Here is a 72,089-nt window from a genome sequence, read left to right as displayed (position 1 = left end):
ATCTGAATTTTAAAATATGAATACTACAAAGATAGAGTGGCCAGAGAAGTTGTTCTAGCTTTGTAAGTTTCTGTTGGATTTGGTAAGTGGTTTCTTATGCTTACAAGCTTTTTAAAAAAATTATATTTTTAGCTTCAGGGCAGATGACAATGACTTAACTGGCATGCCTACTGAGTGACTTCTACTTTCATCTCTTTGGCCGGGACAGTGTCAAATATTTATATCTAGTTCCAAGGGTAGCATGGAGGTTAATGTTTTTAATTGAATACTTTGCCATATAGAATAAAGTTGAAGTTGTGAATTAATAAGGAGGGAGAAAATGGTTATTGGGCAGGCAACTATCTATGTTTGCTATGATATCTTTTAATAATCAATGATAATTTTTAATAACAATAATAGCAACAATGATAATACTTGTCAGAAATGTTTTATTGTTTATTAAACCATTCAGCCTGCCCAACAGATTAATGAAGAAGGAATTCTTATTGACCCCTTTTACAGATGAGGAAGTTAGACTGACAGAATGATTAAGTGACTTGCTTTATTTCACACTGTTATAGGTGCTACAATCATGCCACGTTTTGAATCTAGCAGCCTGGTTCCAGATTGTGATCTTAATAATTCTACTAAAAATGTTTAAAAGTATGTGAATATATGTCTTAAAGCCCATGCAGGTACATTTGTATGTTTTAAGGCTAAATATTAAGCCTTAGCTAGTCTTGAGAATGCAAAGCTCATTGGAAAAAGCCATTATATGTTTTTATTTAATTTTAACTCCTTTTAAAAAATATTTTATTTATTTATTTATTTATTATTTATTTATTTATATAACAAGTGGAGGGAGGAGCAGAAGGAGAGGGAGAGAGAATCCCAAGCAGACTCCATGGTCGGCACGGAGCCCCAGACAGGGCTCAACCTCACGACCCTGAGATCATGACCTGAGCCGAGATCATGACCTAAGCCGAAATCAAGAGTTGGATATTTAACCGACTGAGCCAACCAGGTGCCCCTAATTTTAACTCTTTTAAAATCTCTGTTAAACTATTTTAAAGAACAGAATTTTAAGCGAAATAACTAAGAGAATTAAAGCATACAAAGAATAGAATAGGTGCTACCCAAGATGCAGTATGGAAATACAAAACAGTCGCCAGGAAAGCACGTCTTTCTCTTTCCCATATTCGAAGTCTCTAGTCTCCCTTCCCAGAGGCAGTTACTTTCCTGTCAGAGACTGTTGTTATCTACCAGTATCCAAAGTTGCTTTCTTCCCTTCTGTAACTGACCATCTAAATTTTGCCTGGCCACATGGAAGCTTGATTCAACACTACTCTTTCTAGCCTTCCTAGCTTGTAGCTGTGCATGGACATTTGACTAAACCCCGCCAATGGGAAATTAGTAATGTGATGTGATATGATGTGTGTAAATTCCAAATTATGTTTTTTAAAAAAGGAACATATTTTCTTTCTCTTCATGGGCTATAATGTGACTGAAGTGGTGGTGATCCATCTCAGTTATGCAGAATAAATGGAATTGTCCCTGGTTTAAAGCAGAATTTACCCATTTCCTATCTACAGCTCAACTCTGGACTGTTATTGAAGAGAGAAATGAGTTTTTCCACTGTTTAAGTTAATGCACAGACTAAATTGCTATAACAAAAGGTCACCAAAATAAAAATAACTTTTCTTTGTCTTTAATTCCTAAAATTATTTCTCAGTTCATTTGACAAAGACTAATGATATTATATAAATACATGTTTTAGCTTCATAAATATCTTTAAATTTTACAAGCCTTAATTTCCAGCAGGAAACTTTATTGATCATATTTCTCACATGTCAACACTCTTCATTGAGGTTTATTTTAGCATGTTCTTTTCTTAAAGATAACATGTGAAGAAGCAAAAATTAATAAATTTGATTTTGATTTTCTGGATGAAAATCTGCCTTTAACATTTTTAGAGTTGGATGTTATAATGTGGACTCTTAATATGGATTGGGCGCTGCTTTTTAAATCTTTGTACATGGTACAATCTAAGGTTCTTGTATTTTCTAAATAAAGAGAGTGAACTGGCTTTGTGGTGTGTGTGTGTGTGTGTGTGTGTGTGTGTGTGTGTGTGTGTGACTTTTTGTAGATGCTTTAAGTGACCGAAACAAGACAAATGCCTCCTGCACTGAGAAATTTTTTCCCTTTTAATCAGTTTTATGAATATAGTTCTGGAGATTATTTTGTAGTTCAAATGAGTCTCAAAACAGCAAATTGACTGACAAAGTTTGAATTGGTTAGACCCACATTTGTTACAAAGCTCATGTCCAAGCCCATTGATCCCATTTTCTATTATTTCCCACATTTCTATGCTGAGAGAATGCAGGCATTTACTCTCTAATCTCTGAGATCCTGCATAAATTCCATGGGAAAGTAGGAGGAATTAAAAGACATGGATCAAAATATGTTCGATGTCTTTTTATACACTATTTTATTTCTTTCATCTCTATTTCTTTAAACTTTTTATTACATGAGTTAGTGTTTATTTTTGTAGTGGTTGCAATTGCTCTTCATATACAGCCAAACACCTTGTAGAAAAGAAAAATGTGGTTCAAGGTCAGTGCAGGATTATAAAGACTCCTTAGAGAAACCATAAGGAAAACAAGAATCTAAAGGCACATGGCTCTTTCATTCTAGTGCAGAGGATAAACATCTCTTTTTGTTTCTCCCTAAGTACAGTGGGTTTTTTGTTGTTTATAATTTACTAAAATCGGTTGGCAAAGCTGGTTGAGAAAGTAAAGTTCAACTCTCTCTCTCTCTCTTTTTTTTTTTTACTTTTCTATGAGTTCATATTCAGGAGGGAGTAAAATATGTACATTTGATGGGCGTAACAGTGAATATTACAAAGCTCCAGAATGTGATGTATAGAACTGAGTCATTTTTCACATCCACTAATACTCTTGGTAGTGGAATATATAAAGTTGAGGGAGGGAAGTCAGTCGCATTGAAGCTTCTAAAGCAGATGTCAGTCCCAAATTTTGAAGAGTTACTATAAACATGGTTAAGAAAGGGCATTTTTAAAGAAGATCTCAACAGTCTCTCTTCATATATTTTGGCTTCAAGTATGGAAATTTCTGGGTGAGCTTTAAGTTTTCTTAATGACCTTTTTCCAAAACTCTTGTTACCATGGAGGGGCCATGAACCTATTATTTATGAATTTAGCCACCACCTGGTTTGCACGAAAGTCAGGAGGCCCGCATCTTTACCCAGAGGTTTAAGTTTACAGAGTAAGGAGGAGTTGACCTGACACTTTCACCATCTTTGCATCTGCCCTGCTCTGCCTCCCTGCCCTGTGGTCACTGTCACCACTGTCCACCATGCCTCCCAGCACCTCTTAGAGATTTTAAGTGAGTTTTAAGAGAGCCATTTGCTTATAACTCAGAAGTTAGCAATAGTGTTCTATAGGAGTGAACATTTTAAAGTAGTGCTCTGTAGTTTTGGTGTTTAAAATAATTTTCTGTAATTTTTCAGTATTTATTTCTTAGCAATATTGATATACATCCATCTCCTCCCTACCCCCACCCCCGTCTCCCCCTCCTACCCTCAGCTCTTGCATACCATTCCCTTCTTCTCCTCTGTGATTTATCTGTCCTACATCTGTAACTATAGTACCTTCATTTCTCAGTATTTCTCAATAGGGGTTCTATTGGCAGTTTGGGTGAGCAATGCTTTATTTAAGTGAAGAATATTGCTTCTTGATTTTTGATATTTAGGAACCCTGGCTCCCACTCACTAAATGCTGTAGCACTTCCTAGACAGTGTGAAAAGCAAACATTTCCTCACATTTCTAGGGAGAAAGTGCCATTCCTTGTTAAGAAGCACTGATAGACTGTAGCTCCGCAAGGACACTGGTGGGGTATATGTATTTCTGCTCATCAATTACTAATGTCTACTCTGTGGCTAGCACGGTGCTGGATTTGGAAACATATCCAAGTCATGACATGCATGCAAGACAATTAGTGAGTAAGTTGAGGCTCCAGATTTATTCACACTGTAATTCTCACATGGAATAAATATATCAGTTCTTCATATTTCCTGCAATTGTTCTGACTGTTTTTTAAGAACTATAATCCACTGGGTAACAGAGAAAGAATTTTAGTCCCATTCTATGATCTCACTGTAATCCAACAATGTCATTACCTTTCTGTGTAACCCAAACTCTTCTTGGGTGGCTCAGGAATCAAGACTTTCAAATTTGCTCCATTGCTAAGAAGTGCTTGGATATACAGGGAGAGGGAGTCTGATGGCATCCTCACTGGCAGCAGAGAAGATAGAGGCCTCCTATCATCTTCTTGTTTTTTAGATACTCATCACGGGGGCGATTTGCTCTTGGGACTGATGCCTGCTGCACTGAAACTGATCGTTTCTACTTGTCTGGATAAACACACGGTTTTTCTCGTAGAGCCCAGGGCTCTGGTACCGTTGGTCTTTGAGCTTGAAGTCCCCACCAGATACAGCTTCTTTTCTCTGGGTCCAGGTGTTTTCTTAAAACTTCCTGTCTTGGGGCCACTGAGTAGCGCAGTCGGTTAAGCATTCAACTCTTGATTTCAGCTCAGGTCCGGATCTCAGGGTCCTGAGATCAAGCACTGTGTAGGGCTCTGTGCTCAGCTCGGAGTCTGCTTGGGATTCTCTCTCCCTCTATCCCTCCCCCTGGTGCACTTTCTCTCTCTCTTTCTCAAATAAATAAATAAATCTTAAAAAAAAAGAAAGAAAACTTCCTGTCTTTTCCCCACATATGCAAAGACTTGGTTTCTTACGCATAGGCCATTGAAAACCAGGACTGCTTCAGCTTTCCCTGTCTATCTGCCTTGTGATCTCAACTCAGCTCTGATGCCTGGGTGCTGAATTGGGAATGTCAGCGTGCAGACTTCTAGAGGCTTACTCCCTCCTTGCTACTGTGCCGCCACCAGAATGTTCTTGACCACCACTGTACTTGTCTTGGAGTTTCTAAGTTTTACCGCTCTCCCACATCTTACTCCAAATTCCCTGGCACTGCAAAAGGTTGGAATTTTCTTCCTTCCTATCCTTCTCTGGACTACCCTTATATAAACTGAGAAGTGTGCCAAACATCTGTTTCAGTCATAGCAGGATTTCAAACATATTTCTTGTTGCAAAATCCTATTTTAAGCAAAAACAGCTGAATATTAACTATTTCTTTCTATTTTTGTTCTTCTTATTAATTTTAATAAACACATCCCGGAACAGATGGGCTACCTTTGGCTTTCAGGGGAGAAACTTATATTAGGGAAATGCATATATATGCAAATGTACATATGGAAATATATAAGAGAAAAACACACTGATTTATTTTTTTACTATTAAAACTATATGTGTACATAATTATGTATACGGTGAACAAGATCAGGTGAGATCTGCTAGTGTTATCTGTGGGTGCTATGGAACATGAGGAAATTAAATTAAATCTGACACATGGTATAGTAGGAATGTAAATAAAAAGGAGAGAGGTGGCACAATGAGGGCAGTGCATGTATCCTGAGTATTTCTAACAACATGATAAAATTTTAAACCATATGAAGAGTGACTGTTTATATAAAGGTATATAATGGCACAACACTATTATAGGGACTCATTTTATTCTTTCTCCAAGATGTCACAGAAAATGTCCACAAACATGTAAAAACAAGAAAGACAAGATGTAAAATTAAGGAAGACCTTGTGCTCCTGATAGTAGTTATTTTACTGTTGTTTAAAATGGATTCTTTTTTTCTGATGAACAGTGGCTTTGTTATCTGCTAGTGCTTACCACTGAAGTGTGGAAGTAGGTGCCAAAAGGTTTGCAAGCTTTTTTAAAAGGGAGAAAAAGTTAAAATTGGAAAAAAAATCTCCAGATAACTTGCTTTCCCCCTCTACAAACTGGAAAAAGATCATCCTTATTCAGTTTTAAGAGCAGAAACCTCTCTAGAGCTTGTGAAAGACTAGGGTTTCTGGAGACTAGATGGAGAGTCATCACACACGGTAAAGTTTCTTCTCAATCATTGCCTATTTTAAATTTAAGAACATTGTTTTTTTTTTCCTTTTCACTTAATTTTGTACTAATCCTGTTGAATAATGTTTATTTCTTTATTTATTTTTAAAGATTTTATTTATTTATTTGACAGAGAGAGACATAGTGAGAGCAGGAACACAAGCAGGGGGAGTGGGAGAGGGAGAAGCAGGCTTCCCGCGGAGCAGGGAGCCCGATGTGGGACTCGATCCCAGGACCCTGGGATCATGACCTGAGCCGAAGGCAGACGTCTAACAACTGAGCCACCCAGGCACCCGAATAATGTTTATTTTTAGGCTTGGATTTAGATACGAATTTTGTGATTCAGGAAATATGAATTTTCTCAAGAATTTTCTATATGTATGTTTTTTATGTATCTGCTTATAATGTAAAGTAATATATATTTTCAGAACTGTTTCCACATCCCAAATTTTCCCTCATTAACTCTTAAAGTTTAGGTGGACCATTTTAAGATGATGTGATGGACAGAATAATTAAAGATAATTTGGTTCATTAAGTACCAATAGAGTTGATACATATTTTTAAAAAGAAATAACATGTAATAAGAAATCTATAGAATGGGAGAAGATATTTGCAAATGACATTACAGACAAAGGGCTGATATCCAACATCGACAAAGAACTTCTTAAACTCAACACCCAAAAAACAATCAAGTCAAAAAATGGGCAGAAGACATGAACAGACACTTCTCCAAAGAAGACATACAAATGGCTAACAGACACATGAAAAAATGTTCATCATCATTAGCTATCAGGGAAATTCAAATCAAAACCACATGAGATACCACCTTACATCAGTTAGAATGGCAAAAATTGACAAGGCAAGAAACAACAAATGTTGGAGAGGTTGTGGAGAAAGGGGAACCTTCTTACACTGTTGGTGGGAACGCAAGTTGGTACAGCCACTTTGGAAAACAGTGTGGAAATTCCTCAAAAAATTAAAAATAGAGCTACCCTATGACCCAGCAATTGCACTACTGGGTATTTGCCCCAAAGACACAGATGTAGTGAGACGAAGGGCCATATGCACCCCAATGTTCATAGCAGCAATGTCCACAATAGCCAAACTGTGGAAAGAGCCGAGATGCCCTTCAACAGATGAATGGATAAAGAAGATGTGGTCCATATATACAATGGAATATTACTCAACCATCAGCCATCAGAAAGGATGAATACCAGCTTTTGCATCAACATGGATAGGACTAGAGGAGATTATGCTAAGTGAAATAAGTCAAGCAGAGAAAGTCAATTATCATATGGTTTCATTTATTTGTGGAACATAAAGAATAGCATGGAGGACATTATGAGAAGGAAGGGAAAAATTAAGGGGGGGAAATCAGAGGGGGAGATGAACTATGAGAGACTATGGACTCCAAGAAACAAACTGAGGGTTTTAGGCGGGGGGGGGGGGGGGATGGGTTAGCCTCGTGCTGAGTATTAATGAGGGCACGTATTGCATGGAGCACTGGGTGTTATACGCACTCAATGAATCATGGAACACTACATCAAAAACTAATGATGTACTGTATGGTGACTAACATAACATAATAAAATTAAATAAAAAAGAAATCTATAGCTTTATTAGTCTTGACCATTATTTCTTAATCTTGGGCACTAGAGAGTATTTACAATTATGCTGGAGGCCTAAGACTAAACACAATAAAGATCTCTTTTTTCCTTTATAATATTATCAAAATTAGAATGCCATCTATCAATTATTAATTGTAGACAAAATGAATTCTTTTTTGAGTAATCATGGTGTTTCTGTTGGTACTTTACTATTGTTTCTAGGATTTCATTCCCATTTTTTTTTTCCTTTAGACTTTAGATCTAGACTTCCTTTTCCTATGCATTTTGTTTAACTTTTATCCATGTCTACTGAACTGATTTAACTAAGTCCACATGGCCATGGCTTTTAAGAGTCTTCTTTCTCTTTCCAGATGGTTATTTCCTTAGTACTATTTCTTACTTTTTCAATCCTTTGATTCTCATTGGAATCACGCTTAATCTATCCTCCTCGCCCCCAGCTTTCCTGGCAAACTATCTCCTCTTTCTTGGGGATAAAATAAATCATAGGATCATATGAACTGCCAAACATTTACCTCTGGATGAATGACATAATGATACTTTTAAGACTCAGATTTGCCAAATGTTCAATGTAAAATCATCAAGCAGTTAGAATGGAAATCATCTTTAGAGAGTTTTGTAAGTATGTCTGCCCATTATTTACAGAGTCTGATAATGTTTTACTTAAATATATGCATTATATTAATGCATTAGTAAAAACTAAGATATAAACTTCAATTCTCATGAGATAGAAAGATAGAATAATAAAACAGAAAGGAAATACAATGACCTGGATGTCTAAATGCTTGCCTCCCATCAGTGTCAATGATCATTTCCCAGAATTAATTTCTTTCTAATTGTTTCTTCTAATGTATTAGATTGGCATCGCCTTGGTCTTCCACACACAGATTGGAAATGGCCAACCATCACAATTCCAATAAACTTCAATTTCAGTGTTCTTACTGAGCAATAATGTCCTAATATGATCTACCATGACCCACCAATCAATGGGAGACAGATGAAGGTGTTTTAATGTGGCTCTGACTTGGATTTTCTTTAATACAAAAATAATACTGAGCATTGCAAACACACATGCGCACGCACGAGCACTCACACACACACACACACACACACACACACACACACGGCTCTTCTTTCTCAGGTTCACAACTTAATTTTGGGACCTAAGGAAATATTGAGAGTTAAACCATTACCTAACATAACTAGTTTTAAGTACTAATGGACTAACAGATAAATTGACTTGCCCAACCAAAAAAAAAAAAAAAAAAAAAGAAGAAGTATGTGGGAGTGTAGAAACTAAGACTCAGGTTGCCTTGGTTCTAATTCCAATTTTGTCATGAATTACTTCAGCATGTAATTTATCCAAGTATGTTACATCATCTCCCTTGGTCTCTTTTTACATGTTTAAAATGAGTTTGCATTAGATAATTTCTGTGGTTATTTACATCTCCAATATTCTATAATTCTGTAAAACATGTTCTCAAATATTTGAGGGAATTTTTATGAAATATCTTCTTTTTTGGAGAAAGGTGCATGTTTCAGTTTTTATTTCATACTCCAGTTTAATTTAGTATTCATATTGATGAAATAATTTTATAATCAGGAAAATATGTCTACTAGCTGGTAGCAGGGATGCAACAATCCTGGGAGTGAGCCCAGTGAAGTCACAGCTACATTTAATATCATTTTATAAAATGAATCGGAAGTGTAGACAAATTAGAAATCTATTTCAATATTTCAGGTAAAAGTAATAGAAAGCACAGACTAGGGCAATAGCTATTGACACAAGTAGGAAAGGAGGGATGTGAAAATATGTAAAGAAGATTCACTAATTTCTTTTTTAAGCCACAATGTGTATTTTAATAGGAATTGATATTTAAAGAGAAGTACATTTCTGGTTTAAAGTTATTAAGGTATCTGATGATATGTTGAACAAAACCAGTGTGCTGATATTTAAGTTCTCTTTGAGTATTGATTTAAGTTTATGTAGAAATCACTATCAGGGGGCGCCTGGGTGGCCCAGTCGGTTAAGCGTCAGCCTTCGGCTCAGGTCATGATCCCAGGGTCCTGGGATCGAGCCCCGCATCGGGCTCCCTGCTCAGCGGGAAACCTGCTTCTCCCTCTGCCACTCCCCTTGCTTGTGTTCCTGCTCTTGCTATCTCTGTCAAATAAATAAATAAAATCTTAGGAAAAATAAATCACTATCAGATTTCTTGTAGTTTTTATAATTATCACTGTCACTCTATTTTTCCATGAGGTGGTTCCCTTCCTTTGGGACATTTTGAAAATTGTTGGGAGGATATTCACTGTTCTCATAATTGGAGGTGGCACTACTGGCGTTTAATGGGTGGTCCTAGGGATACCCGATGCCTTGAATGCTCAAGAGATGTAAACAATAAATTGTGTTCTTTCTTTCATGACTTTTGAATGTTCCACATGACGTTAATGTACATGAAACACCTGTTTATAATTTTTGAGCTGAGAAACAAACTCCATTTTATGTATAAATGCAAAACAATTTTACATAGTTTAAACATAAGTGATTTTCCAGGAATTCTGATATTGTGAAAATTGGAGAAGGCTGTCTTTTATCCTGTTCCTTACCTAGAGTTACTCATCATTTTAGAAAAGCATGTGACTCTCTATAGTGCTGCTCATGATATTGTGACGCACCTGAGTCAGTCTGCATCTGTAATTGTCACATTCCCAGTAGTTCTACACGTTCTACACATATATGCAGGCATTCTACTAGTGTAGCCCAAACATTTATGTTGAAATACATAATATTTTTAAATATATTACTTTATATCACAATTATATTGCTTTTTAAAAAAGTTATGTGTTTGGTAGATTGCATTATCTATGAATTCCATTTTAGGAGAGTAAAAGTTAAGTTAAATGCTTCTCACATAAAGGGACATTGAATCTGATTGAGTTGAGAACCACAGTCTTAGGGTAAAGAAAAAGTTCATAGCATTTTAGTGCTGAAAGAAAAATTAGAATTTAGTCTACATAGTAGGTAGAGCACTACGTAGATAGTGGATAGACCACTTCAGGGTTTGAAGACTTGAGTTCTAATACCAGTTTTGACATGAGCCAGATTACTTCTGCAAATTGTAGTTTGCTTATATGTAAATTTTAAAAGTTGGGGTGACTTACAGTGGAGGGAATAGACTTTCTCTGTGTTGCTCTTTTTTTTAAAGATTGTATTTATTTATTTGAGAGAGAGAGAGTGTGCATCCACGAGCGGGGGCGGGGAGGGGCAGGCAGAGAGGGAGAAGCAGACTCCCTGCTGAGCAGGGAGTCCAACAGGGGGGCTCAATTCCAGGACCCTGGGATCATGACCTGAGCCGGAGGCAGCTGCTTAACGACTGAGCCACCAAGGTGCCCCTGTGTTGCTCTTAAACCAGGATAAGTAGCTAGAAAATACAGGGAAATGGAATGTTAATTAGCATGTGGATGAATCCTCAAGTAATTAGAGCTGTGCAAAAATGGAAATGACATAAGTTTAAGGTATTTCAAGCTATGTCTGATTACCCATTTGCTGTGGCTGGTATGTTGGGAGGAAAACAGATTCAATAAAGGTTCTCAATCAGTGATGCACATCAAAGTCATTAATGGAGCTTTTACCTATCAGAGACCATGGAGGTAAGTGGCATGTAGATATTTCTAGAGTTTCATGTATAATTCTGGTACCCAGTCCAGATGAAAAACAAAGGGGTTAGTTTACCTCTGGTATTTTCTTCAGTAATAAATTTTTTTCTTACTACTGTGTATAGAGTTATCTCCAAACTTAGAAATCTTGTTTTAGAGACAGATTAGAAAGAAATAACTCACCAAGTGGTATTTAATTCATATATCTAATGCAATTGCCAGATGTAGTGGAATCTTAGAAGATTCAGAATGATTTTAGAAGATTGGAAGATTTAGAATGTTTTTCTAGTCCGGGTTGAAAGTCAGAATTCACTGATATAACCAAGAATCCCAAAGAATTGTTGAAGTTTATGGAGTTCCATTATTCAGCCTTGTTCTTCAAGTTCACCATTTATTCTATAAACTGGTCTTTCTGTTAATCGTAGCCATCCCTAATCAGGTCACAATGAAGCCACTGTCTATAATTCCATGGTACCAAGTCCCTGAAGCTGTTGCCTACTCTTTATTAAATAGGTCCTAGTCTTATTTTAGATTTTTTTAAAACTTAACTGCAGTTACTCACAGATTACTAGCTTGTGGGTACCATCAGGATCACATTAACAATATCACTTGAATCTTATTAGCCCCTGTTTGTGTAATAATAGTTCAGTGCCCATTTCCAGAGCTCCATGTTCTTCCAAATACTTTGGGGCATCCCGGGGGCATGACACACCTTCTGTAAAGTGAGTCTGAGCCACTGCTCACTCCTGAACTACTTTTCCTTCAACCATTAATCCCTGTTGCTCACTTTGGCTCATCATGCTGATACCATCTTCACATAGGACATTTATTTGGGGTTGGAAGGAGGAAGCATTCTTCAGTATCCTCTGGCAATTTGCTTTCTTTGGATATACATCCTTTGTGTCAGGGATTTTTTACTTTGCTGTGTACTTTGCTATGCTACTTTACTGTGCTATCAGAGTCCAGCCGTGGATGTGACTGCTTCATTCATACAGGAGACTCTTCGGCCTTCCTGGAAAACAAAGTGTGTGTGGGAGAGCGGTACTACTTAACATCACTCAGCAGATATATTCACAGCTCAGTTCTGCCTTGAGCAAGGACTACCCTACACTAGCCCATGTACATGACTTACCATGGTGAAGTAGGGGGAAAAAAGGGTGAAGGGTTAGAACAGTTGAATTTTAGACCAGATTTTGTGGCTAACTTTGAACCTTAAATAAATCTTTTTATTTATGTGACCTTAGTTTCTTTATCTGCAAAAAAATCAAAGGCCTGGGGTAGATTATCTCTAAGTGCACTTCCAGATCTAAGAGAACATCATTTTAGGTATAAGCTCATTGACAGCAGAAAAATAATACTATTTTTCTCACTCTCCTCATCCCTCGCTAGCACAGTGTTTTGTGTATCTCAGGACCTTGCATGATAGAGTGATCAAAGTTCTGAACGCTGAGTCCAGAGACTTCAATTTGAGTTCCAGCCCTGTTCCCAATGAGTTCTGTAACTACAGACAAATTACTCACTTAATTGTTTTACCTGTAAGAGAATGCTGTTGAAGGTGCTTTACACCTGTGAGGGGAAAATGGTTAAGCTATTGGCTATACTATTTATATGACAGTGTGAGAAGATATCTCTTGAATTTTTTTGTTTGTTTCTGTTTAGCTTCTTACCTTGTCAAAGGATATCTCCAGAGGAGATTTGCTCAGGTATCAAATCTCCACTATTTATCACCAGCGTGAAATCTTTCACTGAGTGGGAGAAGGGCAATTTTAAATTCTGTGTGTGAATTATGTTTACTTAGCAAGGCTTTGCCTTTTTTTTTTTTTTCCCCCCTGGTTGTTTTCCCCATGTCTCTCTATGATGCACTCAGGGGGCTTGCATTAAGCTTATGATGCCTGGCATGATTGATTGTGTTTCCAGTGGTTGGACACTTTGCTGGGAGCCGTGTTTATGTCTTGGAAAATCACACTAATCGAATTTGAAGACGCTGATGTGCATTCTCAAGAGCCTGGCTCTTGGGGGTTTCATCTAGGTCAGGCCTTATAAATTAAGTGATGATTTTTTTCCGTAGTCAGTAAATAAAATTCATCAGTAGCCTCACATTGCCTTCACACTTCTGCAGCTCAGCCAACCTATGAGTCAAGCAGCATTTTTATCCACTTTAAAGCTAATGTTTTGTGGTACTTGGCAATCCATTTATTAAAGGCAGAAGACGGGAACACAGAGTAATTTGAGAACAATTTCTGAGATCACTGAAAAACTATGGAAAAAGAATCTTTAAATGTATATCTTAGAAATTGTTGGGGAACATATGTTTACTGTAATTTCTTTTGTGCAGAAAATAATGTCAAATTTTCTAAAAGCCTCAGGTCAAAAGCAGTTTTAAAATGGCAAAATGATGTTGTCTTTTAAATTTTATTTATTTATTCATCCACGTATTTGAAAATATTTATCAAACGTCTACTCTGTACCAGGCATAGGAACTACATGGTATACGAGGAAACTCATAGGCACTGAAGCCACAAACCCATATATGAATTCTGTTTGCCACTTATTAGGTGAGTGATAACACATAAAGAAAATAACCTTTAAAACCTCAGAGTTTTTGTTTGTTTGGGTTGGCTTTTGTTTTGTTTTTTGTTTTTCTCTCAGTAGGGGTTGGAGAAAACAAAGCAGGCACTGAGAATCAGTCCATAGGAAGGGTAACAACGGTAGGGTAAGAAGTGGGTACTTCGTGTATGCCTCCTTCATGGTATCATTGGGACAATTTTTAAGAGCTATGACAATTAAACATATGGTACCTGGATTATTATAGGTGCTTGATGTGTTAGTCACTTTTCACTAGTGAGAGATAAAGTTGAAAAATGTGGATTGTTCTCAGACCACAGAAGATCTTGAATGCTGTGGGACTGCTATATTACTAATTGCTGTATACTAGTACAGGGCCTAACTAAGCACTTGTGGGTACTTAATAATTTCTTTGTAATGAATGACAATGAATAAATAGGCAATAAGGAAGTTAAAGTTATTGAAGATAAAAGAAATCTGTTGAGGATGCTTTAGACAGAGATTTTGCATTAGATAGGATGTTGGTCTAGGTCATCTTTATGGGAAAAAAAATATTTGCAGCCAGAGAATAGGGACAGATACCACTTGAGTGTAAAGTATGGTTTATTGGGGAAGAAGACCTAAGCCAGGAGTCAGCAGGACTCCCAAGCTCTCATCCCATAGAGAGGAGTGCTTGGCTGGAGTATAGCTAGATACCCAGTGGATCCTGCTGCAGGAGAGGACCCCTATTCCCATCCTGATTTACACTTCTATAGAGAAGCCCAGGGAGGGGGCAGAGAGCACCTGATCCACTCTGTAATAAAGGGAGGTTTCTAGTCAGGAAAAGTTGAGCTTTGAGCTTTGGGAACTCATACAACGATTGTCTAGGTTAGTGTGCATACTGTCACCAGTATTGATGAGAGACCCCGCAGAAATAGAATGCTTCTAGGCACCTAAGGGAGAGAGGAAGTCACAGGGATTGTCCAGTGAATAAAGAATTGCCTCTCTTCGATGTCATCATTTGTGCTTTGAAACTATTACAGTGTCCTCGTTGCTGCTGGACCCAGGATTCTTGGCTTCAGAAGAAGCCTTAGCTTTGGTTTTTCTTAGTTGTTTTGTTCATAATTGTATGAAAAGCATTAATTACTGTAAAGAACTGCTGTTTATGGGGAATTTCTTAAGGTAATCTGAGTTTAGATTCAGTTTAGGAAGGAGTTCTTAGGAAGTCACAAAGTAAGGGTGGACAGAGCCACATGGCTGTTGAGAAGACATCTCCAGGAAGGATGCTAATGTTGGTGATCCCTATTTTGAAAAATGATGTCTATGTTAAGATAGAAAGAAAGAACAGACTGATGGCTTTGACTAGGGCTGGGGTACCTGCCAATGGTGGGAGTATATAGTAGTGACTTGGAGGACAGAGGGTTAAGATTATACGTGAACTTACTGGGTTTGCCTTAAGTTTACCATTCTTTAATTAGGCTATTCTCTCATTAGTTGCTGCTCTGAACTGGGTGGGGGAGGGGGGGGAAGAAAATATAAAACATGGATTGGATGCTAATGTGTTCCCCCTGCAGGTTGGATTTGTCCTGAGTTCTGGGAGCTACATTGTCAGTGAAAGCCCAAGGAAATCAGTGATATTTCTACATTTCCACATAATAGATTCAGTATAATCTTGGACATAATTTGTTTCTCTTGGCTAACTAAAGCTAAGCAAAACCCAAATTTCTACTGTCAGACACTTTTTCTCTTAATTATAAGTACTTGTATGGAAAGTTAATTTGTGTGGGTTTAATTTATTTACATATATTTACATTTGGCTCATTAAAATGTTCCTTCTAAGAGTTGTTTGCAACTGTTTGAGCATTTTAAGTCCTTTTGGAAAATGAAAACATTCTTTTTGCCAAATAAGAATAAATTTAGAAACCCCAAAGTTTGGGTTATAGTTTGACTAGCTTCTAAATATGGGAAAATATTTTATGCTGTCCACCAGTACATAGCCAACAAATAAAAACAGAGCACCAAATTGAGCAGTTAATCTCTTCTCTTTTTTCTGCATGTACCCCCACCACACCTTAACGAAATTGGTAGACTCCAGATAAATGTGCCACCACAACACAAAAACTTGCAAGAAAAATGCAAGATGGACATAAATTTAAGTTTCATAATTGTGAAAATGTAGTCACTTGTCAAACATTTGTTAAATATCTACCATGTACAAGTCATGGTATTTGGTCTAAAACACCCAAAATTTGTATGAAACATGATCCTTACTCTCAGAAAACTATCAACTAAAACTTTAAAGAGTTAGTTATTATGACTCTGATACAAATCTATCATTCCTAAACCTTCCTGTGTTATTTTTTTATCCTATCATGTTCTAATAGCAGTTGTCATTTATTGAACCCTTACTTAGCCTTAGGCTGTGTACCTAGTGTTTATATGCACCAAAATCATATGGCCACCGTTTACGGTAGATGTTATTATACCCATTTAACAGAAGAAAGAGATTTTGAGAACTTGATTAACTTTTCAAGGCCTGTCTGAATTGAAGCCATAACTATTATCATTGCCCTCTTTCAAGTAGTTGAATAAATTAATATATCCTTAGGAGTGAGGCCTAGGTGATAGAGGATTGTAGAGGATAATTTTTCATATCTTATCTGGAAAATAGTGGTATGTTATTTAAAAAAAAAACCAGAATGGGTAGCCCCAGTAAATTATACAGAAAATGATTCATTAGTTAATAGAATAGAAACAGTGGGTTCATGAAACCAAGTATTTAGAGGAAAGGATAAAGTTTAACTGTTTTTTTTTTTCAATATCTTAATAAAAATATCTAGTCTGATGCCAATGGATGATTTCATACTACATCCAAAGAGGTTTTAGCTGATTGAGTTAGTTTTTTTTCTTTAATTCTGACCACTTGATAATGGCCAGTTAAGAAATCCAAATAATTAAAATAGCTTTGCTTTTATCTAAGCTCTCATACAAATAAACCACCGCATTGGCTCACTGAAGAGTGAACATTATAATCTGGAAAAATAAAACTCAATTCTGTTAAATTCATTATCTACCTTTTGCCAGAAACAGGATTGGGCAGAGAAGCTGCTTGTTTTCACTCACATTGTTGGATTCTGGATCAAGGATGATTTAGGCTTTAGAAGTTAGATCTCCAAACACAGAACTTGAAATAGGCCTTAGGGAATGAGAAGAAGCTGTCACTTTCCACTAAGATGAAAGAAATAGTGTTGGGCGACATTGTTCTTTAAGAGACTCAAATAATTTTGGCTGCCCCAAAGGGTTTTAGTCTTTGGAGTTTCATCCATTTCCCTTCCTAGTGATGATATTTATTGAAATAAATGCATCATCCTATGTCCAAGGAATATCTGTAATCTGCAGTTATGTTAATCTTTCTTTGATTTCACTGGAGTTTCCCATTATGTTTTAAACTTTGGTGCATACTATTATAGAAGAAAAACAGATTACATGGCAGTCTTAGCCTGTGCCTATTCCAAAAGGAATTAACTCTAACATTGTTGAGTTACTCAAAGGAAAGTTTCTTTAATAATAAAGCAAACAGACACCTGCCTGGTTAACATGCATCAGTTGTGTGGAGTCATTCTATCACTTAATCATTTTATTTTGTTTTTTTAAGAGAGGAATGATCAAAATTTCAAATGAAACTTTACATATTTCAGTAAAAACTAAAAAAGTGGAATCTCTTCAGAAATTAAACCTTCCGTTAATCTTGACTTAACAAATCATACTATCTACCAGCAGTAATAAAAAACATGTATCATTTTACCATAAATATAACAAATTATTTGCTATATGGAAATGTTCTTTTCTTTATCAATCAGAATCTTAGTAGTTAAATAACAAAATAACAAAGTGCTCACATTACTTTTCCATTATGGGTAAGTGGGATATTCTGTCACTGTCATCATTCAGGGATCCAGACAGATGGAGTAGTTACCTACTTAAAATTGCTGATCCCCATGCCAGAATGAAAAAAGAGAGCTCTAGAAGGTAAGAGTAAGTTCTAGAGTAGATTTTAAGCTATTCTAGTCTCTCTGTCTTTTTTTAAGGTTTTATTTATTTATTTGAGAGAGAGAGAGTGAGTGAGAGAAAGAGAGATCATGAGCAAGGAGGAAGGGTAGAGGGAGAAGCAGACTCCCCGCTGAGCAGTGAGCCAGATGCAGGACTCCATCCCAGGATCTTGGGATTGTGACCTGAGCCAAAGACAGATGCTTAACTGACTGAGCCACCCAGGTGCCCAATTTTAGTCTCTTTTATGTCCAAACTGACAGTCTTTTTTTTTTTTCTTTCTCTCCTTCGAAGCTTCCTTCCTTCCTTCCTTCCTTCCTTCCTTCCTTCCTTCCTTCCTTCCTTCCTTCCTTCCTCTCTCCCTCCCTCCCTCTCTCTCTCTTTCTCTCTCTCCAAACTATCCCGCTCAGAAATGTGTTTAGCTTTTCTTTATTTGATTCCAGTAAGAAACATGTGCCAATAACCAACCCATGGTTCTCTTTGTAATATCTGTTTATTTTTCTTTCTCAACTAAATTGTAGGAATCTTGAGCCTATGAGATTTTGGTGGAGAAGCACATTTTTATCATCTTTTCCAGAGGGCATTTTGTAGAACTGCTAGGATTTTAAAATACAACCTTAATTCATTCAACCTGTTAATTCATTCAGACCTTTAAAAAATGTCTATAATGACCAGGCTCTTGGTTTGATCCTTGCCACAGGCTGAGATTTGATTGGTCTTGTCATCCAACATGTTTTATAAATTTTCATTTACTTCTACAGCAACTTTTACAGTTGCTTTTTCCAGTGTTACAAATCTCTGATTTTGGTCCTGTCCCAATCTTTTTCATTCCTGCTTGCAGACTGGCCATTTTTTTTCTTTTTATTTTTGTAACACTCTTCAAATGCTGCCAATAGTAGCTACCACATCCTATTAATGTTCAGTTTTTCCTATAAAGCTACAAGTTCATTGGGTACACTATATGCATTTCAGTCACCATAAATGATGCTTTTACTAAATGCTATAATTTTGGATAACATGAACTACCATCTTTTTACCTTTTGACATCACTATTTCCTCTTTCCACACCACCTGGTCATGTACTTCTAGAGGAAATTTTTTTATCAATACGGAAGACTATGGTATTGTGCTCTAAGAATCAGCCTTCAAATCTTAGTGCTTTAAACAGCAAAGAGTTCTCTCTCTCATACTACATGTTCATCGTAAGTCAACTGGGGGACTTTTCTCATTTAGTGAAGAGGGTCACCATCTCAAACACTGCTGATCTCTGTGCAAACTGAAGGAACAACCAAAAAAAACAAAAAACAAAAACACAAAAAACAAACTGCTCTTGAGGACCACCAACAGTTATTTGATGAGCCCAGGAAAGGCTTCCACTCACTGATCAGAATAAAAAAAGCATCTGATCACAGAGAAAATTGTACCACATGCTCGAAGAATGGAGAAAAGAAATCTTTGTAGAACATTCTAATAGCATTCACACTCTCTTCTCTCATATCTTATATCCAGTCCCTCAGCAAATACTGTTGGATTTTAATTTTAAAAATTTCCAGAATTTGACTGTTTTTCATCTCTTCTGTCACTACCATCTTGGACCTATATTATTTCAATAGCTTCCTGACCTTCTCTTTGAAGCATTGTTATATAATTTCCCTGGCTAATGAAAATGGCTTCAATTTAATTGGATAAACTTTGACTGTTTCTTAGATGCAAGGCATTACTTTAGTTACTGGCAGGAAGAGTATTGTTAGATAAAGGAGAGAAGAAGGCAAGGTATAAAAGATGAAGAAAAAAGTCCCAACCTCTAAGATTTTATAATAATAAATAGAAAGTATGTGGCTTAGAAGAAAAAACATAAAATCTAAAGGAACACTTGGGAGTTACTTATTAGATACGTAATGCAATGTTGTGAATGAATTTCAAAGTTTAAAGAGATGTTTTTCATTATTTTGCCCACCTTTCTTATTAAATAGGTGAAGAACTCAAGGTTCAAAGCATAAAGTTGTCATAAAGTAGATGGGTTCTGCTATGCGGTATGCTGGGATGATGGAAATAGGTCAGTGGGGAAGGGAGAAAAGTAAGGCCAAGGAGTGACCTGGATGGGAAGAAAATGACACAACTCCTAGTTTTGGTGTGGGAAATACCAGCAGGGAGATATTGGGATAGGCTTGCTTCAGACTAGAGACAATATACAAGGAAGTCAAATGTGCATGCCATCAGGAGATGCAGTTATCCATGAATCCTTACAGGCAGCTGGTGCTATTATTACGTCATAGTTGATCAGTCCATAGGAGCACCAACTTAGAGAACTAGGGGTATAGGCATGTATTTTGGTCTGTCTTGTAGAGTAAAGACAGGGCAGGGTAGGAGCAAGGCAGGGATTTAAAGCTTGAGCTAAGCTCGATAAGATTCCACAGTTATCAAGGCCTTTGAGCCTAGTACTCTCGGTCACACTGGAAACCAAGCTTAGGATGGGAAAGCCTCAAGTCCTGTCTGTTTCTGCTAATCCTTAAGTAACAGCTGCCTGGGTCATAATCGGGCCAAGTCCGTAAGTTGAAGCAAGGAATTGACGTTTGGAAAGGCAGTGACTGACTCAGTGATTTGTCCGAGATTAGATGAAGAGATGGTGGGATCAGAGCTTGATTGTCTGGCTATACTTCATCTTGGCATTTTCTATTATAGCATCCTTTTAAAAGGCATTTAAAAGAGAGAGACGGCCAAAGCGGAGGAGAAGGCAAACTAGGAATGATTAATTTGCTTAACTCTTTCGTGACATTTTCAAATATCTTAAATAGGAGGGAATGGAGTCCCCATGGGTTTCAGCGCTTTGCTCCAGGCAGGTCGCATCACGCAGATGCTGATTTGCTCAGGCACGGCCGGAGCCTGACTCTCTAGCCTGCCAAGACAGCACATCCACCTACTGTGCTGCCTCTCCCAATTTTAATTAAATGTACATATGTTCTTGTTTTGTTTTTGTCCTTTTTCTGTCTGAACTCATCATTCCCGTGTTTGGGCCCTATTTATTATTCCGAAATGTCCTTAGAGTGGGATAGCTTTAGAACACTCCATTATGGGCTTTGGCCTCAAATCCACAGGTTTGATTTCAAACCCACTTGAGCAAAGTATTTGGGATTTTGGATCCGTTTTTCTCAAACAGAGGTAATAATACCGTGAGGTACGGAGGAGTACTGCAGAGAGGAGGGGGCTCTCATGTTTAGGGGGCAGGGGCACCTGGGCAACAGTTCAGTTTTCTTTTTCCACATCTTAACTTTATTCACGAAGAAGAAGGTGTGGGTGCATTTTCTCATTTTTGAGTGGAAAAAGGAAACTTAATCTGCAAAGTCATCTCCTGCCTTTTCCTAGGTTTGATTTGGCCTGTTCTTAGCATGCAGATTTTCATCTGTTTACCGGGTCAAAATAAACTCCACAGTTTGTTCTCTGCAGTGAAGAAATGGGGGCGGGGGTGTCAAGGAGGAAACAGCAGTTACTGTGACCTTGTGAGGAACATGGATCCAGGGGGAAGGAGTAGAAAGACTATCTTGTCCTTGGGCCCGAGCTGGATATATGAGCCCCCTCTCCCCACAGTAATCTTATATTTGAATGTCTATTTGACTCCTATGTCTCAAAGTTGCAGAATGTAAAGGACAAAGGGCTGTCAAACCCCAACAACACACACCAACCCAAGGATTGACTCTTAAAGACAAAGTTTATGCAAAGTACCTAAATGATGGAATATGTTCTTTCCCCATCATTGTTTGCCTATAACTTCCTCATTAATGTTAGTGCGTTTTGACGTTGGTTAGAAATTGCAAAGAGAAAGCAGAAAGCGTGCATTAAAACCTTGATTAGATACCACCTGCTATGCCAATTCTGATTTAGATATTATCTCAGAAACATTTGCTTTTTCTTCTGTCAGGTAAGTAGGGCTGGTCACGACTGCCCCGGAGTTAGTGTAAGCTAACTAGTAAGCAAAAACTAGCTGGTGAACAGGAGCAATACTGATTCAGGTATCCTCTAAGTAGACCTATGATTCTTGAATCTGGAATTGTACTAATTAAGGACTTGGGATACAAATTAAAGAAACCAACACAAGCTAACTTTACAAAAGTGGAATTTTTTGGAAGGTTCCTGGAACATCTCAAAGAATTCAAGGAAAAGTTAGAGAACCAGACCTCAGGAAGGGAGGAGGCCTGTGAACAATAGCAGAAGGAATAGGTGAATGTTGATTCTAATTCTGCCACCATGTACCTACTCTCTCCTCCAAGTCAGCCCACCAGTGCACATCCCCCTTTGTCATAGCTTGAATGTCATGTATCTGGCACAGGTCAGTAGAAATGTAGTCACTAGCAGCTTGACCCTGTGCTTTACATGTTAAGCAGACACACTCAAAAATCGTTTCCCATACATTTTTAAAAAGACAGAGATGATGTGAAAATAACCTGATAAGATCGTTATGGAGGAAATTATTAGTGCCTTCTTTATGTGGCTCAATTTGTCTTGTATGAAGATGCCAGTGGCAAATTCCTCTTAATGCTTAGATTGAAAAAAAACCCCATATTTCTTCTCATTAAATGGATTGCTTTTCTGGTAGACAGTGAGAGCTATGTATCATATCTTATATCTTTCTTTGCCTTTGTTTCTACAAAGCTCAGAAAGAAATCTTATTCTCTCCTTTTTTGTAGCTCTCCTGAATCAGAATTTTTGACGCTTCCCTACTGTTATTGTTTTCCGATGCTTGTTTTGTTTTTCTGGTGCTAAATGATTTTGCTGTTATTATCATCCTTATTTAAAGTGTTTCAAATGTGTTTTGGAACAGATGTCATTTAAACAAGTAGAACTCATTCAAAAAGTTTTGGGAAGTTAATACACTGCAGATCTTTGGGAATGCTAAATTAATCGGTTATATTTATTTAACTTGATCTCTTTGTAACCTATATAAAGTCAACTAAATTTGAACACCAACTCTACCTGAGTGGCAAACTAGTAAGAGAGAGCTCATGTACTTAGAGGCCCAAATATCATTGTATTTCCTCTGTTCTCTAGTCTTCCCTCCAGTCCCTTATATATTTTTTGGTTCTGCTAATGGAGCTGGCTATTGAATCTTAAATGTTATTCTCCATTTAGTTCTGGGGATTGAAATATAGTATGCTGGTCAACAGAATGAACTATATACTTAGTCTGATATAAATTCAACTCCTGGTTTTGAGGGTGCCTGGGTGGCTCAGTTGGTTAAGCGACTGCCTTCGGCTCAGGTCATGATCCTGGAGTCCCAGGATCGAGTCCCGCATCGGGCTCCCTGCTCAGCAGGGAGTCTGCTTCTCCCTCTGACCCTCCCCCCTCTCATGTGCTCTCTCTCTCAAATAAATAAATAAAATCTTTAAAAAAAAAATAAATTCAACTCCTGGTTTTGATATTTGCTAGCTGTTCTTGGGTAATTTACCCATGTTACAGTTTACATCCCTATAAATAGGAGATGTTAATACTCACCCAATCAAGTTATCATATAGATTCAAATAAAATCTTTTGTATAACACTTAGCATAGCATAAATCAGGAGCTAAGTAAATGGTAACCATCATATTACCATGGTAGTGTTTTATGTACTTCTACTTAGAATTCCTTGCTGTATGTTCCCATGGCACCCTGTACTTTTTATTTAATTTAGAAAATATTTATCATATGTGTTTATCTTCTCAGGTAAGAGGGAAGGGATCATGAAGGCTTTGTAGTTCTCTGTGTTATCACCAGTACATAGCATGATGCCTGCAGCACAGTAGGGGCTCAACAAATATTTATAGATTTGAATTGCATTTCTCTGTTACTTTCTCTACCCTGCACCTGACACATCTGTGGTCTCACCTTACCTTAGGGTAGTTCTTACAGTTTTTCTCCTACTCTCTTTGTGTGCTGTAATGGCATCCCTTTGTTCCGAAATCCTTGGTTATTGTTATAAATCTTAGAATAAGGAGGCCCACAGGAAATCCTGTCATCTGAGTGAGAAAGGACTGACTTTCTGCAGTGCCACTAGGAAGGGAGTCCTCCCAAGGAAACAAACAAACCAACGAACAGACACGTTTATCTTGAGTGCCCACTTTCTGTTGCTTTAAAATTTTCTCCCAACTGCAGCCCAAGAGGAAGAACATCCATGTCTATAGGCCGAGTCAGGGCTGCTGTGTCAGCATTCTCACTTATAACCCTTTGCTGCCCACCGTCTGGGTTCCGGAGGCACATTATCATCTTCACTGCCCTTTAATAGTAATGACAATGTCCTGCACATTGAGAAAAAAGAGTTTGGCTGTTAATTCCAGGGAGATCATGGGCCCAATAACTGCTCTTATTAGTTCCAGGATGATTGCCAATAATGCAGCACATTATACATTACGTACAATCTTTATAAAGCTCCTAGAATCATTGAAATCCCTAAACCGTTATGTTTAACTTAGACCAAGACAGCCATGATGACAAGCACAACTGGGGTTCAGTCACCAAATATCTAAATTGGGAAATAATTGCCTTTATAGAAAAAGACTCCTCTAGAAAATAAGTCAGAAAGGGTTTCTAAAGGTTAAGAAATGGTGGAAAAAATAAATGCTACTCCTTTTTTTTTTTTAATGCTAGTTTTTAGCCATTTGTACAGAAGCAAGATGCTGAAGGAGCCTCAGCATGCTGTCTAATTAGGGGCCTTAACATTAAGCCTCAGAAACCCCATAGTCACTCTTACATGCAGAATGTAGAAGTTTCGGTCTATTCTATGGATGCTATCAAGCTCAGTTCATACAAAGCATCAGTGTGAACTCCAGTGATGTTCATGATACCAACTAGCATCTTTTGATTATTTTAATTTGATACTTTTTCCTTCAGTTTAGATTAAAAGACATTATCCCATACACATATGAGATGAACTGTTCAAAAGGGAAAACATCTAAAAATCAAAAATTCAGATTTTCTATAGTAGCTTCTAGGATTTCTTGATCTGTACAACTGGTAGTGTGGTATAATGGAAAGGATATGGTTTTGAAATTAGATACATCTGCTTAGCCATTTTCTAGATGTGAGGCCTTGGCCAAGTCAGTGTCTCTGAGACTATATTTATCTTGCCATATTTTTATTAGGACTAAATAAGATAATTTATGCAAAGATCCTTGGAGCTTGGAAATTCAGGACAAGAAGGAAAGACAAAGAAGAAAGAATCATGTGTGGCTTAGGGCTGGGGCTAAGTTTTGCAGAGACATTGGAAGTTTTGATGCGTAGGAGCAGCAGTAATATATATATAAAAAAAAAACCTCATCAGAGGCAAAAGAGAAATTTCAAAGAAGCACTGCTATGGCCTTCAAGTCCCTTCATTATGCTAGTAAAATGGAGGTAAAGATTTTAAATTGTTTGGAATTTTTAAAAAATTTTTCTAAAATGTGTTCCTTTGACTAAGACATTGCCTTGAGGCTGGATGGTTGAGAGTGGTATAAACTCTTATATAACCATAAATGCTTTCTCCACCTTCCCAAATATTGATTGGTTTACAGGACTCCAAAGCAGAGAAGAATCCATGGTACAGATACTGGTTTAATTTCACAGGATCCCAGGTTCAAGTTTTTATCTTATTCTTTCACTTTCTCACTTAAAACCTTAAAAAAGTTATTTAACCTCCCTGCTATATATATATATATATATATTTTTTTTTTTTTTTAGAGAGGGAGAGAGAGGTGGGGGGGGGGCAGAGGGAGAGGGAGATCTTGAGCAGGCTCCGTGCCCAGTGAGGAGCCCTATGGGGGGCTCGAATCTCACAACCCTGAAATCATGACGTGAGCTGAAATCAAGAGTCAGATGCTTAACTGACTGAGCCATCCAGGCACCCCTAACCTCCCTGATTTGTATTGTCTATTCTATAAATTAAGGAAAATAATACTTCACTCATTGCTATAGGGATTGAATGAATTTATACATAAAAACATGCAGCATGGAAATTATATTACTTGATAGTGTTGATGTTGTGAAATTTAATTAGTAAAGTAGGGCAAGAGGAACAGCAGCAAGAACCATTTCAACTCATTACCATTGTGTGTGAGAGTTGTCACTCCAGAGAAGAATTTGACAGGGACTCCATCTCTTTCTTCCTTGAGTTTTCATTCTATTATTTGTCTCTCTTGAGATGTGTGTGTGTGTGTGTGTGTGTATTTAAGTTTCTATTCCCTGTGCCCTTCCTCCTTAGGGTCATAAGATATAAAGAATGTACTAGAAATGAAAGTAAGAACACATCTACATTTTGACAATTTTGTTCATATCTAGAACAATATTTTCTTCCTTCATTTATCCCAGAGGGTTTTTCTTCATCCATTTTATATGTATCTATAATTATGTGATACACTCTATAAAGTGAGATGCACAAAGATAGAATCAGGGCTATTTTCTTAATTAGTTCTGTTTATAACGGCACAAGCCTGTTATTAATAGCACTGAGAACGAAAAGATACTTATTGAAAATGATCAGTAATTTTAAGATTGTTTGCCATATTAATATGAAATATGATGGAAGATTGCTAAAGATAGATGTTTTTCCAAAGGAAAAAAATAAGTTGTAAAAATTTGCCAATATTACAACTCGACTCTGAACTAAGAATTGTAAACCCAGCTCTATCGTCTGTCATTGGGCCTGTTTTCAGGTAGATTTCTTATATTTCCTGAGACTCAATATCCTCATCCAGCAACTGAATTGTATCATAATTTACTCTAGATGTCACAATTAAGAGGCAGCCCATAATTACCATGTTTGGGGATAGTGGAAAAAGCAAAAAGCAGAGGAGAATCACAGTTGTTGACCTGAAACAGAAGAAACAGGTCATCAACAGGTAAACAACAATCAATTGTAGGAAGGGGCCCAGAGATGAATGTGCTATTTCCTCTAATCCTTGAAGTACTGTAATTCTGAAAAAGGGGAACAAAACAGTAAATACAAATTAATTGATTTTTCTGATCTGGAAGCTCATTTGATGACAACATATAATAGATATGAATGAAATATATCACTGAGAGCTAAATGGTTGCCAAAAAATAAAAATCATGAAGGTCAAAGAGTAGTTGAGTTACAGTTATTCTTTGACTCTGAAGGAAAAGCTTCATTAGAGAGAGCTTCCTAGAGTGAATAATCCCAACTTTGGGTCCACCTATTTAAATGTAATTCTCATCCATTTAAAACACCCTCACAGAAACATCCAGAATGGTCATAGCCAAGTTGACACCTAAAATGACCGTTATAGGTTGGATGGAGATATGTTAACAACTTCATGTGTCTATTATATATTGTACATGCAACATATAATTTAATATAATCCATAATGTGTAGCATATAACATCCAATGCATTGATTTTATTTTTATCTACCTACATCTATTTATTTGTATTATTCTCTTTATTCCTTTTCACTAATAATTGGTGAAACTCTAGCCAAATATTCTGGTCTATTTGGATCCTATTTGGACAAAATGTGTTATCGTGGGAATGTGTCCTTAATCCTTTTTTAGAAAATATATACCTGCTTTATATTAAAATGATTTTTTTTCTTTACATGAAGACTCTATCTATCTATCTATCTATCTATCTATCTATCTATCTATCTATCTATCTGAAGGTTTTCTGTCATTTCTTTATCGGGGCAGGGAATGTGTCATTCATTCATACAGACCTCTGCTGGCCCTTATGTGCAGACAGGTATGCATACTCCTAGGCACCCACACCCTTTATATGAAGATTTAAATACAGGCATTATGACATAGTAGGCTCTAGACTTCAGTTGTCTGTTTTCAAATCATAGCCTTAATCCGTGCTATCCTGAAAGCTGGCTTGCCTTGGCTTGCAAGAAGAGCTTGTGGGTATCTCTTCCTAACACTGGGCTCAGAGACCATGTTTGATGGTAGCTTGAAATCAGCCTTGGTGGGAGTATTTATAGCACAGAAATTGGCAAATATTACAAAGCAGGGATTTTCCTCCATCTAGGAAGCCAGTTGTTAAACATTCACTGTACTCTACTGGCCTTAACATGTATATATGATGTAATCTTAGGCAAATAATTGTTCTTTTTTTTAAAACATTTTTAAAATTTAAATTCAATTAATTAACATATGATGTATTACTGGTTTCAGAGGTACAGGTCTGTGATTCATCAGTCTTATATAATACCCAGTGCTCATTACATCACATGCCCTCCTTAATGTCCATCACCCAGTTACCCCATCCCTCCACCCCCCCCCCAGTGACCCTGTTTGTTTCCTATGATTAAGATAGTTTTTTTTTTATGTTGGAAATAAAGAAGAATATAATTCTTTCTTAGCTGTTTTATTTTTTAAATTAAGAGAATGTATAATAAATAAACTATGGTGTCTTAACAAAAAGTACTCAATAGATGTTTTCTTTTATTAATTGTAAGGAATTTTAATATCTGTATTTAGTTATTTAAACTTAACACTTTAAATACAAATGTTTAATCACTTTATGCATTTTGTTTCTGTTGCCTGTCTCTGATTTCCTGCTTTCTGGACCTGGACAATGCTGGAGCTTTAAGATACTCATGTTTTTCAATAGATTCTTTTCTATATAACCAAAATACAATGCTCAAAATTGGGAAAATGTCATTTATTTATTACTGCAATCATATCTCCTGTTCAAGTTTTACCTGTTGTCCCAATAAAGTTCTTTATCACAAAACAAAAACCCTTATTGTGTTTAGTTCTCCTGATATTTAGTGTCTTCAGATGTGGAACACTTTCTCAGAATTTCCTTAATTTTTATGATCTGGTTAATTTTGAGGATTATAGGTTGGTTGTATTGTAGAATATGTCACAATTTGGATTTATGATGTATCCTCATGAAAGAGATTCAGAATATGTGTCTTTGGTAAGAATATCATAGAAATAATGCCATATTCTCATCCCATCATGTGGGACACATTTTTTTATTTGTCCCATTATATGTGGTGTTCATTTGATTACTAGATTAAGGTGGGATATGAAAAGCTTTTCCACCGTAAATATACTCATTTGTCCTTTGTAATTATAAGGTCTTTTGTGAAGAATTACTTTGAGGCTATATAAAATTCTGGTCCTCATCAAAATTTCAATATATTCATTTATGCTTTATAACAGTGTGGGTTTATGAAATACTATTTCATTCAATGGCTTATAATTTATAATTATTATTTTTATTGATGCTCAAATTATCCCAGATTTGTTTAGTAGGAGCCTCTTCATAGGTTCTTTATCCTTTTGACTTATCCTCATCATTCTTTGACTACTTCCTTACTTTCTAGCATGAAAATGGTATCTCAGAGTCATCTTATATTTGCCTGTCCCCATCCTGAGACCAACTATTTTTCCAGGGATCCATGGTTTCTTATTTTGTAGGATGGCTTTTAGAAACTAAGATATGGAAAGTAGGTATGCTTCTTTTTTGGGGGGTATTGTTCTCTCAATAGACAGAACTAGAGAATATTACATCTACACTTACAGATTTTATATATCTAGCTATAAATATATTTGTATATATTTCTATATATCTCTATCTCTGTATATTTTAACCCATATGGTAACTCTAATGTCTGCAATTTAAATCCAGCACCACAGGGTTTATTCTAGTTTCTCTCTTCTTTGACAGTGAGAAAATTGGTTCCTATTATCCTCAGTATAGTTACTTGATGCATTCTTCATTTTGGTTACATATTCAAGTATTTATCCAAACTGCCATTGTCACTGCTTGTCTGCTTCACTGTGCATCTATCTAGATGCCTCCTTACCTTGCTTGGGCTTTGATACCCTGCACCAGAATCCCTACAGCACCTCTCCCCTTGAATGTACACTCTCTTCACCTCATTTGGGACCTGAACACCAGGCCATTTTCACCACTGTCCCTTGAGTGGATAATCTCATCCTGAGTAGTCTCTGACACCCCACCCTAGGAAGCTATCCTGCATAGATGCCCTAGTTCCTCTTCTTGGTTCTGGGCCATTTTCTTGCCGAGATGCCATAGCCATCCCTCTTGAGTTCCAGCACACCATGCCAGGCTGCTGTGACTTCCCTCCCACCACATGGATACCTGCCTTGCTCAGTTCCACCAAATGGCCTTTGAACTAAATTGTTCAAGAAGGGGAGGGAAGGGAGAGAACAGAATGAAAGGGAAGGGAGGAAAGCAGGGGAACAGATACAATAATTCTTAAGAAAATTTGTAAAAGAATTTATAATGCGCAGAATGGTGATAGTCCTTGATTTCAAATTATCTGGAGTTTTGTTTTTAATTGTGTTGTTTTTCATGAAGTTGAGGGAATTGGTATCATGGATAAGTAAGGCAGGTGGCAGAAATTAAGGTCTGCATTCTAAATATTTACTGATGCAGGTAGTGCTCCAATCCTATCCCAAAAGATGTCAAAATCAGTAATTTATCAGATAGGGTATTTTAAGAAAACAGCTTTCCTTGGTCACAGTAAATAGTAGTACTTGAATCAGTCAATAGTCTGGGAACAAAGCTAGATCTGATAATCTGTGCTCACAGATGGAGTTGGGTAAGATCCTGGTCCCCTTGCAGCTGAGTTTATGGAGGCCCTGGCTAAGGCGGAGTCTGTGGTGCTCTTATACCTACAGTTTGTAGCTGAAACTAGGTCAAATTTTAGCCCAGCTCAAATTTCTCTGATAGCCCTAGGAGGGACTAAATGACTTAGAGTTCCTGACCACAGCTAATCCAGCAGGAGATTACCCTTTGCCTTTCAAGAAGTCAATTAGATTATCTTTCCCAGGAATTTGGATCTGAGGTACAGTTACTCTGTTTATTCTTTTTAGGGCATTTAAATGAGCAGGGACTGACACAGTGGTGGCTCAAGAAAGGTATTAGAAAAAGCTGGTCTGTAGAGAAAAAAAGAACAAAGCAGAGACCTCTAGAGAAAAGCAGGAAAGAGAGAGAGAGAAAGAAAGAAAGAAAAAGAAAGAAAGAAAGAAAGAAAGAAAGAAAGAAAGAAAGAAAGAAAAAGAAAGAAAGAAAGAAAAAGAAAGAAAAAAGAAGGGAGGGAGGGAGGAAGGAAGGAAGGATGGAAGGAAGGAAGGAGGAGGGGAGAGGCGGGGAAGGGGAAGAAAAGAAAAGGAAAATAAAAGAAAAGAGAGAAGAAAAGAAAAGAAAAAAGAGCAGCCCCAGGGAGTTGTTACTTTGGTTCTGGCTAACTTTGCATTCCTAGTTTTCTCCCTCTTCCTAAGGTTTATTGAGATGCAATGTTCTCCCTCTCCCCCATTGCACTTAGCTGATGTGATGACTGTGTTTCTCTTCCATGCAACTCGATGAGTCCTAACCAAGAAAACCCTCTTAGGCATGGGTAAGACTTGAGCCATGCTTGAAGGGAGACCACATTCATGGGGCTTAAACAGCACTCTGACTTGTAGAACTTCCACTTTGTCTCTTTTAAGCATGGAGAATTATTCCAAGAGAAGTGGGAGAAGGCTAAAGTTCTGCTGGAGTGGGCAGGGGTGACCAATCCTTCTTCCTCTACCATGCTTGAAGCTCCGTTTCCTATTTTATTTGTGCCTCCGAAGACAAGTATTCTACTAATGGAGTCTATCTTTTAAATTTTATTATTTTTGATATTTTTGTGAATATTCTTTAGTCTCTCTTCTATTTACCTTACTGCAGTTCAAAAGCTTTAATGAAAAAATCCTAAAAAAAATTGTTATGAAACAATGATTTAATAAAATTAAGTTTATGTAATTCTTTTAAGCTGCTCTTGACTGTACATATAACAAATGCATATTAATAGAAAAAATATAGGAGGATAAAAGCAAAGGTAAAATAATGTATTTTCATCTTCGCGTACTTTCTGTGCCTAACATCCAGGATTGCCACAACATCCTAAGCCTGATTGGTCCTTGCTTATTAAATGTTTTCTCAATTCCACAAACATGTGTTTTCAGAAACAAATGAAACAGTATTTCCTTGTCAGATCTAACATTTTACCGGTTTCCCAGATTTTCACTAATTAATTATATGCATTTCAATAATATTGGGAGCATGATCCTTGTTTGGTTACATACATTATCCCAGCTATTTAACTAATCATGGTAAAGTACCAGACTGTGAGTAAAATAAGATAAGAGTAATACCAACAGCAGCACAAAAATTCACTATGCTGTGGTGCATAAGATATCTAATTTTCACTTTAATAAATCATAATTTTGGCAACACGGTGAATTTGTTGTTCAGGGAAAGACTAGACCAGGTTTTAAAAATCATTTCCTGGTATCATTTAATGGGAAGAGGAAAATGATTATTCTGTAAAAGTGCTTATGTGAATTGGACGTATTAGCTGAGGGAGGACATCCCTTCATATGATGTGTAAAGCAGTTTTCAACATAATAACCTGAAAAACAAACAAGCAAAAAATTTTAAATGTGATTACATTTCAGGAAAATATTAGGCATTTATTCATTCTCATCAAGAAATGTTTACTGAATACATGCTCGTTACAGAGCAGTGTGCTACCCTCCAGGGTCATAGAGCTGATAGAAATAATTTCATTGGTTGCTAACTTCATCTCATTTCTGAAAGATACAGAAAAATAAGTAAGACAGTGGGCTCAGAAAACTTAGGCTATATTAGAATAAGAAATGAGTCATGTGTCCCGCTGGAATGAGTAGTGAGACTACACATATACCTAAAACCAGAGTAATAGCACAAGATTCTCTATGCTAAGTGCCTACCTATCACAACAGATGATGGGCACTCAGAGACTTCAAAGAGGGGAATATTCACTTCACTATTACATAGTTGGGAAAGACTTTATGAGGGAGAAGAGTCCCCAGCTAGGCCTTACAGGGATGGTACACTGAGTGGAAAGAAGTAGTGTGCATATTCCTAAGAATATTTGTCCCATGAGAATCCATGTTCTTTCTTCTCAGAAAAGTCTTAATTGGATACCTTGATATGATTGTCATGTGATAAATAATAGCCAGTATGAGCCACATGAGACAGTCTTTGAAAAGGGAATACAAATTTCCTGAGGAACAGCATTTTGGAGTGCAAGGATGTAAACAACCAAGATCAAAGTTGGGAGACAGCATGCTGCTTGGACTGCCTTTACACATCTTCTGAACATAGACGTCAGCACCTTTGGAAAGCACCTCTCACCCTCACATCTGATTTAGAAATCCCTGTTTTCAAACTCTGTCTTCACACTTTTATCAATCTATCTATCCAGCTCTCTATTTATTTATTTTTATTGAAGTACAGTTGACATTCTGTATTATATTAATTTCAGGTGTACAGCATAGTGATTCGACAATTCTATACATTACTCAGTGCTCACTGTGGTTAAGTGGAGTCACCATCTGTTATGACAGTATTATTGACTATATTCCCTATCCTGTGATTTTCATTCCTGTGACTTAATTATTCTATAACTGGAAGTTTGTACCTCCTAGACTCCTTCACCCATTTCATCTACCCCCTCCCATCCCCCTCCGCTCCTGAAACTGCCATGTTCTCTGTAGTTATAGGTCTGATTTCTGCTTTTTTGCTAATTTGTTCATTTGTTTTGTCTTTTAGATTCCACGTGTAAGTGAAATCACATGGTATTTGTCTTCTTCTGTCTGACTTATTTCACCCAGCATAATATCCTCTAGGTCCATCCATATTGTTGTGAATGGCAAGATCTTATTCTTCTTTTTTGTGGCTGAGTAATATTCCATTCTATATTCACAGTTCTGATAAGTGCATGCTGCCATGTCCAGTATAATGTCCACTTCTGAGCCTCTCCTCCATGTCAGGTATTTTATGCTATATGCTGGGATTACAAAGATGTGTAAGGCTTATCAGTCTCCATGGACATTTTATCTTATTAGATTGTATGCTCCTTGAGGACAAGAGTCATGTATAATTTTGCTTTGTATCTCATCATCTAGCACATAACAGATGCTAAATAAATATCTGTGAATAAATACATACATTAATAAATCAAAGCTAATAGGAAATCTATGGGTGCTAGAACAACCAGAGTTTGAATTAAACTCCAGTACTTAGAAGGTACACAACTTGGCAAATCAGTTAACTCTCCTTTTTCATCCAGCTCTATTAAGATATAATTAACATATAATATTGTGTATGTTTATGGTATACAAAGTAATGATTTGGTACTTGCATAAATTGCAAAATGATTATCTTAATAAGGTTAGTTAACACATCTATTATCTCACATAATTACAATTCAGTTAACCTGTTTGAACTTTGGTTTCTTTGTAAAACTCTTACAGAATTGATTAGATAGTATGTGTGTTAATATACTATTTAATATTAATCAATATTATAGATTAATATATTAATATGACAGTACACTGATTCAAGAAAAATAATACTTAGAACAGAACTGGAAAGTAAACACTCAGTCAATGCTCATTCTCATCATAGATACTAAATAAAACACAATCTGATTTTATTGGTTCCATGATCTTTTGAATTTCTTCAGTGGATTTTTAAAAACCTCATTCTCTGATGCCATAATCAACATCTATTATATGCTCCACTTAATTTTTTTAATCAGAAAGACAACTGAAATATTAAGTATTTCTGAGTTGTACCAAGTAAAATATTCATGAAAAAACATATTTAACCATTTTCATCATTTCCCAACAGAAGTCAAGTCAAGCCTATTACTTGTCTATGAGTTCACATCTCTGAGAAAGACCTCATTCTCTAGAGTAGATTCCTATATAGCATAATCAAGGAACTGCAAAATAATTTATAGTAACTAAGGATATGGCAAATGGGGAAGTTTGTTTTCTAATCAGTTCTACCCTGACACTATGTTGGCACAGTGAATTGTAATAAGGCGTTTGATCATTCTATGTGCTGATGATCTTTTGTTGGCTACAGATACATCTCAAAGAACCAATACCTTCTAATCAAGCTGTCAGTACAGAAACATGCATTCAAACACACTCTTCATTTCTAGAAAGATTTGAACATTTCTGTATGTCCAGATTTTGAGTGGAAGACTGAACCTTTATGATTTAGAAGTCTTAACTGTCAGTCTTTCTTTTACTACTAGTCTGTGTCTAGCATAGGTCCTTTAACAGCAATAAATTTAATAGCCTAAATAAACTCATATAATAATACTCATACAACAACACTAAGCACAATTCAATCTAGGCTTTGGATTGTGTATACTTGTCTCTCTCACTGAGCCTTCAAATCTTTCCTTCATTTAGAGTTTGAAAAAAATCTCAGAAGAACAAATAGTAATGACATCTGAATGAATGTTGATCAAATAAGAGTTTGGCTAAAAGAGGGGCACATAGGTTGCTCAGTTGGTTAAGTATCCAACTCTTGATTTCTGCTCAGGTCATGATTTCAGGGTCATGAGATTGAGTTCTGTGTAGGGCTCTGCACTGGGTGTGGAGCCTGCTTAAGATTCTCTCTCTCCCTGTCCTTCTGCTCCTTCCCCACCTCTCTATATAAAAAAAAAAGAAAAATTCAGGAGTTTTGGTAGAATTTGTAACCCTTGTGCTTTCTTTGCTCAGCACTCCTTTCTAGGTTCTGCAATATTCATACCTGGAACAAAGCGAAGAAAAGAGAAGTATAATTTTATTATTAGCTAGAATAACATGAGGCCATACATAATCAATAGAGACTCTTATTTTTCCTTGTATTACTAATGACTTCAGAGATTGCTGGTATAAATAGCTTATATCTTATGGTAGAAGAGATGTTGTGCTTTACCAAATTCAAAGGAAGAAGTTTGAAATTGATGATTCACTTTTGGGAACAGTTACAAGGATGCTATCTATATAAAATACCAAAGGATTAATATGGACCAAAGTCCATTACTGGCCTATCTGTGATGTGGAGAGTATTGATATTTAGGTTTTGGGGATTTAGAGATAGAAATGCTAGAGAGCCCAACACAGAATTTGCAGAGCATTGACAGTCCAGTGGAACCCTGGTGTTAGAAGGTGGAGGAGGGACAGTAAGGTATCCTCCAAACTGAGAAGGCACCTTGGGACCAAAAAGCAAAACAAGCCACCCCATGCTATTTACAGACTTTTATTCAGGGTAACTTACTGATGGGGGGTGGGGGATGGGGAGGGAGTTGGGGGGCTGGGCGGATGGCAATCCAGGCACTATGCAGCTATGATTGTGGTGAGGTCAAAGAGTAGGTATCCAGAATAGAGCCATCTGTGTGCCGAGTGATCTCTACTAGTTATCTAAAGTGGTGTCACCTGTGCAACAGAGGGACGATCAGAACAAGCCTTCTAGTATTCCAGTCAGGGCATACATTAACCTCCAAGGGGCTGGAACAAGTAACCCTAAAGGATGTCATTGTGTGGACAGGAACAAGATGGAGGGCCAAAGCTGGAGTCAGTATGGTCGGCACTCTTACACCTCTATCTTTTCTAATCAAAGGGGTAACTAAGGGGGGTCAGGACCCTATTTTGGAAAAGAAGTAGTTAGGACAGGAGAATATTATAGAGCAATAATGCTTCATCCCTCCTATTTCTTTCATCTTTCAGGGAAAAAAGATGGACATGGCTTTATCTTTTATTGAAGTTTAAATTCATATCCAAGATGAGGAACCTGGTTTGCTATTCCCTATCTGGACTTTTCTGATTATTAGGAGATAACCATTTCAAAAATCCAAGCATAGGGGGAAAATGCCAAAGGGATGGTGTAAGGGTGTAGCAAAGAAGGGGAAAAGAAAACCTTCCCTCCCTGCACTCCCTACAACTCCTCTGAGGTAGGGAAAAGGATCCCATCAATCTGTGTTTACCTTCAAATGGAACCATAGATAGCAGATGAAGTTTCATTGGCTTATCAGAGGCTACTTCAGTGAGGAGCAGATAGGCATTTTCATTAGAAGAATGCATATATGTGGCTATCAGTTGGAGTGGGGACCAGATGGAAGTGGCACTTGGGTCTCTCACGCAGACCCCTGAAATCGTGGGAGCTGCATAGGGCTGGGTCTGAAGTATTTAGACAGTGGTTCCCTACATGCCCATACGGATTCTATAGACAAGATTGTGACTTGGACTAGCATCAGAAGCCAGCAGAGAAGGACGCAAAGCACAATCTCCCCACCAAGAATGTGTGATGAATATCATACTTATCAACACAAGCAAGGGCAAGGGAGGAGAAAAGGAAGTTAAAAGAAGGAATAGATCTTTCCCTTCCAATCCATAGTCATCTCTGACACGATTCACCACAGATATATGCATTTTCTTCATGGTGGGAACTCAAAAATGACTATAAAAATATCAAAATTACTGGGACTGACATATTACTAATTGCTAAGTGTGGGATGCATGTGTTGTGGGTATGTAGATGATCTTTGAAAAAAATTGATACATACTAGAAAAAATAAAACTTGTGTATGTTTATCATGGCTGAGTTGATACTTTGAATTTCAATTGTGACATTAAGTTTGGATCCAAAACTCCAAGATAAAGTGTTCTTTGTTAACCTAGGCCAAAGCAAACTACTTAGGCTGAAAGCCTAAAAGGCTTTCACTCCCTGACTCAGCCCAAATCCAGACTTCACCATTGGCCAAGCTTCAGGGAAGACAGGAAGCAGCAGAAAGGAGAGTGCGTTCCCATGTGAAGAAGGAAGATTGATTTGCTGCTATTTGCTGGCTTTTTCATTCACTAGGAAACAGGGATCTGTTTCTTTGTTTGTTGTTGTGTGTGGTTTTTTTTAAAGATTTTATTTATTCGAGAGAGAGAGAGAGAGATCAAACAGGAGAGCAGGAGGAGGGGCGGAGGGAGAGGGAGAAGCAGACTCCCTGCTGAGCAGGGATCCTGATCCAGGCTCCACCCCAGCACCCTGGGATCATGACCTGAGCCAAAGGCAGACGCTTAACTGACTGAGCCACCCAGGAGCCCTGGATCTGTTTCTTTGGATCTGACTAGTTCTTCCTCTTAAAGGAGAATTAAAGTATAATTCAGAGAAGGGTATATTTCCCTTCCTTAAGGGCCTAAAAAAGAGAGACTATGTAAACCATAACCGTGGTTATGTTTGAGCTATCAGATTATGAATTATTTTTGTTGTCTTCCAAAAGGCTAGATAATACATATTTTAGGCTTTGCTGTCCATCTTGTCTCTATGACGACTAGGCAATCCTCTGGTTGTGGCATGAAAACAGCCATAGACAATAGGTAAAGAAATAGGCATGATTGTATTCCAATCAAATTTTACTTATAAAAATTAAGCAATGGGCTGGATTTGTCCCATAGGCTATAATCTTCCAATCCCTATTTTAAATAATTGTCCATATTTTCCCAAGTTTCTACAATAAGCATGTATTAGTTCTACAAATACACATACACACACATACACATATACACACAACAACAAATTATAGAATAAAAAATTTCTAAATTAAGTTGCTCTGATTTTTTTTTTTTAATCTTTAGTACCATTGAGTGTTTTTTCCTACCCGTTCCATAGGAGATCATTGGTTATTTGAATCATCCTTAGCAGAAATATTGGTAAATTGTTTGCCTTGATAATTTGTTGTGGTTCTTTGGATAAAGAGGAGAAACCTCCCTTTTCAGGATTACTTCTGATGGGTTTTATTCTCTTCTCTGCATTACTCAAAAGGAATATATGAGCAGCGGTTGAAAGAATATCCCAATTACAATGTGCTTAGAGCATCTGCAGAGTTGGTCCTGGAGGCTTGTGCAAGGGAAACCACAGCTGTGAAGCTTTGCTCCTACTCGTAGCACAGATGCCAAAGCAGATGGAAGGGCAGGGATCGTCTGCAGAAAGGCTCCAGATCTACCACGCGAGTGGAGAGTGAAAGGCATAGCGGACATTGCTGAAATGGCTAGATTGATAGGCTCTGCACTCCCAGGAGCAGCAGAGGCGACAAACTCTCCCCACTCGTGCCTCAGACAGAAACATGATGGATGGTTTGCCTGCAGTTGTCTTCAATCCCTTTACAGCTCGTGATCCCCTATTCTGACAGGCACTCATTTGGTACCCTGCCTGGAAATTGTTCTGATGCTGTTTGTGTTTCAAATGCTTAGGAAAACATTTCTATTAAGGTCACATGCCAAAATACAAGGCTATACTGAAAAGCATGAAGGAAAGAGTACATTTAGTGCTGCTAATCTGCAAAGGAAAATATTACATATGCTCTCCCTGGAGAATAACAACACTATGCATGTTGCTGTGCTAAATTTACTGCAGGACTATAAGTGTTAAAACAGCAGCTGTGTAAATGGGCCATGGGGTGGTAAAAGGTTGACAGGATGATTATGCTTGAGGGGCCACTGTTATGTATGTCCTTTGGACAGTAGCTTGGAAGAGTTTCAGAGACACTAATTAATTCTGCCCCACAGTGAGGGGGTAGTAACCAGCTAGCTCAGTGGGAGGCTGTGCTGGAGAGCTCTGTCTCAGGTCAGAGGACCAGGAAAACACTTCAGGGTATGTCTAAGTTGATCCTCTAGAGAAAAGCTCTTTAATCTTACTTAAGGTTACAAAGTCTTTGGCCTCATGCAAAACATTTCATCTTGTGCAATTTGCAGCTGTTCTTATTTTTCTGAATAAAGTAATAGGATGAATCAAGCAGCTCAAAAAGACCGGTAGAATCTTATTCTTTTAAAATGCTGATTATAGCTTAGGAATATTAATTTTTTGGCTCTTCTAATCACCAAATCTCTTTCTTGTACACATTTCAGATTCCCCTATTGTATTTCTTACAGTTTCGATCATAGACCTCATTGGATTTTTTTCTTCCCTGAAATTTCTAAACAGGGATAGCCCTGATTCCTGATTCCTGAGGAAAGTAGTAGAAAAACTAATTTTCTATGAGAAATAGTGCCATCCAGAACCAAAGAACACTTAAGAACAGGAAGCAGTGTAGCTTCTCACTAAGTGAGTTTTTTGGTTGAAATTTTTATTCTAGATTTTAAAAATATATGTACTTTTCTTATATCACTTAATAAAGATAGCTAATATTTATTGGGTATTTACTTTGTCCTGGCATTGTGCTAAGCACTCCATATAAACTGATTTATTTTTGACTCTTAGGAATAAATATGAGGATTAGGGGATGAAACTTACGTAAGACATATTTATATAATTGAAGTAGAGTATTATAGTATGTTGTGCAGTGTTGTGGCAAAAAAAATAGAGTGAATATAATTGGGATAAAATTATAGTAATATGCTTTTATTTGGTATAGTGGTAGGGTTTTATGAATTGTTGGTGCTCATGTCTTTCCATTTTACCTATTTATGTCTCTGAGGCAGAGTTAATAGGTGTGGGTGGGGAGGAAGGAGAGAATGGAAGGATGAAGTAAAGAGGACAGGGAGGGAAGAAGGACTGAGTATCAAATTAGTGACACAGGAAGAATTTCTGAAAAATGAGTGATGCCTATCTTTTAGAACATAATAATTTATAGATAATGATTAAGAGCACAGTAGGACAAAGGATTTTTTATCTTTAAAATGTCCTATAAATTAACCTTCACAAATGAATTTCCATTATGTGCCCTTTGACTGATTAATATCTTGCCTTCAACAATTTGAAAAAAGTTGAAATTCTTTACTTTATTTGAAACTTAACAAAATTGACTGAAATTGTGATTTTATCTTTTCTATAACATGGATGTTTAAATTTGGTATAGTCTGATGAGTGAAATTTTGGTGTGATAACTGGCATTGTACTGATTTAGTCTATGAATTTGGCCTACCCACTTAAACATATTATGACATAATTATTTTATTTGTAAATTGTAAGGTAGGTTAATAATATCTTCTTTAACCCCTTTCATAGTGACATCATTAGAATTTAAAAACATACACTCTCTCAAACAAGCTATTCCCAGGAACTATTTTAAGATGCTTTGGAAGATATTTTTACCCATTGAGACTTCAAGAAAACAATTCCGTTTTCAAAACATTATAGGAATTTGTGAAGTATAGTTTATTGTATCATACGATCTTAACAAAAAATCTTGAAGACTAAAAAATTGCTTATGATACAATATCAAACAAATAAAATCAGACTACAACTGTAATGAGTCCTATGATTCCCTCTCAAGCATTCAGCTGCTGCTTCTCTTTTCCAGAGCACTCAGCCTCCTCTGGGAACCTATCTAGGTTAATGATGGAGCATGCAAACTAGATTAAACCAATCATTGAGTTCCATGTCAAGACTTTTCATGGAAATTTTGTTACACAAATGACCTTTCTCCTTCTAGTATGGTGTGAGGTATAGATGTAAAGCTTAGAAATGCTGTGGTCATGTTGCCATCATAAAGGAAGTTAATTAGGCAATGAAACTGACACACAGAAGAATGAATCCAAGAAAATCACAGAGCCAGAACTCTGATCTAACATAACTTGAGATTATACTTCCTTTAGGTCTTTACAATTACATGAAATAAGCTTGCTTTGAAATAAGATCTATCTGAAAGTGAAAAGAGAAGAAAATTCAGCATTTCTAAGAGCAGTCTTTTCCATCTACAGCTTGAAATTCACATTGACTGAAAGGCTGTTGATTTAGAGCTTGGAGATTTGGAAAAGCCAAATACTCCAACTGAAGTTAACCCGGCACTAGCAGTTGTAGAGAGATTGAAGATAAAGTACAATCTAAGACTGGGGCTCCTATAAAATGCTCTTTGAAGTAGTTTCTTTTAAATCTTCTTTGCTTGATAAAGGTAACAATCACTCCCATGGTGAGATTAAGCTGCAATTCAGTTTGGGAGTGAGAAGAAAATAAGCCACTTATCCTATGCTTTAAAATTGTTTTAAGGTGGACTTCTGTTCTGCCATGCTGGAATAATGGGTATTGGTCTAGCCCTTCTCATATAAACAGCTATATAAAACTGGACAGACTATGTGAAGCTTGTTTCAGGAACTTTACTGTAGACAGTGGAGAACTATGATTCCTAAGAAAAGGGTAAAAGGTGAAAGATTTATGTGATCTGAAGAGAAACCTAAGAAAAGGGTAATCTTCATGATTTCCCAAGATTTTACCCTGGATGCACTTTCTAGACCACAGTGCAGGAAAGTAGAGCCCAAGTACATTTTGGTGGTCTCGCTAAACTGAGAAGTTAAGAGACCTGAGTTTGGGGCTGCTCAATTTGGTGTGGGCAGAGTCTTATAGATGTGAGAAGAACACAGAGAAAGAGCTCCAAAAATTATTGTAGCAGTAGCATTAATTCTTTGGATGAGTACTAAGATCATAAATACAAGTAAAATTTTTGTAAAGCATGGCAGAGAAGAACTAGTGGAAATATTAGCTGAACAGAAATTCCAGAGGTCTGTAGTACTGAAAAATGTAAGAAGTCTAATCAGCCAGGTTGGGGAAAACTTTGAGACCCCTGAAAAGGCATGTATTATGAATAGAACTACTCTAGTTCTAGAGTGTGGTGACATTAACCCCTTCTTGACCAAGTTTAAAACACAAGTTCATCTACTGGTAAATTAACTGTCCTCATGAACAAAACTCAACACTTTAAAAAAGAAAACAACAAACATCCACCAATGTACCATTCACAAGGTTCAGAATACAATAAAAATTACTAGACCTGCATAAAATGAGACTCAAGAAATATGATCTAAATCAAGAAAAATAAATAAATAAAATAGAATAATAGAAATGTTAATGTTAGCAAAAATGAACTTTAAAACAGTTATCTTAAATATCTTAAGGATATAAAGGAAGAATGGACACAGTGAACAGATGGGTAATTTCAGAGATATTAGATTGGATAATCATGAAAAATTAAATTAAAATTCTAGAACTGAAAAGTACAGTATCTGAATTGAAATATTCATGGATGAGCTTAATAGCACATTGGATACTACAGGAAAAAAAGATCAATAAACATGAAGAGAGGGGAACAGAAACTCATGCAGACCAAAAAAAAAAAAAAAAAAGTTTGTAAAAATGAACTAAGCCTCAGTGATTTGCAAAACAAAAACAAAAACAAAAAACAACGAAAAAGTTAATCAATTTAATATATATGCTGTTGGAATTTAAGAAATAGAGGAGAACTTAGGGAAGGAAAATTTTGAAGAAGTAGTGCTGAATTTTTTTCAGGTTTTATGATAAATGTTAACCCTCCAAACCAAGAAATATAAGGAATATCAAGCAGATAAACAAAAAGAAACCCACATCTAGATCATCAAATTGTTGAAAATCAAATATTAAAAGACAAATTTAAAAGCCATCATAGAAAAAAGATACATTGTATGTAGGAGAACACTGATAAGTAATTACATTGATTTATCAGAAAATCAATGCAAGGTTCAAGACAATGGGAAGGCCATCTCTAACTTGCCAAAATAAAAACCAAATTTGTCAACCTAGACAATGTCTTCACCAAGGAAGGCAAATTAAAGACTTTTTCAAATATATAAAAGTTATATGAAATTTTCACCAGCAAAGTTACACCCTAAGAAGTGTAAAATTAATTTCTGGGGCCTGAAGGGAAATGATAGCATATAGACATTTGGATCCACATAAAGGAATGAAATGAAATGGTAATGTGCAGGTAAATATATTTTATTGTTGTGTAATTTAAAAAAAATTGGCTGTCTGAAATAAAAACAAAGCATTATGGGATATCTAGTATATGTAGAAATAGACAACAATATTACCAAATGTGGGAATGTAAGAGAAAAAATAAGATGTTTTGAAACTGTGTCTTCTGCCTTGAGTTTCTTGGGCCTGCAACCTCTTAATTTTCATTAAATTTGGCAAATTTTGTACATTATTTCTTCAAATACTTTTCTTTTGTCCTCCTCATTTACTATTCTTTTGTGCCTCCAATTATACATCTATTAGGTAGCTTGAGACTTCCCACATGTTATTGATGCTCTGTTCATTTTTTTTTCAATATTTCACTTTTTCCTTTGTATATTAAATTTGGATTATTTTTTTCACTAGGTCCTCAAATTAACTGAGCTCTTTCTTTTTAAGTCTCTGATCTTATTTCTTATTTTAAGAGTCCTATGGGACATTGTGGAGAGACTATGATGCAACTTGGAGAGACTCCAGTTCTTACAACTTTGGGGTCATAACATTCATATTTCACAGAATTATTATAAATTTAAGTGACTAATTGATTTATTTTTATTTTAAATGCACAACATAACAATTTACTCCTAACCGTATTATGTTTTTACAATTTTAAAATGAATGTGCTTGGGTGACCATAACATTTATCATTCAAAATGGATACTCTTGTGAGTTCATGACACAGTATTTGAAATTATGCCAAACAGTGGCATAAAATTGATATGGCTATGGATAAAGTAAATCCTATGGTCACAATAGTTACAATAGGTAGTTATCAATATTTACTACTATCAATATTTTCTATATCAATATAGAATGTGTATGAATACATATATGCTAAATATATATATGTATACATACAAATATACATATTCTAAGATGACTATATATATACACATACTCTTTTTATATATACATATATACATGTATACACATTATATGGGCTATATATATACACACACATACACAGATACATTAATACAGTGGGTTCTTATTATTGTGTGTGTGTGTAGTCTTAGAAATATGGACGTTCCTCTTACAGTGAAATCATGTGACTTATGGTAACTGTTGAGAAGATTTTTTTTTTTTTAATCATTTTCTTATACTCCTTTCTCTCACACAGTCCTTCAGTGTTGGACTCCTAATCTCTTTCTTAATATTATGGTAGACTTTCTGGTTTGGATGGAGTGGCCAGGGATTTGGGTATGACTGAATCTTTCTCCATAGAGTTATTACTTTTCTGATATCACCGTTTGATCTGAAGCTCAAGGGCTGTGAATAATTTGGCATTCTATCCCCTCTGTCTTAAAATATAGTTAAAAAATTCAAAATGGCTTAAGCCAAAAAAAGAAAAAATCCTGGGAATCTTATAGAATCTAAGAACAACTAATCCGTCAGGAATCTAGGAGGCTCTTCTCTGTTCCCATCCCCTCTCTCTGAATCTCACTGCATATCAGCTTCTTTCTGCCTAAATTTGCTTTCTTTAATCTTTTGTGATACAGCCACCCCCAATTTATTAAGTTTCTCCCCCATTCATGAGTCCAGCCAAGACTGGCATATTTTGTTTTTCTTAATTGCAATTCCAAATTTATAAGAGAAGAATAGGTTTGGCTAAATTTGAGTCCAATTTGATCTCCTGGTTCTATAAATGGTAAGTACAATCACAAGGACACAACTCTCAGAAAAAGGGGTCACTGTGAGCTGGACAGGCACCCCAAAGGAATTTTCAACTGTAGCCCAAACTAAGAAACACAGCTATATTCTCATACCTTAAATACAAGCTTTTAAAATATAACAAGGGGTGACTATACTATAAATGATATTTTTAAATTCTTTTGTTTAGAGTTCAATATATACTATTATAATTTTTTGTATTATTAACCTTTTAAAAATAAACAATAAAATATAGTCACACATATTAGATTCAATGACAAAAGGAGCACCAAAATCAAACAGTATCTCACTGAAGAATTCTTTGGGATAAGAATAGCAATCACTGTGCATGAAAAAGAAATTCAGGACCTTGAAAATTGCATTACTGTAGCAAAAAAAAAAAAAAAAAGAATAGATAGAAGTAAATCCACTAGACGGAAGAATGTGAAAGAATAAAAAGAGCTGAGAAATGTGTCACTACCAACAGCAGCCAACTGCATTTTTTAAAGTTTAAATCATGATGCCCAGCTGACAGAGATGCTACGATTACATTTGATACAAATGCCATTTATATTGCCTGGTTACTAAAAAAATTCTTTGGGGAATGTGGCTGAATAAATGTTTTGTGGATGGTAGGATTTTCAAATAAATTAGCACAGGATTCTTATTTCAAAATGGAACACTAATAAGAACCTAGGTGACGTGAATGTTTTTACATTTATGTGGATCTAGTTTGCAAGTGACCCCTGGGAACAGGACCCATGTGCCTAACAGATAGCAGTTAGACACTGCTGTAAGCACGTAGATTGACTACTGAGCCTTTATATTGCATCGTCCAATGAAGAAATTAGAGTTAAGAAATTTGATCAGTAAGCCTATGAATTTGAGATTCGTAGGTACACATTGGGAAAAAAAAAAGACTACAGACTTTTATAGGGAGCTTTGTATCAGGCAAGCACTGAATTTCTTTTTTCTATTAGGCACAAACATATATCAGAATTTTCTATAGAAAATCCCTCTGAGATGAACTGAGAAAGTACTTTAAATAAGAGAACTAACAACATAAAAATGAAGGTTAAGGGAAAAAGGATAGGGCCAGAAATGGCCCATAATGTGGGGGTCATAGTCCAATAAGACGCTCCATGCCACTGGATACATTATCACGCTATTCAGTATAAATTAATTTAAATGATCACATTAGCCTTACAAAATCGTGTGGTATTCATTGGAATATAAAGCTCTTTAACTTACTATTTAAGACAAAATAAATGATGATATAGTACGTATTTTTTTTTTTTTTTTTTTTGGTAGGAGACATGGCATGTATAGCTCTTTTCCTTAAACCAATAGTTCTATTTTTTAAAAAACCCTTTAATTTTGAAAGCATCACAAGCTTAAAGAAAAATTGGAAGTATAGCGCAAAGCACTTTTTTCTTCTGAACCATTTGAGAGTAAATTGCCAACTGAACGCTCTAATCACTCCAATTTCCTACAAATAGGAAATTCTCCTACATAAACACAACACAGGCATAGAAATCAGATAATCAAAACTGATATATTACCACCATCTAATCCCCAGACCCCACTCAAGTTTTGACAATTGTCCCAATACGGTTTTTTGTTTTTGTTTTTGTTTTTAATAGCAAAATGACCCAGTCCAGAATCTTGTGTTGCATGAAGTTGTCATGTCATTTTAGTGTTCTTTATTTTGGAAGAGTTCCTCAATCTTTCCTTGATTTCATAACCTTGAAACTTTTTGGCTTGACTCTTGTTTCCTCATGCTTAGATACAGAATATGAAACTTTTGTAGGAATATCACAGAAGAGATGCCACATTCTTATGCACCCTACCAGGTGGTGCATACTTTCAATTAATAAATATCTGGTGGGAAACAATTCTGAGACTATGAAAGTATCCTCTTTTTCATCAGATTTCCAATTAATTAATTAATTAAATTATATTTTTAAGGATTTATGGTTTCCCGTTTTATTCAATAGGTTACAATCTGTTGCTATTGTTATTTACTGTTGATTCTCAATCTTTGTGGTAGTTCTGCATTCCATAAAGTCACCATGAACACTGAATTGCAAATATTCAAACATTACTCCTAGGGAAAATACAGGCTAGGTTCCTGTGAGCCTCTGGTTAGAACATTTTAATTCACTGATCAATAATCAATCTTGTTGTGTGGTGTGTGTTTGTTTAAAGGGAACTTAGCTGCGGAGAAAGGGGAACCCTCCTACACTGTTGGTGGGAATGCAAGCTGGTGCAGCCACTCTGGAAAACAGTATGGAGGTTCCTCAAAAAGTTGAAAATAGAGCTACCATATGATCCAGCAATTGCACTACTGGGTATTTACCCCAAAGATACAAAAGTAGGGACCCGAAAGGCTACGTGCACCCCGATGTTTATAGCAGCAATGTCCACAATAGCCAAACTGTGGAAAGAGCCAAGATGTCCATCAACAGATGAATGGATAAAGAAGATGTGGTATATATATACAATGGAATATTATGCAGCCATCAAAAGGAATGAGATCTTGCCATTTGCAACGACGTGGATGGAACTGGAGGGTATTATGCTGAGCGAAATAAGTCAAACAGAGAAAGACATGTATCATATGACCTCACTGATATGAGGAATTCTTAATCTCAGGAAACAAACTGAGGGTTGCTGGAGTGGGGGGTGGGGTGGGAGGGACGGGGTGACTGGGTGATGGACACTGGGGAGGGTATGTGTTCTGGTAAGCGCTGTGAATTGTGCAAGACTGTTGAATCTCAGATCTGTACCTCTGAAACAAATAATGCAATATATGTTAAGAAAGAAAAAAAGAAGAAGAAGAATGTAGCAGGAGGGGAAGAATGAAGGGGGGGAAATCGGAGGGGGAGAAGAACCATGAGAGACGATGGACTCTGAAAAACAAACTGGGGGTTCTAGAGGGGAGGGGGTTGGGAGGATGGGTTAGCCTGGTGATGGGTATTGAGGAGGGCACGTTCTGCATGGAGCACTGGGTGTTATGCACAAACAATGAATCATGGAACACTATATCTAAAACTAATGATGTAATGTATGGGGATTAACATAACAATAAAAAAATTAAAAAATAAAGGGAACTTAGCTAATATATTTTGTTGACTCATTAACATTGAACTCACCCCAACAGTACTATAACTCATGACTCACTGAAACTTATCTAACACTGTTTTCTACTTAAAGGCATTTTGCAGCTTTCTTGTGCCTAGGAACACTAGACAGCACTTCAGGACTATGCTTGGGGACCACTTTAAATGATATATTCATCAACAAAAAGCATAAAATGTGAAAATCATAGCATTAAATACACTGTGAAAGGATACTTTTTTATAGTATAAGAGCTCAAACAGGAACTGGGGTGTTATGTTTAACCTCAGATGGGAAAATGTGCATCAAACAACACAAAATTTTTGCTGTTCTTTGTATTCCTGTGAGTGACTGTGAAAGTGCAATGAATATTGATTTGGGGGTTACAAATAAATTTTAGGGAGCAGGCAGATTTGCAAATATGGAATCTGTGAATAATGAAGATTGGCTATAGTTTGATATTAACAAAGGAACATTTAACAGTGGGAAGCCCATTGAAGTTGGCTTCAAAGCCCTTTTGACATGCCCTCATTGTTCTTGAGCACTTCTTTGCTTTCTGGCATAAAAAGGTAGAACAGGTCCATATTATCTTACACAGCTCTGAAATTTGCCATTAATCCATGGATAATTATTTTTTTTAGTGGAAAATGGTATTAGGAAATCAAGATCTAGGAGCCAGTTGTGTTCATTGCTAGTGCTTACTCCTATCCCCAGCCCTTCTCATAGGACAGTTCTAGGAAAGATAGGTAGGTAGTGTTTAAGTACAGTGTAGGTAATAGGGTTGTACCCAAGGAGATCAAGTCTAGGAACACTGAAATTATATACGGTGGTGATGAGAGTTAGGGTGGAGGGAAAATATGAAGGCCAGATGCCATGTTCTTAATAAATATGAAGAACTAATAAGAAACTTAACAGATGGTAGTACTGAGGAATGATAAGCTAATAAACCCTGATTTCATGAACGCCAAATAAGGAAGGTAGATTGGCTTGAATTTGGTTTAGAATCAGAAAGCTGAAAGTACAAGATTTTGATTATTGTGAAGTAATAATTTTTAAGTAAAATTTTGGAGGTCATCAACATTCTAGGGGAAGTAGGGCAATCCATTGTGTCAGACTTCATAGATCTTACTGCTCTTCCACCTGCATCCTCCATGCCCAAGTTCACTTCATGATCTCAGATGCTGATCCAGCTCCATCCACTTCCTAGCTAACAAGAAGGAGGAGAGTGAAGGGGCATACTACTCCAATTAAGAAAACTTTCGGTAAGTTGGAAATACATACACTTCTATTTAAATGTCGTTAAGTCAGAATTGATTCACATTGAAATTTACTTTCCATTCCAGGTAGGCATGTGCCAAAATAAAACGTCAATATATCTCTTTCTTTAGAAGGAAAAAAAAATCCCAAGAGATAATCAGCAGCATCTATCACAGACAGGGGTTCATACAAGATGGAGGAAAATGGATAGCTTAAAAAGGTAAAGGGGAGCTAGGAGCATGCAGAACAAGTCCTTCTGGCCCCATGTAAGGCAGAATGAATAGAGCTCTCCTATTAGGAATTATTTCTTCTTTCATCTCTTTTGTATTATGCTTTGCTTGTTTTGTTTTACAGTTTGTTTGCATCTATGATTTGCTGTCTTCATTAATGTTTTGCTTGCCTCTGTGTGTCTGTATCTATCCATTTCTTTCATTGAAAATGAGCTTGTAGGCAGAGAACACAACCTTAGTGGTTGCTATTCTTTAGGAAAACTGTATTAGAGTAGCTGTTAAGAAGCCAGATCCCAAAGAGAAACTCTTCTGTGTTCAAATCCTAGTTCTGTCCCTTGCCAGCTATATTACTTGGGCAACTTACCTAAAGAGTAGCTTCCTCGTCTGTGATAATACATGTAAAGTTCTTAATATGTTACCAGGAAGGTAATATACTAAATTAATATTAGCTTTTATTTTTTGGTAACGACTACCAAAGTACACACGGTAAATGCCTTTTCAGTATTTATTTGATTTGATGGAAAGCTTCACTGGTTATTTTCAAATGAAACAGAGCCTGCAAAAGCGAGAACCCCGTTGCCATTTGACTAGAAATGTTATTAAAAAATTAACTTCACAGCTCAGGAACCCAGACTCACTATCAACAGATTACACAGCATTTCTGCTGCTAAGCCACTGACCTCCAGATGCTTGATTATTACTAGATTCTCTTTTCCAGTTATTTCACACCGAGGTGAAGCAGTGGGCAGGAGTGTAATGCATAATTTCAAGGACTTTAAGATGAGAGAAGGGAATGCCATGTTCACATCACAGACCAGTGGTCAGAGAGTTATTTACATGCTTGTCCCAATGTACATGGTCATCTTCTAATCTGGTAGATCTTCCACCCCAAGTTATATAGTAAACATGATCAGTGTGCAGAGAATTCATAGGGATAACTGCATTCATCTGCAGTTGGGATGAGGTGGAACACGGCAGCATTTTCTTTTTTTTTTTTTTAATTTCCTTTGGGAAAGTTTGAACTTCACCCCGCAATCTCAGACAAATGTAAATGGCTCAGATCTCCCATTCATAGCTAGATGGGTCAGATCACAAAGAGTTTCTCTTTACCCATTTCCTTTTCTTATTTACATTTCCTACATTAGGGACTTTCTTTGCTAGGTGCTTGCCTTTTGGCTGGGACAGAAAACTAGACACAACTGAGGGGATTTACAAGGAAATCTGTAACTGTCAAATGCAAAAATAAGAGTAAACATTCAAAGCAGGCAAACAGTAACAAAAAGTCCAAAAGCAGGAGCTATAAATCAGATAAGGAAACTGAGATAAGGATGCTAGATGCCAAAATACTAAGTGTAAATAAGGTACAGCCTCAGCTCCAAGGTAACTGGTATTCAAGGAAGGACTTGAAGTTCTTGTTCAAAAAATAGCAATTGAATGAATTAATTAAATTCATGGAATCTAGATAACATATTGCTTGAAACCATCTCTCTCTTTTGTCAAAATTACCTCACTTTTAATGTGTTTTTAGTTTTTGATATGAGATTACTGAGAACCTATTATAAATTGGGCAAATTGCAAATCTATTTTTGAGATTCAATTGCACTTAATCTTAGTCATTGTTCCTCATTTGAGTTATACCCCATGGTTGTTGAGAAGATGAAATGGGATGATTTAGGTAAAGCACATTGCATGGTACCTGGCACATGGGAAATCCACAGAAAGTGTTTGCTTATTAGTTCATTTAGGATTTACACACACAATTATTACATGTGTGTACTTCAGTTAAGGTGGAGAGAGATTTTTTTTAAGAAGTGAAAGAAATGGCTTCTCTAAGGCCAGCATGTTAGATGAATAAGAGCCATGTAGTTTCTTATGATCATCTGGTAACTAGAAGGTGTATACCCCAAATATTTCTAGTCTGCCTTTCATACTAGAGTAATTATGTAGCCTGGAAATCTGCCATGTAAATTAAACCACGTACCTTCCAAAGAGTCAGCATCCTCAGATCATTCTGCAAGAGTGATGATATGTTGAACAGTGCTCATAATTCCAATTTTAGTAATTATAGAGCTTTTAATAGAAAGATAATTGAAAATACTGCCTAATATTACTGTAATCAGGATTTCAAACAGAAGTAGAAGATAAAGTGAGAAAAGAGACCCTACTTCTGAGAGAGACAACTAAAATCCTTTATACCCTTGGTACCTAAAATTAGCTTCTGTTTGTACTTGGTGCTGTTTTTATATCTCCCAGGAAGTCTTAACACTGATTGTCTGCCTCATCCCACTGAGCAGACTTCTGGATCTGAAATTTAAATTTTTAAGTAGTCTTTTCCATAAAGAAACAGAAAACACAACATAGTCTGGTAAAATAATGGACAGTTTGCAGTGATGCCTGGGACCCAGGGCTCTTTATCAAGCACTCTTTTCTCCTTTTCTCCTTGGTAAAGTCACTTTTGATATCTTCCATATTCTGCATATAGGGAAAGAGCCATTTTCCTTAGAATCCTCATCAAAAATGCATATAAAGACAGCTGAGATGGATCTAGCAAGGTACTTACAGCTCTTTGGAAAACATCTATGAAATGCATTCATGTCAATATTTTATATAATGAAATTTTGAAATATCACAAGAGTTTCAAATGTTTCCCACAAAATTTAAAACCAGAAATTGTTACATTATGTAAAAGTGGGACTTGAATACCTGAGAATAATTTTCCAGGTCATGCAAATATCCACAATCTTACTTCTTCTGATTAAAAAAAACTATACCAAATCTATGATAAGGGCACAGATTTGAGACCGAGACTGACCAGGATTCCAGTCTGACCCATTTAGCTCCAAGACTCAGGCAAATTGCTCAATCTGAAAGTCATTGTTCCTCATTTGTCAAATGGGCAGTTTTAATTATATCCCATGATTTTAGGGAAGTTTAAATGATGTGATTTATGTAAGGCACATTGTAAAGTACCTGGTAAACAGTAGATGCAAAACAAATATTTGATTATTAGAAGTTAAATTCTTTGGGGCACCCGGGTGGCTCAGTCAGTTAATTGCCCAACTCAGTTTTGGCTCACTTGGTTGTGGGGTCGAGGCCCACGTGGGACTCCGCACTCATCATGGAGTGTGCTTGAGATTCTCTCTCTCCTTCTTCCTCTGTCCCTTGCCCTGCTTGTGCTCGCTTGTTCTCAAAGTAAATACATAAAATCTTAAAAAAAAAAGAAGTTAAAATTTTGACTCATCTATCAGTACTCCAAAAAATCTAATGGAAGCAGAAAAATAAAACACAAGGTGCCTATAACTTGCTAGTCCATAAAGTAAATATTAAAATTTACAATACCTAATTCTTTCATTTTTTCCATTTTTAAAGTTTTTAAACTGTTAATGGTTATATATACATTTATATACATATTATTTTCTTTTATATGTAAATATATTAATATTATTTATACATTAAATAGAAACCTATGTTAAATATATGTATATATATACTTAAACTTGGGTGCTACTGGCAATTTCAGTGATCAAACTTGAGATTTTCACATTTCAACCATCAGCACCCACTGCTGATAATGCATTCTAACAATTTTGTTTCAGGAAAATGTTATTTGTTTTACCACTACTAACTTGTGACCTCAGTTTTGACAGCCACTACCTCAAAATCATGTTTAAAGTCATCAGAGATCAGAACTCCAGCTAAGTCATTTGAATTCATTTTTCAAATTGCTTCTTTTCCAGGCTTCCCAAGATACTCATAATTGTTAAGTACCTTCAGTTATTAGCCAAAAATTTTAATATGGAACTCATGGAACATATTCATTAATATTCTAGGTATTAAGTTCTCTTCCCAATCAAAATGATGACATCAGTAGATTTTTTTTTCATTTATTAATCTGTTTATCTGCACTGGAAAGCTATTAATTTTGTTCTAGTGAAAATTTAAGCATAAACCAATATTTATTGAGCTACTATAAGCTCACCATTGAGTAAATTTACATGCATTATTTCATTTAAGTTCAGATTAGCTACTATTTTCCCACTTTTCAGATAATGATATTCAGAGAGGTGGCAGTCTTGGCCTCACACATGTATGCTATTGTGGAACTGGCAGTTGAAGCCAGATGTTTTGACCGTAGTCTCTACTTTTAAATACTATCCCTGCAAAGCAAGAAATCTATATGGATTCCAGTGAGAACTGTCTAAGAATATCTTCCTTGACCACATGTTCTTACATTAATGTTTCTTCAAGATTATTATATCAACTGAATTTCTCCCACCCATTCACCCTTACCTCCCCACAGTCAATTTAAGATCCTTTACCACCTCAAATTTGCATAGTTTCTCCTCCCTGGGCTAGAAACCACAGCGTGTCTCAGTAACAACAAGCAGTATCTTATATGAAAAATGGTATAAAGAACTGCTGATATTTGTTGTAGAGAAAAGTAAAATAACTCAGAGACATAGGAGAGCGTGATCTTTAATATTTTAAAGGGCCTATCATGTAGAAAACAGGCAGCAGAACTGGAAGCTATGTTAAGAAAATAAAAGGACAAAGATTTTAGTTTAGCACAAGGAATAACTTTTTAAAAAGAAATATATTAGTTTTATCTAAATCAGAAATGAGCAGTCTTGGGAAGCAATGAGCTCCCTGCAGGTCAACTCATATTCTGGAAGGCAGTAAGGCGAGGAAGTTACAGAAGATCATCTAGCGACAGATGGGACTAGAAAAGATGCCAAATATAAGCCTGGAGCTATATAGTTGTGTCAATTTCCTCCTGATTATCAAGGGTCTGTGGAAGAGCAGAGGAGGTCACAGGACATCCAAAATCCCAGATGAGAGAGGACAACACAGAATGAAAAAACATAAAGAACAGAATAGGGAGCATGAAGTCAAACTTTGTTGACTTGACAATTACACTTGATGATAGACTATTCCCCTTTTAACTGCTCATTCATCAACAGAATCTGGGAATATTTTGTCATATCTTGCTACTTGTGAGCAATTTTCCATAGAGGTATCATAATTAAGCCTGTGATAGGCCCAACCTTTCTTTGTTTGGCTTACAAAGCTTTCCCTTTATGGGTTTTCCTTAGCATGGCTGATTTCCTTAGGTCAGGAACACAGCAGGGATGTCCACTATCACCACTGCTATTCAACATAGTAATAGAAATCCTAGCCTCAGCAATCAGACAACAAAAAGAAATAAAAAGCATCCAAATTGGCAAAGAAGAAGTCAGACTCTCACTCTTTGCAGATGATATGATACTTTATGTGGAAAACCCAAAGACTCCACCCCAAAACTGCTAGAACTCATACAGGAATTCAGTAAAGTGGCAGGATATAGAATCAATGCACAGAAATCAGTAGCATTTCTATACACTAACAGCGAGACAGAAGAAAGAGAAATTAAGGAGTTGATCCCACTTATAATTGCACCCAAAACCATAAGATACCTAGGAATAAATCTAACCAAAGAGGCAAAGAATCTGTACTCAGAAAACTATAGAATACTCATGAAAGAAATAGAGGAAGACACAAAGAAATGGAAAAACATTCCATGCTCATGGATTGGAAGAACAAATATTGTGAAAATGTCTATGCTACCTAGAGCAATCTACACATTTAATGCAATCCCTATAAAAATACCATCAATTTTTTTCAAAGAAATGGAACAAATAATCCTAAAATTTGTATGGAACCAGAAAAGACCCCGAATAGCCAGAGGAATGTTGAAAAAGAAAAGCAAAGCTGGTGGGTGGCATCACAATTTCAGACTTCAAGCTCTGTTACAAAGCTGTAATCATCAAGACAGTATGGTACTGGCACAAAAACAGACACATAGATCAATGGAACAGAATAGAGAGCCCAGAAATGGACCCTCAACTCTATGGTCAACTAATCTTTGACAAAGCAGGAAAGAATGTCCAGTGGAAAAAAGACGGTCTCTTCAATAAATGGTGTTGGGAAAATTGGACAGCCACATGCAGAAGAATGAAACTGGACCATTTCCTTACACCACACACAAAAATAGCCTCAAAATGGTTGAAAGACCTTAATGTGAGACAGGAGTCCATCAAAATCCTAAAGGAGAACACAGGCAGCAACCTCTTCAGACCTCAGCTGCAGCAACTTCTTCCTAGAAACATCGCCAAAGGCAAGGGAAGCAAGGGCAAAAATGAACTATTGGGACTTCATCAAGATAAAAAGTTTTTGCACAGCAAAGGAAACAGTCAACAAAACCAAAAGACAACTGACAGAATGGGAGAAGATATTTGCAAATGACATATCTGATAAAGGGCTAGTATCCAAAATCTCTAAAGAACTGATCAAACTCAACACCCAAAGAACAAAGAATCCAATCAAGAAATGGGCAGAAGACATGAACAGACATTTTTCCAAAGAAGACATCCAAATGGCCAAGAGACACATGAAAAAGTGCTCAACATTGCTCGGCATCAGGGAAATCCAAATCAAAACCTCAACGAGATACTACCTCACACCAGTCAGAATGGCTACAATTAACAAGTCAGGAAACGACGGATGTTGGCGAGGATGCAGAGAAAGGGGAACCCTCCTACACTGTTGGTGGGAATGCAAACTGGTGCAGCCACTCTGGAAAACAGTATGGAAGTTCCTCAAAAAGTTGAAAATAGAGCTACCCTACGACCCAGCAATTCCACTACTGGGTATTTACCCCAAAGATACAAGTATAGTGATCCGAAGGGGTACATGCACTCTAATGTTTATAGCAGCAATGTCCAAAATAGCCAAACTATGGAAAGAACCTAGATGTCCATCAACAGATGAATGGATAAAGAAGATGTGGTATATGTACACAATGGAATATTATGCAGCCATCAAAAAGTGAAATCTTGCCATTTGCAACAACGTGGTTGGAACTAGAGGGTATTATGCTAAGTGAAATAAGTCAGTCAAAGAAAGACAAATATCATATGATCTCAGTGATAGGTGGAATTTGAGAAACAAGACAGAGGATCATAGGGGAAGGGAGGGAAAAATGAAACAAGACAAAATCAGAGAGGGAGACAAACCCTAAAAGGCTCTTAATCTCAGGAAACAAACTGAGGGTTGCTGGAATGGACGGGGGTGGGAGGGATAGGGTGGCTGGGTGATGGACATTGGGGAGGGTATGTGCTATGGTGAGCGCTGTGAATTGTGTAAGACTGATGAATCACAGACCTGTACCCCTGAAACAAATAATATATGTTAATAAAAAAAATTATTTAGGGGCACCTGGGTGGCTCAGTCGTTAAGCGCCTGCCTTGGGCTCGGGTCATGATCCCGGGGTCCTGGGATCAAGCCCCGCATCAGGCTCCCTGCTCAGCGGGAAACCTGCTTCTCCCTCTCCCACTCCCCCTGCTTGTGTTCCCTCTCTCGCTGTGTCTCTCTCTGTCAGAAAATAAATCTAAAAAACCTTAAAAAAAAAAAAATTATTTAACTCAAAAAAAAAAAAAAAGAACTTGGCTTTCTAGTAAGGGATCTAAAATTCAACTAATTTAAGGCTTTATCAGCAAATAGTTGGCAACTAATTTTCTCCTTCACTTAGTAATGAAGGGCCACAAAATTTATATCTTAAGAAATTTCTCAGGTTCTTTTCCTAATTACTAAACTTATTTGGAGCAGTATTATTTTTAATTTGACAATATTCATTGCATTTTCCTATTTAGGTTTTTTTTTTTTTGGTCAGCAGAGATGTCATTAAACTTAAAGCTAAGGAGAGATTTTATATTGACATATAGTGATATTGACATGCTGGAAAGTTTATAGATTTAGTGATCAGAAATGCATCAAATTTTGTAAACAAGATCTGGAACTGGAAACACATGTTTTGTGAATATAACTTAGCATTGTATAGTATTCCCAAGGAGCTGTCATTACAAAAAAATCAGAGGCTTGCTTATAGTCTAAATTTTACAATCTAAAATTGCTAATACCATTTAGTATTTTCAACTTTTTTTCCTAATAGTTTCATACTGGACTGCTGGCTCCAAATGCATGCATTGACCTAATAATTTAAAGCTAGTGGAAAGAATGATCATATAAAAGCCTAAATTTCTACCAACCATAAGTTAATAGAGAATAAGAAGTGTAAAGAGAGGCACCAGGTGGTTCATAGGACCTTCAGGTAAAACAAATGAGATTTTATTAGGCTTACAGATAAATTTGTGTGTATGTGTCAAGGGATAACAGGAGTGTTGATTTGAGTGGCTTATTAAACAGGCATGTTTAGTTCAGCAATATTTCTCATCACTTGGCTTTTTAATCTACCAAGAAATGGGTACTATTTGCACTTATGAACTGTGTGTAATTATAGTGATTCAGATTTCAGCTTATAATGCATCCTCCATCACAGGCTGCTCTCTTGGTCTTTTCTTTTTTGTTCCTCTAAGTGAAGAGAGATCAAAGAGAATTCTACCCTGACCCACTTAAGAGTAGAACATATATAGCTATAAAAATATTTAGTATGTACATCTATAAAGATTTTTACCTGAGTTTTCTCTAGGCTTTATGTTTTTGGTGCCAAGAGAGTAAGTTGTGAATGCCCATCCAAGATAAATAGATGAAGATAGGGGTGCCTGGGTGGCTCATTTGGTTGAGTGTTGGACTTTTGATTTCAGCTCAGGTCATGATCCCAGAGTCGGGAGATTGAACCTCGCACCTGGCTCTATGCTAGGCACAGAGTCTGCTTCAGATACTATCTCCCCCCTCCCTTTGCCCCTCCCCACCACAAAAAAATAGATGAAGACAGTTCACTTCTTCCAAATTATTTTTATACTGATAGGTGAAGCACAGTAGAAACAAATCTGTATGTAGCCTTGACCAGCTGTGACTAAGGAAATGGAAAAGAGGTAACATGTGTCTGATCATACTGCACATTCCTGTTAGGTTTCTCACTCTACTCTCAGCCTCAACAACTTAAACTACAGTTCCATCTCTGTATTTATTTCCAGGTACCCTATAATTGGTGGTTAGTATTGGAGGGAGCCCTAGATCTCAATACATTCAGTTCTCCAGTCTTTATAGCCGAGTTAACAGATGTTAAGCAAACTATCAATACTGTCACTAGGGCTCCTGACCCAGCCCAGTGATCCAGTTATTATAACACTTTATCTGGTCTTCATCAGTAATCTAGTCACTTTTATATTGCCCTGTCTTGTCCCTCTCTTTCTTAAGGCTGCTCTAATCTCTGCTAATATGGTAAAGATCTTAGGAGTGTTGTTTTGACTTCCAGGGTCATTTAAATGAAAAGGAAACTCTGTAAGGCATCTTAATTCAAAGGAATGAACCCCTGCTAGTGGATTTTCAGAAACCATGATAGATCAAGCGGAGAAATTCTTGTGTATGGGGATTTTGTGTTGGGGGAAGGGTGGAATTCTTGCCCCAAATACTGAAACTCCTTTGCAAGTGAACATAGCCTTCCATGTGTTACACAACTTGCTTCTCTCTGCTCCTTTATTCATCACCCACCTGGAGTGGCCGAATGACTGATAGATGAATTTGGAGAGATTGAATTAGGCATGCTCAGATTAGTTCCATTCCTTTTGTCTTGAGAGACAGCTGCCTGTAGGGAGCAAGATTTTATCTGACAAATGGATATACATGTCCTGGTCCAGCATTATGTGTAAATGGAAGAAGTCTGCCTAAGCTTTCTTGCTAAACTTTGTCCTCCAGAGTATTTATTTTCTATAATAAAATTGATGTTTTCAGTTTCATTTGCTACTGCTTGTCAATTTGATAGGTAAAGAATTGATACTACATTATGGTTTCTAATTAGGTTTTTTGTTACTTACAATATAATATTTATTCAAATATATTGCCTGTTTATGTTTTTATGTGAATTTCTTTGTTATGCCATTTTCCAATTTTTCTCTTCAGGCTGTCTTTTAAAAGTACTTTGATAGGAATGTATTCTAACTGGGCAAGGGACATGGAGTAGTTCTGTTTGACTTTAGCATGCACTTGTAGGAATATGTTCTCTCATATAAAATATTGAACACAACTGTGTGGGGAGAGGGAGAAGGACAAATGGACACTCTAAGGAAGAGATTGCTACTTAGTAATAATGCATGAATCAAATGGAAATAAATGACCCAATTTGTTGGTGTGAGGTGGCTAGAATACTATCGGTTGACATGAAGGTGTTAATCCAGCCATGCTGTAGAGAAGTTTTAAACATTGATCCTGTGTACCTCTTCTCACCCTTCCACCTGGTGGAAGCCCCTTTTGAAAAATCTTATGGACATCCCATATATAAGTGAGCAGCCATGCTTTTGGACTATGAGGTAATGGATTCCTTCCCCTGACTTCCTCATTGCTCCCATTTTGCCTCTCTGATGTAGCCGATAATGCAACAAAGAAGAACTTTAGGAGTGCAGAGAACTCAGAAATAGCCCATTCTAGTAGAAGGACATGTTTGCTTATAAATTAGGTCCTGAATAGTCAATTATGTAATCACTTAGCCCCCAAACAGTGATTTTTGTGGACATGCTGTCCTTGGGCCTGACATACTACATTAGATTGGACTCTTTTTGGAATACCCAATTCTAAGCTTAATACTATTGGTGACTCCCATTTCATTATTATTGAGTTGAGAATTGACGATATAAAAACTTTAATCATATAGACCATGAAGGTTCTTAGGAAGAAAGATCTGGCCTTTATACAAATATTACTGGCATCTTATAAAATATTCCAAGTTTAAGAAGGTAACTTTCTGGCTAAGACTTCTTCAGCTACCACCAAGTCAAGCTCACCCATCTTTTCTTCTTAGTTGTCATTATTTTACCCCACTTCCCAAAGCCTAAAGGAAAAATTTGAAAGAGCTATAACTTTATCGAAATATGAAGCCTTTGGACTTCTCAGCTTTCTTTAAAGAAATCTCAATGGGCTCATTGCTAGCCTCAGAATCATTGACACTTCATAATGAAAATGTCTAAGTATAAAGATTCCAGCTATTGGAGACTTACATTTTAAAGGAAATTCTACTTTTTACACACTGTAACTATATTTGGCCAAGAGAAAGAAAAATTGTTTAACTGAAAGCATTTAGTGACAATGTTGTGATAGGAGCCAAATTGTCTCCAGTTGACACTGTGCATAGAAAAAGAACTTTGTTGCAAAACACTTGGCGCTGTGTTTGCAAAATGGATGGTTGGTAGATATTTTTGTTCTCTCTCTGTTATACTAACTCATAAAGGCATTCTGATAAGTCACTGTAGTTCTATGGGATTCATGCCAGAATGGAATTCCAGGGCTGTACTCTTTCTGAAAGGATAGCAGATTCTTATGGACACCATTACAATGTACTTTTTTTTTAAGAGAGAGAGAGTGAGCACGAGTCGGGGGGGTGGGGGTAGAGGGAGAGAAAGAATCCCAAGCAGGCTCCATGCTCAGCATAGAGCCTGACTCGGGGCTCAATCCCGTGACTCAGATCATGACCTCAGCCAAAATCAAGAGTCAGACACTCAACCAAATGAGCCACCTAGGTGCCCCACAACATACTTTTTATAGGAAAACTACCTTGCTTCTAGAATATATAATATAGCTCCTATTCTCCGCATTTTGGCTCATTACAATGATCTTTCCCCAGAAACTTCCCAATTTTAGTAAAGCCCATCATGGAAAAACTCCTTTGGGGTTTTTCTCTCCTGATATCTACTCCTCTGCTCCCCCCTGTCCCCCTGGCCAGCTTTCTGGTAATCCCCTTTCTTCATTTCTGTTTGAAGAAAGCACATTCTTTAGAGCCAGGCAGCCATCTTTGAGCTCAAATTTTATCTTGGTCACACATAAAAATGTGTCAGGAAAAGTTATTTCATTTCTACAATCTCTCTGCTTCGTCATATAGAATATGGAGATAGTATACATTCTATAGGGTTAGACTTAATTGCAATAATGCATGTAGAATGGCTAACACATGGACTAATATGTAGAAGTACCTGGCACGTTTTCTTCACTTTTTTTTTCCTTTTCAATCAGCTTAGTTCCCTGGAGTATCTGAGGCAGCTAGCAATTAGGAGAAGCTAGGAGTTGCCTAGCTCAGCAATTTAATGCTTTCAAGAACTATATAATTATTTCAGGGGTTCCTGGGTGGCTCAGTTGGTTGAGCATCCAAGTCTTGGTTTCGGCTCAGGTCATGATCTTGCTGTCATGAGATTGAGCCCCGAGTTGGGCTCTGCGCTCAGCATGGAGTTGGCTTCAGATTCTCTCTCCCTCTCCTTCCCACTCTCTCTCTCTCTCTCAAATAAATAAATGAAATTAAAAAAAAAAGAACTATATAATTATTTCATATAATTACAAATACCTAAATAGCATGCAGAGTAAGAATTATGGTTAGATTACTCCATTACATCTTTACAACCACCAGTGGAAGTTCTTTAATCGATATAGGTGCTACCTTGAACTTCTAAATAGGCAGCCGAGCTTTGGTCCCATCACTAAACCCTAAAACTGTGATAAATGACAGATCCTGAGTAACAGTGTTCATCTTCACTGGCCCTTTGAAATGGAGCAGAGTCTCATTTTAGAAAATATTCTTAAGGCAAAAGCTTGTGGCTCCAGAATTCAGAGTTGTAGAGAAGATACTGGGTGTGTCTGTAATATAGAGGAGTGGGCTTAAACGTCTCCTCAAGCTTCCTTTTTGGATAAAAACATTCAGGATTCTTCTAACTGTATGAATCCCAGGTCCATCTTTTCCAAATAGCACACCTGTAGAACTTAAAAGGGCATGGGTACAGGTTACCATTTCATACTGATAAACCCACAAAGAGCAAACAAACAAACAAAAATACCAAAAAACAGTTAAAGAAAGTGTTGCCCAGATGGGTTCCCAAATCTTTATCACTTCTGTTAAATTGGTAATTCTCAAATTTCTGCATAAATAAAAAGCATACAGAACTTTTTAAATGCAGATTCCTGAGTCCCATCCTTAGAGAGCCTGATTCTTTAGCTCTGGAGTATAGCTTAGGACTGCATTTTTACAGTGCATTTTAGGCGATCCTAATGTAAGTAGTCCTTGGACTTTACTGTAAAACTTTGCCCTACACCCTGCCTTATAAATAAGTTATACAATTGCTTCTTGGAGGCTGCTAAGCAGTAGAGTCTAGTGAGATAGTTGCAATTTCTCATGCCGAGAGAAAGAAATCCAATTAAGAAATGTAAATTCTTCTTCATGCTGAGAGAATATGAGGCAATAAAAATATGAACTTCTTTATGTTGCATGGAAGCTTCTGGGAGCCCATAAAGGCTGAGCAATCCTTGTCGAGCAGCTGGACTGTCATCATCTTCTCTGGCTTTTATGGGAGAAGATGAGACACTTTTGGCACTTTTCTGAAAACAATCTCTTCGTGAGAGTTTCTGTACAGGCTGCGAGGCTCTCTCTTTAATGCTTGAAATCCATAATTAACACTTTAGAATGAGGGGGGTGTTAAAGTATGTAATGAGTGCCATCCTTTCTTAGGATGATTATCAGATTTCTAATCACACTCTCCTCCCTGTGATACATTTGTGCAGAGAAGCTGGTGGTTGGTGGTGAGGAGAAGGTAGTTCAGTACCATTGGAGGGAAGTAATTAGTGCTCTAACAAAGAAAAAACAGCTCTAACCAATAGTCTTGCTCCAACACAGTTGTGTGACCCTGACACGGGCCATAGAACAGGGCTGAAGCCCGTGAGCTACTGCTGAAAATGGCAGAAAGGAAAAAGAAAGATGAAAAAGTAAGTGGGGCTTTGGCATGAGTGATTCTATTGCCTTGATGTGCCCATGGCAGCAGAGTTGAGTGAGAGGAGCTGTTTTTATTATTTGGAGGATTCCTTTCATTTGGTTTTCTGAGAGGATTCTATATGATCCTGGCTGAATCCTACCTACCACTTCAAATACTGTCTTCTTTTCCATTTTGCTGTTACATGGAGTGAACTTGTTCAGATAATCTTTTCAAGTGGATTCCTTGTTATGTTTTCCTCCTTGTACACCAGCGTTTGTAAATTCAATCTCTAACTCAAAGATTCTAAATCCACATCAGTTGTACCCTGTATCAGTAAATATATATTGTTCAAGACAGGTCCCTAAGCAGCATCCTCTACATCCCTTCTCTCTGTTTTTCGTTATGTTCCTGATTCTTGATTTAAACGATGTTATTTTGGGAAAACTAATGTGCACTAGGATTAACAGCAATTCCCTTTGTAAACCAAGCCTGTTAAAAAATGCATTTCCAGGAGCTCAGTATAACCTGCACCAGCAAGTCTGAGCTTTTGCTCTCTGCGTGGAGAGAATTCTAGGCTCCTATATTCGAGGATTGCTTTATTAGCTACAGAAGAAGCAGCCAAAAGTAGAGATTCCCAGAACAATTGTAAATTAATCATTGAATTTAGAATACCATTTTCAAATGATTTTCAATCAATGAACAGACTTAGTAAGTACAAAGACGACTCAATTCTGGTGTGTATCTTAGCCATTTAAAGATATTCATAGGTTTAAAATTTAATGTTTTCTTTTCATTTACAGTGAATTTATTGTTGGCAGAAAATTCATGAGCGTCCAGCCTTGGAGAATTAAGTCTTCTGTACCTTACATAATGGATCTAGCAGAAATGGTTAGCTATTCGGGATTCACTAGCGCTGGTCTGCCAGTCCATATTAGACATGATTTGGGAGCGCCACTAGAAGCATGTATGTATTAAACTTTGCAAAGCATATCAAACCATCTTGTGTCGAGACCTGGTTTAAGGAAGGAGAGCAGATTTTGGCTAAAAGTCCTTAGAACAATGTAAGGATTGGATACCTCAGCACTTTACTTCAACCATATTATCTCACCTCTTTTGTCCCTTAGGTTAAGGTCCATCTTCTAGCTTAGTGACTCTATGTACCGCTAGTCTTTGACATATCACTGATTCTTATAAGCAACCATAGGCACATTCTCACTGCTATGCTCTTTCTGGAGGAGGAATCTTACAGTGTGAAAGTAGGAAAATCCCACTCGATCTGAGGTCCAGAGTGGTGCTGTTGCTTGCCTAAGGTCACATCCCTATTTTGTAAAAGGATAGAGACTTAAATTCAGATCTTTGGAAGAGAAGGTAAGGTAAAGTTCAACCAGAGGATGTAATGTGTGACATATACCGGACTTGTTGTATTCACATTAGATACTGGAAGCTTCTGTTGATTTCTTCTGGAAAGGAAGGAGGAAGTATTTATAGAGCACATGGATTCTGAGTCAAACAAACTTGGGCTCAAATTCTGTCCCATCGTTTAGTAGCTGACTGATTCGAGGGAAACCACTTAAAGCTTCATTATCATCTGTTATAAAAGGGGAATAATAATATTAAACTTTATAAGGATTTTCAATGTCATTTATAAAGAGGTTGCCTAATGTACACTTAGTAAGTGCTCATCTATAAACCTACTCTCTCTTGACTATGCATATCATTGATCTTTCCAATTGGCAACATCACTATGTTTGTCACTATGTATTTCCCTGTCCACTCTAATGAGAGTCACAAGACAATTTCTATTACAAAACATCAAAATTCCCAGCTGGGGGATTACTTTAGCCAATACAGTTAGAAAGAGAAAGAAAAATGCCATTATATATTTGCAAAGTAGGATTTAAAATGAGATAATTGAAAGTCAGCTTGTTTATCTTTAGGGGACAATTGGTGATTCTTTTTTCTTCTCAAGTAATGGATTGTTATATATTTAATTGCTATTTTGAGAAAGGTATTCCTCCAAATGGGCATTAGGGAAAGAGGACAGATTTTAATTAAACCATTTAGCACATACTGAATAACCCCACCAGGAGGCATGATAAAGGTATGCTTAATTGGCTTAGAAGGATGGTAGCAATGTGAGAACTTCAAACACAAAGTTAACTGCAGAGATAATTCTACATTTATCTCCTAATCAACAGCAAGAGAAATTATTGAAAATTTAAAAAGCAAGGCAAGAAAATTAAAAAAAAAATAGGCTGACTTTTATCCAAGTTGTCCCCAAGCAAAGTTTCTCTAGAGTATGCAGGTATGTTCCATTTTGTGGGTAAGTCTACATAAGGAGGGGGGCTACTTTATTTATTCCTAAGGCTGTCTGACAGCACGTTCCCCCCCCCAACAATACTTTGTATAGTGTATTTTATAGTGTCTCTCAATCTCTCATGCCTTTCATTCTTTCCTCTATCCAATCTCCTAATTAAGGCTTTTCTAAATGTCAGTGCCAGCAGGTGGGCACATAAAAACAGGATGGCGAGTCTGGGTTGTATATCTCTCACGCACCTATTTATTGTCTTCAGACGATGTAATAGGTCAGAAGATCAAGTGCACTGCTCAGAGAATGAGGCAGTCTTAGGACCAATTGCAGGACAGGCAGACAGACAGATAGCAAAATAGCTATCTGAAGTCAACTACATCCTGAGATCTGAAAACCCGAAGGCCATAGGAGATCAAGGAAAAGAGCAATAGGATTGAGGAGGCAGGCGAAAACCAATTCAGCTCCATTTAACCAGTATATAGAAAATGTCAGTTATATGCCAGGATTTGTGATAGATCATAATACCTTTGGGTAAATGTTGGAAGATAGACGTAAAATATGCCTACACTGGTTCTTCCAAGAGATATTATCAATTACCAAAGGAGACATGTACGTGAACAGATGATATCAAAACATAATGGAAAGTCCCATGATAGAGGTTTGTATAAGGTGTTAAGGAGGCATAACGTGGCCACCTCTCCCACTGTTCTTTGATTTTTTTTTTTTTGCTTTTATGATTATTGTTATTTGGGGAATATAGAAACTTTACAACATCATTCTTTTATTTTACTTGAGCTTTCTAGCAAGAGTGTTCTAAAGGTGGGCCTTAATAGGACAAAACTTGTGAGGTCTGAATATTGTCATTTTGAGTTCTATTTTCCATACATTTTAGCTTTGATTTATAGCTTCCCTCTTTTTATTTTTTCCTTCAGTTTTCCTTTCCTTTTAATTTTTCTATTTATGTATCTATTCCTCAGTTGTATTATCTTCTTTTATCAACTCCTATATTCATCATTTCCACAAATTTCTTAAAAAAGATTTCTTGTTCTTGCTTATATTCATAATATCTTCCCTCATCTCCTAAAGTTACACGCTTATTTTAAATTCTCCATCCATCTCTTCCAGTGCTCAGATGGTTCATTCAGTTTGTCTTTTTCTCATGGGCCTTATAATCCTTTTATATCTGGTCATCTTCCCTGGGTGCTCATTTTATCCTGCTGGTAGCTATTCTCTCTGGTAATGTGTACTATGTGAGGCTTAAGGCCTTGCCCTCCTCTGTGCATGCCCACGTGAATTTAGGAAGGGAGGAGGGCTCATTTCCTGTGTAGAGAGTTCAGGAGTCCAGAGTCTCTCTTTGCTGACCTTCCACCAGGCAACTCTTGTGGTTGGGATTTGTCTTTAATAACTTGGGAAGATGCAGCATTTAGAGAAGATTATGTGTCTAGCTTGTTATCCGCCATCTTGGAGTTTAGAGGGAAAGGGACAGAGAAGAGAGGCGATGATCAAGTGGGGCTGATCTCTTCACATGAGTAGGACTTTTTTACCGCACTGGTATTGCCTAGAAAACAATTCGATGGCCTGGCCTGGACCAACAATGTGAGTGAACTTGGAAGCAAATTCTTACCCAGCCAGACTTCCAGATAAGAACGTGCGCTGGCTGACACCTTGCTTGCAGCCTTGTGAGAGCCTATGCAGAGGACCCAGTAAAGTTGCATTAGGACTCCTGACCCACACAAACTGTGAGATAATAAATGTATGCTGTTTTTTAAGTCTCTGAGTTTGTGGTAATTTGTTACACAGAGACAGATAACCGATACAGCATTCCTCCCGGAGGGGATGGCAGGTAAGGAAGAAGAGATGTGTAAAAGCATGGCTGTCTTGTAAATGTTTAAGTAGTTTGTTATAACTAAACCATAGAGGGCAAGGTGAGGGAGTAGGAGACCAGAATAATTGAGAACCCACTCTATGCTGATCAGTGTGTCAACTGTCTCTCAGGCATCTCCCTCTCTCCTCTAAAACCAGGTGCATTTGATACCATTGTTGCCTTTTTACAAATTGGGAACTTGGCTTAGAGTAGATCTGACTTCCTGTCGTGCTGCAGCCCATGCCAACGCTGTGCTGACATGCTGGTCTCACCGAGTAACAAGGGCAGTAGGGTGAGACGTGGTGGGCTGGCTGCAAACAGATCCTTCCATTTACCTGAGTGGGCCAGAAAGCACTCCATTAATTTCTGTGTGCTTGTATGTGAGAAAGTCTTACAAGTATTTAGAGTGGCTAACCAATGTATCTAAGGTTACCCATCTCCCAAGTGGGCGAGAGGTCTTTCCAACCCAGGCATTTGGCTCCAAACTTTGTGCTCTTTATATTATATTGCACCATCTCAAGCAAAAGGTGGACTTCCTGATAGGAGGAGGTCAGATCATTCAGGAACTTTTAAGGTATTCTTGATATAATAATTGAATTAGTACCATAAACTAGGTTTTGAATTCAGTATTTTATATCCATTATCTCAGTTGATCTTCACAATAAACCTGAGAGATAAGAAATAAAATATCTCAATTTTAAAGGCAAGGTCATGAATTTAGAGGGAGGTTAAATAAGTTACACAAGGTTTCAGAGTTACTAAATAGTAGGAGAGTATTTAAATTCATGTCTGTCTATGGGGTGCCTGGCTGGCTCAGTCCGTTAAGCATCCGACTCTTGATTTCAGCTCAGGTCAAGTCTCAGGGTTGTGGATTCAGCCCTGTGGTGGGCTCTGCACTCAGTGGGGAGTCTGCTTGAGATTTCTCTCCCGCTCCCTCTGCCCCTACCCCCACCTGCGTGCTCTCTCTCTCAAATAAATAAATAAATCTTTTTAAAAAATAAACATAAAATAGACTCATGTCTGTCTAACCCTAAAGACAGTAAGCTTAACTATAAAATAAAATGACCTGGAAATGGCCAAAGTCTGAATGAAGTATGGAAATCTACTCTACTAGTTGTTTCTACGTGATGTATTCAATTGTACATACAGTGTTTGTAAATCAAATTTTGAAAATAACAGCTCTTTTTCACAAGGCAAGATGAAATGAAACAAGATCATATCCTGGCCATCTATTACTTTTTGTATATTTAGATGTCTTTACAAAGTGCTGAAGATACCAGGATTAGCTTAAAGATAGAAAACTGCAAAAATAGCTTGTGGACGAAAACTGCTTATGTGTTCATAAAGGCTGTAGAAGATTACTTAGTGGGGATGGAGGTGGGGAGGTTTAGGCACTTGGGGCAACAAAGTTCATTTTAAATTTAATAATGGGACTGAAAATAATAAACCAACTGAAAAGGAAAATTCAGACTGATGAAATATCTTTCGTTGGTGTCTTAAACAAATAAACAATGTGGTAACAACTGAGACTCCATGACTACTAGTTATAGCTTTTTGACTTTGAGCCAATTACCTTTTTCATATGTACCTCAGTCTATAAATCAATAAAATAGGAATAATAGTACCTAACTCATACAGTTTTTGTGAGGATTAAATGTTCTATCTACATGTATATATCTTAGCACTTCTAAAATGGACATGTTTTACTCTTGATATCTAAGAGGTGCTTCTGTTTAATTTTAGGAAACACAAAACTGTTTTGTAGGTATGCTGAGTGGTTTAGATATTCAATTCTCCCATGGATTTCTGGGATTGTGCATCTGGAGTACAATAATTTTGAAATGTTTAGTTTTTTGAACAATTGTGCAACAGGGATGTTGACCCCTCTGTTCTCCCCCCTCACCCACCCACTCCACCAGTGCAATCCATTCAGGCCACAGTCAGCATTAACTGGCTGACAAATGCACTTTCTAATACAACATATTTCTGTAACATTAGTAGGGATTAAATTTTGTGATGAAGAGAAACAACTAAATAAAGAATCTTTCTTCATCCAGAAAGAGTTACCGGCTTTCTTAAATAAATGATGATGCTCTAAATATGTCCACTGTGGCAAATATTCAGATCCCAGTGTGGTTGGCTTTAAACTTTGAGAAAACAAAAGTACCCATTAGAGGATACTGATTTTATGAGGAAATATAAATTACATCTCGATTAACTAGACTACTTTTATTTTCATAGTTCCTTTGTAATACATGAAAACAAATCCTAGGCTTATTTTAAAAATGATAGAGACTAAGAGAGGTCAAACAAGTTGTTTAGTTAATAAAATGAGGTAGTAAAAATTCAAGGAAGAGAAATCAGACTTCCAAAACTAATGAAGAGAAAGTTCTTCTTGTCCAATTTTGTGTGGAGGGTAAATATTTAACCATTTTCAGGGTCAATTGCTTGTTCTGCTTGAACAAGGGACAGCAGAATCAGGAAACTATGACTTAAAAATGAAAGAAGGTAGGCATAATTTTGCTTGTGAATACTGTAAATACAGTAATAAAGTGGAAACTAGAACGGGGATTTAAAAAGACAGAAGGAACTGCAGTGATAAAATAAATTATTAATAGAAAATACCTTATGCTCAACTCATTAATAGTATTCAGATCTGTGACCTACTTAGAAAGAAATATGTTTTCTCTTTTAGCGTTCAGAACTTGCTGAATAGACTAAGATGGGCAAGTCTAACTAGCAGCAGATTTCCTTTAGTAAGTCATTTAGGTTGCCTTTTGTGCCTGCACTCAAAAGGCACGTGAAGAATACATTCATAATATATGCTCGTTAGGAATCCTTACAGAAGCCTGATTTTCCTACCACTAAGTTTATATGCCTTCACCATCTGTAGTTCTCGAATTCAAGAAACCATGCTAATGCTAACAAAGTGGCTGGCTTGGCAGATCAATCTGAGAGGGAGCCTGGAGAATTACCTACTTTGGAAAGGTAATTTAAAACTAAATCCACCTCTAAAAGTGAGTGTCCCTTTTGGGTTTACAGGTTTCACAAGAGGAGAGCCCCACATATTGGAAGTATTTCCTTTTGTTTGCCAACAGCAGGGAGACTTAGGCCAAAACCCAAAAGGATACAACTTAGACAAGAATGAGCATATGGCTCTGGAAGTTTTAATCACTAAGAAAGGGAAATATAGTTGCCGCTAGTGGATAAACAGCTCTGTTTTATAAAAACCTCAGCTCAGTATAAACTTGGTTATAAGATCATCTGGTAAAAAAAAAAAAATCAGCAATTTGAAGGAATAAATCAGTTTTGCATGCTAAAAACAAAACTGTAAAATAAAAAACTACCCAAAGGGGAGTGAGACTAACAGGGAGAAGTCAAGCAATGGAACAATTTGGTGAACTAATCAACTATAAAGTAGGTTACCTGAAGTATTTTATCAGCATCTGTGGTGGAGTAAAAAGGTAGGAGTTCAGGCACCAAGTCTAAGAATGGTTTGGCACAGTCATTGCTAATAATATTAAAAGTTCTTAAGTTATAAGGAAACAATTTCTTGCACAATCCTGGGGCATCATATGATTCACATTATATTAGAATTTTCATGCTAAAATTGGCATGATTTTAGGTGATGATTTTTCCCACTTTCAACATAAGATTGCAAGTCTCTATTTTTAAATAAGGGTAAAGTGCAAATTGCCCCTACAAGAAGAGATAAAATGTTTCCAGTTTTCATAGTGTTGTCATCCTACTGCCTGACTATACATGTTCCTTTGGAGTCTCAACAAATCTATTATCCACGTGTAAAAACTTAAAGGTTCAATAATAGAATATGCAGTACTCCTGAATCCACTGATCAATTAAACTTCAGAAAGTTTGACATGTGTTTGTTTAACAAAAAATTAACAAATTTAGAGAGTCATTAAGCAAATATGTAAAGAACACCTACTCTGGATTAGCAGGCATTGCTCATTGTGTGAATTTGTAAACTTAAGCTCTCTGATATATTTACTATCACGGTATTTCTGGTCATGCCTTAGCTGTCATAGCTTACTCCCTCCCTCCCTCCCTTGCTTTCTTCCTTCCTTTCTTCCTCCTTCTTTTCTTGTCAAATATATTTTAAGCTTCTTTTATATGACAGGCATCAGATGAATGAAACATGAACTTGGTCCTCTCAGAACTCACAGAAAGTGGCAATTGATATGTAAACACCAAAGTATGATACAAAACTAAAAGTTTGACTCACAAACTAAAATATTAACCACAGACTAAAAAAGCAAGAGGTATGTCAGTTATACTCTTTTTAAATTAAACACTGTGCTAAATGTTCTAGATGGGAAGATGCCAAATGAATAAGGCAATCCTACCCACAGAGAACACACATGCAGTAGAGGAGAGAAGGTGTGAACACAGGTGCTTAATAGGGAGTAGGTGTAAAAAAAAATTTCTCCAGGGCGTTGTATTAGCTTCCTATTAATGCTGTAACAAATCACCATACGTGTACTGTCT

This window comes from Phoca vitulina, unplaced genomic scaffold (genome assembly GCF_004348235.1).
Source record: "Phoca vitulina isolate PV1807 unplaced genomic scaffold, GSC_HSeal_1.0 scaffold75, whole genome shotgun sequence".
Lineage (NCBI taxonomy): Eukaryota > Metazoa > Chordata > Mammalia > Carnivora > Phocidae > Phoca > Phoca vitulina.
This window is presented reverse-complemented; position numbering follows the sequence as displayed.